The sequence below is a fragment of the Silene latifolia genome, chromosome 1, assembly GCF_048544455.1.
Source record: "Silene latifolia isolate original U9 population chromosome 1, ASM4854445v1, whole genome shotgun sequence".
Classification (NCBI taxonomy): Eukaryota; Viridiplantae; Streptophyta; class Magnoliopsida; order Caryophyllales; family Caryophyllaceae; genus Silene; species Silene latifolia.
The window spans coordinates 160,811,292-160,883,380 of NC_133526.1; the positions used below are offsets into that span (position 1 = coordinate 160,811,292).

The following is a 72,089-nucleotide window of genomic DNA, read 5'->3' on the forward strand; positions in this document are numbered from 1 at the left end:
AGAGGTAACCTTTATCAGATGGTAACTTACGTGATCAGGATTGACTAATTGGATGTGGTTATGGGTCTATGATGTGTCTAAACGTTTGTGTGAGGTTCCGACCTCACGATAAGTGGTATGATGTGATAGACATAAAGTTGTTATCTGAATGTTCTATAATATATGTTGGATGCGGTAACCTAATGGAATGATGTATAAAAATGGTAATAGTTCGATTGATCCGGCATGGTTATTTATAATTGTATGTGTATTTATAATACATGTGTATTCCGTGAAATGGTAGGGATGATGTTCATGAGGTGCTTATCCGTTTATTCATATAATATGTTGCGTTGTAATTTAGTAAACTGGATTTGAGTAAGTTTTCTTGTCCGAAACGTTATTTCCGAGTCAGTGTTTATGGGATTGTGTAAGTTACAATGGCTATCGATGTGGTTGTTGCGCCTCGGGTGGTAATCCGGGCACGGTACTCCGTGTTGTGATACGGGTGTTTTCGCGCTGCGGTGCGGCTGTTGGTGGCGGTGTTGCGATGCCGTCACCGGTTGTGGTGGAGTAGGCGTGATGATTATGATACGAGTTTTCGAAAGTACATACCAGTTAAACATAGATTGTTGTTTTATTTGCTGATGTTCCTTGTGAGTTTTAGTTGAACATATAGACTATTGTTTTGTTTGTTGATGTTTCTTACTAGTTTGGGAATGAGGGTTGATGCGTGTCCTAAATATGATGTTTTACACTCCATTTTACACGCATTTCAGAGCTCATTTATGTAGTTTATGCTACTATTCTCCCCATTTCCGTCTACTTTCGTATTTTTGTACATTATTGCAGAAATGTGAAGAATCCAGCGGAAATCAAGCTAAATCCGTCCTCGAGTACTTTGCATCGCATTTGACATGAAGTGTTTACTCGAGAAACGAGCTTGGTGCGCATTTCGAGGTTTGAAAGACAATTTTATGAAGAATTAGAAACCAAGTACCAGCTACTCCAGTCGATCGACTGATGCCTATGGTCGATCGACCAACCCACGAGTTCCAGTAGCTACTGTTCAGCGAAGAGCAGTTGATCGACTGCCTTGCATGGTCGATCGACCAAACCGTTAATTTTGACGTGAATTAATAGAACGATATTTCCGAGGCCCAATGTACTCTTAGGTTTAGGAATAAGAGTTGCGATGTATTCCTATATAACGCAGCTTTAGTTTTCAGAATAAGAATCAAGTCTTTTATCAGGAAACTTTAGGGAAATATTAGGGTTTGCATTTAAGTTTAATTATTCAATACAATCGGTATTATTGCTTTACTTTCGTTCGTACTTTCGGTTTCCTCCTATTCCATTCGGTATTCTTCTGCTCTTATTTCAGTTTTATTGCTTTGTTTTCATTCATAGTATAGAATTGCTAGATTAGTTTCCCAAAGCCGAAATTATAGTTTTATGTTAATTGTTTGTTTAATTATTTCAAGCATGAATTCAGTAGTTTTATTCCTTAATCTTATTGTTGTTTTCATCAAAGTCATGAGTAGCTAAATCCCTTGTGCTAGGATGTAGGGAATCTGTAGAATAGGCGGCATTAGAATAGTAGACCTAGGACGCACCACGGTCGATCGACTGGGTTCCCTTGTCGATCAACTGGCCTCCTGAGATTTATTTCGTTTTAATTAATTTAATTGCTATGTTTGACGAATCAAGTGCACGCGACTAGTTAAATGCCTAGGAATTGACCGACCCAATAAAGATCGAAAGATAGGGAAGGGAGATAGCCTACCTAATTATGACGACTAGATTAATGAGATCGAAAGATGAGTTAGTTTAGCCTTTTAAATCACTTTTCAGGACGAAAGTTAGCATTAGTGATATTAGGGACCTGTAGTAAGATCGAAAGATGCTACCTGTAAGAATGGACCGAGAGGACTTCTTATTTTCCTGTCTCACGTGATTGTTTTAGACCTGCCTAGTTTACTGCCGCCGAACCTATAGTGAACCGACCATCTTAGCACCCTTTTAATATCTGTTTTCATCTACTAGTTTAGTTTACTTTTAATTTACTGCCATTAGTTATAGACCAACTCAAATCGAAACCCCTACACACTGTTACCTTAAGACTAAAATCAGACGACTAATAATTGCACACGCTTCTCTGTGGTTCGACCTTGCTACCGCTATCTATATTTGTAGTTGGAATTATAAGTATTATCTTTGGTGCACACAACGACAGGCATCAAATTTTGGCGCCGTTGCCGGGGAGGCAATTGTTTAAAATTATTAGTTGTTTTATTTTTTAGTCTTTCTCTTAGTTTAAGGGACATCTGTTCCTTAAACTATTCTCATATCCTATTTGTAGTTTCTTCTTATGCGCAGGTCACAGGGTGGTGAATTACTACCGTTCAATCCTGAGATTGAGAAGACTTTGCGTGAGTTGAGACGATCATCAAGAGTATTGCCGACAGAGGAAGAGCTGAGTACTCTGTCCAGTTACTACGAGAACGCTTTATTTGAGGAGGATCAACCTTCATCTCCTGCTTCTACTTCGTCAGCTGAGACCGTCACATCACCAGAGATGGCCGAAGAAGCTAGTATAGCCAGTCACTCTGAGCCGACAGCTGAGAATCTCTATAAGGGATTCGCATTACCAGGGACGGATAGAAAATTCGAGTCGAAACCGTCTTATATCAACTTGGTTGAGAGGAACCAGTTTGGGGGAGCTGCAAATGAAGATGCAGCCAAACATATGGAGACATTCATTAATTATTGCTGTTCCATACCCCTACCAAACGGTGTGACCCAGGACCAGGTGAAGGAGACTACGTTCATATTCTCTCTTCGTGATGCTGCAAGGGAATGGTACAGAGACCTGGACCGAGTTGCTAACGAGATCACTGATTGGAAGTCGCTGGCCTTGGCATTCTACAAGAAGTTTTTTTCGGCCTCAAAGACCAATGCCATTAGAGCTCAGATCACGAGCTTTAAACAAGGTCCTGATGAGAACTTCCATGAGGCATGGGTCCGTTTCAAGAAGCTGGTGCGAACTATTCCGCACCATGGGTTCGAAAAATGGAGTCTATTCAATCGGTTTTATAATGGGCTCTATGACGATCAGAGGGCTATCCTGGATGCGGCAGCTAATGGAAGATTCCAAGAGAATGTCGGAGAGACCAAGGGGTGGAAAATTATTGATGATCTGGCCACCCATAAAGCTGAGTATGGAAATTCCAGGGGAAATCAAAGGAGAAGTGCTAAATCCCCTTCTGTAGCTGCATTAGAGGCTCTTACGGCGAGATTTGATAAGTACGAGTTGGGAGGAGCTTCGAAAGGAGGGATCTATCAGGTGAATGTTGTGTCAGACGGTCCTTTCGTCTGCAAGAGATGTAGTGGAGAGGGACATGTTTCAGACCATTGTCCTAATCCCTATGAGTCTTGTGCTGCCTTTCAACATTATAGGCAGACAAACACTTACTATGAGCCGAATGTCCATCCGAACTTGAGGTGGAGTAGCCAAAATGTCCTAAATCTGACGCCACCTCCACAGCAGCAGCAGCAGCAGAATTATGTTCCCCCTCATAAGCAGCAGCAACCATAACAAAAGCCTCCATATGTTCCTCAGCAGCAGCAGCAGTCCCAAGGCTCCGAATTTACCGAATTGAAAAATTTGTTGCTGAAAGAGTCTCAAGCTAGAGAGGCCGGGATGAAAATGTTGGAGAGCCAAATTGCTCAATTGGCAAGCAAGAATACAACTCGAGCTCCGGGATATTTACCGACGCAGACTGACCAAAAAGAGACCCTTAATGCCATCACCTTGAGGAGTGGGTCCACCCTTGAGGGGCCTGCTATGGTTGAGGAAGCTACTGCAAAAGATGAGGCGGAACCAAGTAAGAAGAAGGCTATAACGAATAATAGCAAGAAAAATACGATCAGCAGGTATGTCAGTCGATCGACTGACATACCCAGTCGATCGACCAGTCCGCGAATTGAAACAGCTAATGTTCCTGTAGAAGCCAGTCGATCGAATGACCTACTTAGTCGATTGACTGGAAACGCTGCTGAGGGTGAATCTTTTCGTCCTCCAATGCCTAATAACTTGAGGGATCACTTGTTTCGGGGTACGACGACTCCGGAATTATTGAGGAAAGACCCAAATACTGATGGGTCAGTCCCGGTTCCAAAATATGACCCGATGACAATTAATGGTTCATTTTTGAGACGGTCTGAAGAGGGTTCAAGCTACAACAAGGAGAAGGTAGTGGACTTTCAGCCTAAGTCCACCGATGCCGGCATGAGAGATTTAGAGGAGAGGGCTAAGTTACTTCTTTCAGCCCCCTATCCGGAGAGATTGGTGCCGACAAAAGAACAGGAATCATTTAACAAATTTGAGAATGTTATTCGTAGCTTAAACGTACAAGTTCCCTTTCTTGAATTAGTCAATCAAGTGCCTGCTTACATGAAATTTATGAAGCAACTTTTGCCTAAAAAGAAGTCATTTGAAACAGTGCATTCTGTCGCACTAACTGAGGAGTCTTGTTCTTATTTGACCCATACTGCACCTCATAAGCTAGAGGACCCAGGTAGCTTTTCCGTTCCTTGTAATATTGGTACCTTCTCAATTGAGAAGGCATTATGTGACCTAGGAACAAGCATTAGTGTTATGCCTTTGAGTCTTACTAGGAAGTTGAAATTGACTAGGTTTGCAGTTACCAACATGACAGTACAGATGGCTGATCGTTCTGCGGTCCAGCCTATAGGAGTCTTAGAGGACATTACCGTGCAAATAGGAAAGTTCTTTTTCCCTGTTGACTTCGTTGTACTAGATATGCCCGAGGATGCTCACATTCCTATCATATTGGGTAGACCATTTCTGCACACTGCTGGTGCAGTTATAGATGTTGGCTTAGGGACTTTGACCTTCAAAGTAGGGAAACACTCCATTGTCTTTGCCCAGACGGTTAAGAAGAAAGACCTTATGTGGCCAGTTACTTGTAATACGGTTTCTGAAAGGAAATCCTATTTTGTGCTTCCTGATATGCCTATCTCTACACCTATTCCTGTTGTAACACCTCCACCCCAGATTAGGAGCAAATTGGAGGAAGATTCTTCTGTTTCGGATGTTGCAGGAGCTGGTTTGGGGAAGGAAGAGCCGCATGTTGCTCCAGCTGTGAAGGAGCCAATCTTTTAAAGAGGCGGTCTAGGTTGTCTTAACTATGGCACAGATGAGGAGCCTTATGAGGAGCCAGTCAAAGTGACGGAGTCCGACTTGGATTTCGATGAGCCAGAAGAGGTCATTGCTTGGGAAGATGTTGAAGTTGTTGATCCGTTGAGTTCTGCAGATGTTGGAGTTGAGAAGAGTGCAGCTGAGAAGATGAGCACTGTTAAGGCTACTTCTTGCAGCCAGAAGCCGAGCAAGTGGGCCATTCCGTGGCCATTCTTGATCAACTATTAGTTGATTAAGACTTTTCCAAAAACTTTCATTTTATTGCTTTCTTTAGACTCTTTTTATTTATTGTTTTTGTGTGCGCGAGACTTCGCATTTTTATAAGTTTGCTTAGGATTTTAAACACTTTAGATGGTTACTTTGGGTTTTGTGCAATTTTGGGCGCGTTATCATGGGCTTTTACAGGTATATAGACCATATTAGCTCAAGTTATTGAGCTAATTCGAAGAAATCAGAAAGTTACAGCAGCTATTCCAGTCGATCGACAGGTTTGTATGGTCGATCGACTGGCCGCACAGTTCCAGGAGCTTCTGTTCCCGACATCCTGGTCGATCGACTGAGTGATGTGGTCGATCGACCGCCCTACGCTGCTGTACCTGTTTTCGATCATTCCCCTGCTGTGTTTGGTCGTTTTGCGGAATTGAGGGAGTCTTCCCTCTTCTTTATTTTCCGGCATATTTCTGTTTTCTTCCGTTTTTAATTTTTGCACATAATCATCGCCTCAATATTATTTTCTCGGTTTTACGCGCGATACTTTTGTTTGTCTTTTCAGGTACTTTATGGTAGAACTGCTGGCTACTGAAACCTCCTAGCTCACGCTGGTTTGGGGAGGTTTCCTTTTGCTGCGCTTAAAGTCTTGTAAGTGTCCGAGTTCCTCTTCATGTCTTATTTACTTAATTTCCTGCAAAATCCCATTTCCTTTGCTATTTTCATTACATGATTTTGCACAATGGGGACATTGTGTGATTTGGTTTGGAGAAGGGTTTTGCTTGCGTCGCTTTTGCATTGTTTTATTGCATTTCAGTTGCACGTTTAGATTTTCAGTTTTGCAATTGTTATTTCATTTCCTATATATATATATATCAAAAATTCCAAACAACTGAAAAATTTCAAAAATGAAAAATTTCAAAAAAATTCGAAAAACTTCACGTTTATTTTAGCATGTAGGTTGAGTCGGAACGGTAGTATTTCTATGATGACATTGCATTTTCAGCTGTTTATGCCTAAGACTTGCTAATCGGCATATTGTTAGTAGAATCATATATGCATAGTCTACGAGTTTTCGTTAATTATTTGCTGGACTTGAGACTTGACCTTGATTTTTGGCAAACTACCTATATATTCTGAGATTTAGAGCTTATAACTGGTGACATTCATGACCAGTTTATCTAGGATTGTGAGTACTTACTCCTTATGAGACATGTTACACCAATTTGCATAAATATGAACTTAATCTGCTTAATACCTGTATGCATTCGGTTTGTGGTTTGTTGACACATGTGGAAGAGGTACCCCTTTATTCATTTTGCCCATAAGCTCCACACTGCCAAAAATAGCCCTTTTTGTCCCGTTAACTACATCCTACATTTAGCCTACCCTTGTCAAGCTAGTAGTTTATGCTCTTGGGATTGTTACTTCATTTTTGGTTGCTAATGCTCTTTTGAGATGGTGTAGGGAAGATGAAAAAGGAAAGAAAGAAAAAAAATATAGAAAAGAAAAAAAAAAAGAAAAATGATTCGAAAAGAGAAGAGAAAAACGCACGCTGTACTGTAGAGGATGGTCGATCGACTGGACTCATTGGTCGATCGACTGTAGCCCGAGAAAGAAAGAAAATCAATTCGCATATTTCAAAGTCTTTATTAAATGGCGATTTTTGCTCCCATGTTGCATCAGTATCTTATGGGGAGTTGGTTGATTGATTATTATGGAGATTGCGAGATTTGTGCTTGCTATTAGCACCGTATCGATAGAATTTTTGAGTAAGAAGTTGGATGTTGTTATAATTTGGTTCCCTTAGTTACTAGCTTGGCTCTTAACTCTGTTTTTATCCAAATTTATCTTAGCCTCTTCTTACCCATTACCTCACATATCCATATTTACCTCGGCATGTGTCATGGTCATTTGTGTGGTTGGAATGCATATGTATGGTTGTAGAGATTGTTTTCATATTAGACTGCAGGCATGTTCTTATAGGTCGTAGTTAGGTGAGTGTCACTACAAAATGAATTCTTTCTATCTTATACATTATTCACCTGTGTTTATGAGTGATTCGAGCGACCCGTGAGAGTCCAATTTGATAAGTCTCTATAGTTGACGGTTCAGCAGTTTTTAAATACTACATAACTCGTTTGCACGCTTCATATTACTAATTGATTGTTAGTTGTTGCATTAAACTGGCTTAGGCTTTATAGTTGCATTTCGCTCTGAGATTAAACTCGTTCCATTAGGTTTTAGGATCAAGTCTAGTTCTTGCTTGGGGACAAGCAAGGGTTTGGTTTGGGGAAGTTTGATGCGTGTCCTAAATATGATGTTTTACACCCCATTTTACACGCATTTCAGAGCTCATTAATGTAGTTTATGCTACTATTCTCCCCATTTCCGTCTACTTTCGTGTTTTTGTACATTATTGCAGAAATGTGAAGAATCCAGCGGAAATCAAGCTAAATATGTCCTCGAGTACTTTGCATCGCATTTGACATGGAGTGTTTACTCGAGAAACGAGCTTGGTGCGCATTTCGAGGCTTGAAAGACAATTTTATGAAGAATTAGAAGCCAAGTACCAGCTACTCCAGTCGATCGACTGATGCCTATGGTCGATCGACCAGCCCACGAGTTCCAGTAGCTACTGTTCAGCGAAGAGCAGTCGATCGACTGCCTTGCATGGTCGATCGACCAAACCGTTAATTTTGACGTGAATTAATAGAACGAGATTTCCGAGGCCCAATGTACTCTTAGGTTTAGGAATAAGAGTTGCGATGTATTCCTATATAACGCAGCTTTAGTTTTCAGAATAAGAATCAAGTCTTTTATCAGGAAACTTTAGGGAAATATTAGGGTTTGCATTTAAGTTTAATTATTCAATACAATCGGTATTATTGCTTTACTTTCGTTCGTACTTTCGGTTTCCTCCTATTCCATTCGGTATTCTTCTGCTCTTATTTCAGTTTTATTGCTTTGTTTTCATTCATAGTATAGAATTGCTAGATTAGTTTCCCGAAGCCGAAATTATAGTTTTATGTTAATTGTTTGTTTAATTATTTCAAGCATGAATTCGTTAGTTTTATTCCTTAATCTTATTGTTATTTTCATCAAAGTCATGAGTAGCTAAATCTCTTGTGCTAGGATGTAGGGAATCTGTAGAGTAGGCGGCATTAGAATAGTAGACCTAGGACGCGCCACGGTCGATCGACTGGGTTCCCTGGTCGATAAACTGGCCTCGTGAGATTTATTTCGTTTTAATTAATTTAATTGCTATGTTTGACGAATCGAGTGCACGCGACTAGTTGAATGCCTAGGAATTGACCGACCCAATAAAGATCGAAAGATAAGGAAGGGAGATAGCCTACCTAATTAAGACGACTAGATTAATGAGATCGAAAGATGAGTTAGTTTAGCCTTTTAAATCACTTTTCAGGACGAAAGTTAGCATTAGTGATATTAGGGACCTGTAGTAAGATTGAAAGATGCTACCTGTAAGAATGGACCGAGAGGACTTCTTATTTTCCCGTCTCACGTGATTGTTTTAGACCTGCCTAGTTTACTGCCGCCGAACCTATAGTGAACCGACCATCTTAGCACCCTTTTAATATCTGTTTTCATCTACTAGTTTAGTTTACTTTTAATTTACTTCCATTAGTTATAGACCAACTCAAATCGAAACCCCTACACACTGTTACCTTAAGACTAAAATCAGACGACTAATAATTGCACACGCTTCTCTGTGGGTCGACCCTGCTACCACTATCTATAGTTGTAGTTGGAATTATAAGTATTATCTTTGGTTTCCACAACGACAGGCATCAAGGGTAGCGTATGATATAAAAGAGAGTTGTATATGTTTTCGTTGTTGTCATGGTATAGTAATATTCTGTTGATGGGAAACAGTTGTCAGAAGTTGTTACAGTACATTTGATCTTGTTGTAGATGAGGCATAGGTGCACATAGTCATGGCAAGTGTGGTAATGATCTGAAAGCTGCATGTGGTTCATAATCTTTCGTTGAGACAGTGAGTGTAGGTTGTTGTGAATTAGTGTCATGTTAAGTTATGTATGAGTTTTGCGGTAATGAAAGAAAAGAATTTGAGAATCTAGTGTGAGTGTATGTAATAATTGTGAATCGTGAGTTATGAGTATGGAGATAGGTGCATGTATAGAGGATTATGTCGTTTTGGCAGTAATAGGGAACAATTGAAGTTTTGTTTAAGCTAAAGATTTTGAGGTATAGGTTAGGTGGTGTGACGAGTGAATTGAAGTATGAGAATTGTTTAAGTAAGAGAGCCTTAGATTTATGCATGGCGAGTGTTCAGATTATAGGTGGTTATCTTTGACATGCGGTGGTGATGGGGATAATGAGAAGATATAGCTAGGATTTAGTATTAGTGAGTTACGAGGACGTAACATTTATCTTAAGAGGAGTAGGATGCGATAAAAGAGATTTTGATGGTTGTGCATATGGTAGTATAATTTGAAGTAGAGTGTTGGTGTAGCATAAAGGACGGATATTTATTTTGATTTTATTAAAGGTCATGACCATGGTTGTAGTAGTTCGATGTTTAGGAATGACAGAATATTTCAATAGTGTTGACAGTTGGATGATGATGTTATGAGTGTGAGTAAACTTCGAGGACGAAGTTCCTTTTAAGGGTGGTAGAATGTAACATTCCGTTTGATGTTATGAGTATTTTGATATTGGATTTTCAAGTGGATGATATGTTACGGAGCTAGCAGTAGTGTATGGAGTTAGTGTCGAGAGAGATATAATGTAGTTGATACGATATCATGAGACATGTTGTGGAGGTAAGTATAGTTAGTGGAGTGGGTGTTAAGAGTTCATGTGTTATAGGGTGAGGTTTTATTTTGAGTTCTTATGTATGGGTTGAACTTCGGGGACGAAGTTCTTTTTAAGGAGGGAAGACTGTAATACTACGGTTTTACGAGTCTTTGGGTACTCTACCGAGTGGGGCTTACTCTGTCGAGTAAGTATGTTTGAGTAACGAAACAGTAGTCTGCCTGTAGGGTACTCGATCGAGTAGCCTTGGCACTCGATCAAGTAAGTGGCACTCGATCGAGTACGAGACTTACTTGATCGAGTAAGTTGGTCTTTGGGTGTTATTTGACGGGTTTTGTTAATAAGGCGGATTAATATTTAATAACTTTTCGTCATCTTCCTAAACACTTTTGCAAACCTAATCTACTGATAAAGAGATAATTCATCCTACGTTGCCTTGTTTTTCCGCTTTATTGACAAATCCCGGAGCTAGAGGAGTCGGTTTCATTCGTTCTTGATATCATTGTGATCCTTGCGTCAAGGGTAAGTCTTACTATAGATACCCGTATCCGTCGATATTGGAATTTATAGAGAACCCGACAAACACCTGATGATGATAGGACACATGTATTCTTTAGTTGTCATTGTCATTATTTGGAGCTCGTTTTACGATGTAGAATGGGCGTCGTCGATGAAGTATTTTATTAATTTAAATGATATTTAAATTAATGTTTTTTTAAGTGAATTCATTTTATTAATTTAAATGATATTTAAATTAAAGCCTTTTTTAAGGTGATTTCAATTTATTTTATTTTGTTTTGAATTTATTTTCTTGAGTTTATTTTATTGAAAATAAAATAAATATTTGATTTGAAAAATCATTTTATGAGTATATTTGATTTGAAAAATCATTTATTTTAATGTGTTAATCGATTTGAAAAATCTATTTTAAAAGCGAAAAGAACTCGTTTTAAACACGTGTTTTAGAGCTCGATTATAGCTCGGTTTTTGAGCCCGTTTTCTTTACGAGTTGGCACGAATATCGAGTACACTAATCAACCTAAGCCTCTACCCATCCAACCCCAGTTCGAACCCCATAACCATGGCCCAAATCCCATCCCAAATCACCCCCAACAGCCCGCAAAAACACGAAGCAGCCCCCCCTGTTTTGCAGCTCAATCCCGAGCCCAAAACCCGCTCCAAATACCACCAAAACCCGTGCCCATTAACCCTAACCCATACCCTAATGTCCTACCCATATTACCTTACCTTAATCACCAAGAAAACCCCCCATACGAACCCTAGAAAACCCCCCAAAAGCTGCTGGACAGCAGCTATGCTCAGCCGAGCCCGTCTGCCTCTCCTCCCTTTTACCCTACTTTAACTCCTTATAAATACCCACCCTTCACCATACATTCAGGGCTCTCCATACATAAAACCGTCATTCACAAGCTTTAAACTCCAGAAAAAAACCCTAATTGCCTCTCAAAAACCCTTCACAAAACCGACTTGCAAACTGGAACAGTTTGTGTGTCCTCTTCGAAATACAATTCGTTCCTCCTTCAAACATCCATTAAAATTCGAGTTTCTTATTCCTAATTAACCATACAACATCCATCTACACATTAGACAAATATTTACGAGCCAAATTGCCCTTGAGAGTACACGAATTCCCTCGAAAAACAGAGTGTATAACACTCTGTTTTCGCGGTTTTTCCTGTCTGTCCAGTTCTGTTTGTGCTCGTTTTTCGTGCCCAATAACTCAAAACGAGCAGGTATTGCTTTAAGATCTCTGTTCTCCTCTCTTTCTAGTTTTCAAAACATCTTTTAAATCGAATTTTGCACCGTGAAACGAGAGAGAAATCGCTGTTTGAAAGTTGCTGTCCAGATTTGCAAAAAAACGTGTTGTTTGCTTTGTTTCTTCGTCGACGACGGCCTCTCGAGATAAAATCTACCATCGATTACGACCCAAGACGGTGTCAAAGATACATGTAGGTTGAGGGTGCATCAAATCCTCTTCTTTCTCCCTTTTATTTCGTTTTTTATGTTTGTTTTTTATAGTTTGTTTTTGTTTGTTTATCGTTTTTTGTTTATCGATTGTTCTAATTAACTACGAAACTAGTTTAGTCCGAGTATGAGTTAAAGTACCACCACGAACACCCGCGTTGACTTGAGATGGGAAATAAACCGCTACATCAGTCGGTCGTACACCCCCGTCTCATTTACATATCCTCGTGTTCAAGGTAGGGCATTAATAAAACGAATTCTGACTTCGCTCTTCGCTTTTAACCCCTCTCTTCTCTCGTGTGATTAGACCCACCTTAAGACCCGTCACATGTTAGTATGACCTCTGATTGTTAACATATAACTCATTTAGATGACATTAGATCAATTTGATAACCTAATTAGACACATTAGGGTACATCGACGTAGCTTTAAAAATCAACTAACAATTCTGTAACTTAATTGAATGCATCTCTCTCTCTTTCACCTAATTTCTCGCTAGTATAAGAGTGCGTGATTAGCACCTTCTTATTAACACTCGATGAGTTAAATTAATTAGCAAACTTGACCTAATCGGACCCCTTTAGGCCGTGTAGAATGCGCGTTTGCAAGGTATCTTTTCAAATCGATCAACGTCGTTTCTAACTTGTTTTCTAGCCCGCTTTCGAACTTGTTTCGCAATCAATCGATCTAACTAATGAACCCGACCTAGGACTTAGGGTTGGACGTGGCTTTAGGCCGTGAGGCTTGGCCGTGTCCTTTGGTTTTTCTTGTTTCGTTTGTTTTGCAACGTTCGTTCTTTATTTGTTTTGTCGCTTGTAATTTATCGTTTGTTATCGAGTTGTAATTTTTGAGTTAGCTTTCTTTTATCGAGTCAAAACCTCTTTCAAAACCTTAGTCTTGTTTGGTTAGATGGTTGTGCCCCAATGCATGTAGGAGCGTAGTAAATCGCATGTTGTTTAAAGCAACATGGCCCGATTTATGCTAATGCATGCTTTGGTGTGTGACCCAATGTCTAATTCGATAAGATTAAGTGAAAGCACACATTACGAGGAGTGACCCAAGGCCGTGAGTCATGTAAGCCGTGGGCCACCCCTCTGTGCACGTTTTTCTAGGTCGAATGGCCGTGTAATGTGTCATGTACGGTGTTGTATATAGCAATTGTATTTAGATCGAGTTGTATCTTTAATTCCTCGTTGTGTCGGCATGAAATGCCTGGGTTGTAATAGGGCAGATCCGAACGGTTCCCCCATTCCCATCAAGCCTTGTTTGTTTCGTTTATGTGTTGTTAGATCAATCAACCCACATGCTAAATTACAACTTTGACAAAGTTAGTTTAGTTGCATCTAAAACGACATAGAAATTGTTGTCACATGTTAGGGTTTTAAAACGATGTTTGCATATCATATATCATAGTAGCTATGACCTTGTTTGAAATCCGACACTTGACTTAGTAGAGGCCGTTATTAACGGGCGGGGTTAGGTGTCCTTATGGGCGTCCTAACACGTACCCTCACCCCTTACTCAAAGTCTATGGTTTGTGGATCCGTCTAAATACCATTGGATTATGAGAGTCATTCAAATCGAGTGATATAGGGTACAAGTATTTATCTTTAATCACTCGTAGTCGATTGGCTTTATGCTTTTCTATGAAAGGTGTAAAGTTGACTTGAACGGTTCCAAGTTCCCAAAAAACTTGGTGGCGACTCTAATTTGTCTTAATTCGATTCGAAAGAACCTTGAGTCGATTATGCCTGGTGTGGATCCCGCGGACGCAGTTCCCAAGGGCCTTGTCCACAGTTTGGCGACTCTGCTGGGGAAAAGAGGACTAGTTACACTTTGTTTCTAGGGTCTTTTCCTCCGAGGTGAAACTTGAAAAGAAAGTGTTGGAAAGTAAAACATTACTCATAGTGCTACGATTCATGCATAAACCCTTAAGGATTTTCCCGGGCCGTCCCAGCGTTTCTTTGTGATGCGTGGGGGGCGACGTCCCACTATGCTAGGAAGCTGCACATTGCTCGCTTCCACTTCACCTCGCGTGGTTCTTGATGGTGGGGACGCTCTTCTAGGTACTTTACCTTAAGGCCCTTGCTCTATAAGACCGCAAAAGGATGGAGGGCATAGACCTTCTTGTAGAAGACTTGCCGAGACTTAGAATTGTCTAGGAGCATACATCCTTATAACATGAGAATGACAATGTGCAAGTTGTTTCCCGAGTCTTTTCAAAATTTTCCATGTCCATTTCAAAACCGAACTTTTGAACAACTTACTTTCAAAATTAGCATGGTTTTAAAAACGCGGAATGCTGCCCAAGTAGGACTAGAAATTTCGGCCAAAACAAGCTTTTATAACCGGCATGCTGCCCATTTCAAATCTCATTTTTCAAATCGATCTTTCGTTTTTCAAAATCAATCCAAAATGCCTCTCGAACCTCAACCAAGCATGAAATGCTTCGAGTCGTGTCCGGGTCATGGCCGTGTTAGGCTGGGTGTGTTTCATTCTAAGAGTCTAGAACATGACCCTGTTGGGTCACCCAAGCTCACCTCTTGGGCTTTGAGTCATGTTGGTCGACCATTTGGTCTAGGATAGGCCACAGACACGTCCAAGCTTAGACCTTTAGGACGTTTCACCCGAACCTAAGGACTATGTTGGTCCAATCACGGGTTTAGTCACACCGAGTCCGGTTTAGAATCGTGCTATGACAGTTTGAGTCATGTCGTTTTGCCGAGTCTAAAACGAACCAAGGTCTAAATCCAACCGTGAGTCGAACCTTTGGTTAGTCAGTCTCAAGTCGAGTCTTTGTTTGAGTCAAGTTGGGGTCGTGTCCTTAAGTGTGCAGGGGCTCTTACTTTAAATATTGACTCAGTACGGGGTTTTCTTGTAGAAAGGCCGCCAAAAACCCGACGTCAAGCAATGGAAGATGCTGTCAACAAGCTCACTGAGGCCGTGAACCTCATGATGACCCGAATGGATGCAATCGAATCTAAGCTGGGTGAAGATTCCCCTCTATCTACCCCACCTCTGACTGATCTAGAGAAACGGTTCAAATTCATTGAAGACCGTCTGAAACTTTCCCAGGGGAAGAACATCCACTACGAAAATGCTAGGGCCTATGCCCCAGTTCAGGATAAGTTGCCCACAAACATGGTACTCACTGATATCCCAAAGTTTAAGGGCACAGAAAATCCAGTCCACCATGTTAAGGCCTATAAGGGGTACTTAGCACTGAAGGGAGTACCTGCTGACATGCTCTCTGAAATTTTCGCTCAATCTCTGGACGAACACCCGAAGGCGTGGTTCTACAATCTGGACCTTAAGAACTTCCCCACTTTCGAAGATATTACGGTGGAGTTCTGCAAGCACTATGCTAATAATGTCGAGATTCAAACCAACATAAGAACATTGGAGGTGATGACACAGAAAGAAAAAGAAGGCTTTACTGAATTCCTTGTAAGATGGCGCGCTGAAAGCGTGAAATTAGCCAAGAAGCCTGATGAAGTTGAAATGGTAGATAAGTTCGTAAAGAATCTACGACCTGTTTACCGCAATGCTCTGAAATACCAGAATTTTGGCTCTTTTAAAGAATTGATAAGAATCGGGATAAAGGTAGAAGATGATGTCATAAGGGCAGAGGCTGAAAAGCCGAAAGGGTACCAAGGGGCCTCATCGTCTAAGGGCAAGGCCCCAGCTACGACCCATTTGGATGAAGCCATCAATCTCTTAGGAGGGCAATCGAAGAAGTCGCAGCGCCAAACACCTAGGGCATTCACCGATATCGGATGCACTTATACATATGCTCTCCAAAGGCTCATAGCCCAAGGAAAGCTGAAGCCTATTGGTCCAACTCCGGACCCTCCCGCTGATCAACAAGGTAAATGGTATAAACCAAATGCCTATTGTGCCTTTCATCAAGGGAAAGGCCATGATACTGAAAGGTGCTATCGACTGAAGCACGAAATTCAAGACATGATTGAGAACGGAACGCTCCCGATCCCAGCTGTTAAACCCAATAACATCACCAATCCATTTGGCGATCACTCTAACTTTGTTTCTGTCGAAGACAATGTCGATTATTCCCATCTTATCCGCCCATTTCACTTGAAAAGGGTGTTCATCGGGAAAATATTTGTGGATTGCTTTGAATTCTTGCCAAACCCGAAGAATGAAATTCAAGTCGGGAGTCTTGCTCTAGAATGTACTCCTCTTATTAACGAAGTTAATAAAAGACAATTCGATTCACCAACCTTCATCACTGGCGTAGATCCTCAGAGGACTACCTTGGGATGGAGGCAGACCATCATATGGATCAAGGACAAGAGCCGAGCATCTAAGTTGACAGCTGAACAAGGGAAAGCTCAAGACCAGATTTGAAAATTATGAGTCGGGATCTGTTTTCTTATCTTAGTTGAGTCGAGTCTAGGATTTTCTTTTCTTGAATTCAAGTCGTTTTTTCTGCAATGACCTAGGGTATGTCCTAGGAGTCGTTCCTTCGAGTCTGTTAAGCATGTGTCATTCCAATAAAAGTTGCAGGTTCGTTTCCAAATATGTCTTGTTTCCAATCCTCAAATCATTCCGAAACATGATAAAACGCACAACACACTCAAAGGCATCCCTGGGGTAGAAATATGTCCCGTTTCAAAATGTAAGGTACAATAGGATTCCGTGTTTTATCCCTTTACCTATTCCATGTCTGGCGGTAGAAAACCTCCATCTGAACCAATGTTTATGACAAGCTTTTAGATGATTCTATGACGAACCCGGACTAGCTCCTTGTTTCCTCTATCGATGACGGAAGGCAAGCCTTTTCCCCAACAAAATCATCCCATCTCGAAGAGAGAAGATATCAACCCGTCTTAACAAGGAATTGTTAGTTCTTACCCAAATTAGTTGACGAAGCCCAGGTTTTAAGGTGTATTTATTTGTGACTAAGGGAATGAATAGAAGACCATTTACAAGAAGAGAAAAAAAAAAAGATGAAAAAGAATGAAAAGATGAAAAAAAAGGACGAAAAAAAAAGCAAAAGGAAAAAAATGAAAAAAGATGAAAGAAAAGGAAAAAAGAAAAAAGATGTTGAAGTTATTGCGGAATGCTTTTTGGTTGAATGTCGAAGTTACGGAAGCCAGAATTCAAGTCAAGTACCCATAGTTGAGGTTCAATAGGCGAAGCCCAAAAGCTTAAGTAGTGACCTCTTTACCCTCTAAGTCCTTCCTGAGACAGTTACAAGGGGATAGTCAGGAATTTTGAGAATCATTCCGCTTGTGCTGTTACACCCAGCCTTTAGGGTCCAGATATGGAGATTTGAACCCACATTGTTTTCCAACCCATTTGCACTCGGATTTCGTCCAAACCGAGACACCTTTTCCAACCACGATGTAAGCCATAACCCGTTAGCCTTAGCACCACAAAACGAACCTTCAGAGTGATGGTTTACCTTACGAATCTATTTTTACCAAGCTCCACATCCCAAAGAATCAAAACCTTTTGTACCAACCCTAGACACGGGGTACAACGGTACTTTACAGGCTAGAATGGGATATGACATGATACCTTAGGTGAAACCTTCGAGTGTGTACACACAATCAAAATGCCATGTTTATGCACCATGATCGAACTACGTCGGATTTGATTTCGCTCCACGCGAATACGTAGGCAGTCCTTCAGAATAAGGGATTCAATCCACCCATCATCCAAGTTGTCATCTTGTCGGTTTTTTATGGGTCTTAACCAAGTCTAAATGAAGCCACCTTTGTTTGAGTTGGTCTTAGTACTCGATGTAAGCTAGGATAAGGATATAGGTTCGGATGAATAGTATCAAGTCTCAGAATGAGCTTTATCTAACGGTATAGGCAAAGATGCTCAGTCAGATAGATGTGGGTTTGTGTTGGGAACAGAACATATGAAAAACCCGCTGAAAAGAAAGAAGGCGTGGAAGAAAAATATTAAAAGCCCGCTGAAAAGAAAGAAGGCGGTGGAAAGAAATAATGAAAACTCGCTGAAAAGAAAGGAGGCGAGGAGAAGAGTGACAGAATGTTCCCAACAAGAGTGATGTGTGATGTCTAAGTGTTCTCATAAGATCAGTCTGTGTTTAGTGTCGGGCGAAGCCAACGTTGTTGCTCTGTGAGTTTAATCCACCTTGTCAATGCCAAGTGATCTTGATTCCCATGTGCCCTCGGGAGCACGCCCATGCCATACGATATCTCCATCCCAAGTTCGACGACCTTGTGATTCCCATTTGCCATCTTTTGGCGCCGGAATGGCCAATTTACATTTCTACCCCTAACAAGTCAATATTTGAATTAAAGCCCGTGCACACTTACGGTTTTATTTCCTTTTTTTGTTTTGCGGTAGCGGGCTACGCCCACGTTGTTTACGAGTCATACAGAGTGTATGTGTCGTATTTCATGCTCACCCATCAAGGTTCGATTTCAAAAAAAATTTCAAAATTTCAAAATTCCAAAAACTTTTTGCGAATTGTGGATAGATTAAGTGGTGGACACTTTGTGGGTCGATGATCCAATCCTTCGTTCAAAATTCAATTTTTGAAGGGCCGATGGCCTAACATTCCAAGTGATGTCAATCTCAAACTTCGGGTCGAGGGCCCAATTATTCAAAATTTTCAAATTCAATTTTCGGGTCGATGACCCAGTATTTCAAATGATCCAATTTCAAGATCGATGATCCAAATGTGCTTATATGATGATTATTGCTAGTACGTTTTTGTGTTTCAAATATAACAGGATATGCTTCAACTGGGGGCTCTAAAGTCTTCGACTTTAGAGCCATTGCAAACTGGGAGCTCTAAAGCCGTTGGCTTCAGAGACCATTATCAAGATGAAAAGGATGACATCCACCAAGAATTTAATTCAATACAAGAGTATGAAATGGAAGAACTCCGTAGTAGCTGAAAGCAAATGATGAAAGCGGCGGCAACCTCCTTGGAAAGTCCCGTCCCATTCGGACAAGCGCCAGCAGATGATAAATTTTGGGCAAATGTCAGCAGATGATGAATTTTGGACATACGCCAGCAGATGATAAACTTTGGGCATGTGTCAGCAGTTGCCGAACTACGACGCGGGTTTGATTCCGTCAGAAACGGATACGTAGGCGCCTAAGGATAAGGCTCAATCCACCATATATGCAATTCTTTGGGTCGACGACCAACGATGATAATTTGACACAATAGAAGCAAGAGTCAATCCCCAACGAAGTTTCAGGTATGATCTCTTCTTATGGCTGGCGAGCTTATATACGCAAGTCTAATGGACTATAAACGACCCATGAGAATCCTCGGTCGAGAGGGACCTGGGGTATACTTTGACTTTCGCCTTGTCCAAGCCTCAGTCAAAGTGGGGGCTCTGTAGATACCCGTATCCGTCGATATTGGAATTTATAGAGAACCCGACAAACACCCGATGATGATAGGACACATGTATTCTTTAGTTGTCATTGTCATTATTTGGAGCTCGTTTTACGATGTAGAATGGGCGTCGTCGATGAAGTATTTTATTAATTTAAATGATATTTAAATTAATGTTTTTTAAGTGAATTCATTTTATTAATTTAAATGATATTTAAATTAAAGCCTTTTTTAAGGTGATTTCAATTTATTTTATTTTGTTTTGAATTTATTTTCTTGAGTTTATTTTATTGGAAATAAAATAAATATTTGATTTGAAAAATCATTTTATGAGTATATTTGATTTGAAAAATCATTTATTTTAATGTGTTAATCGATTTGAAAAATCTATTTTAAAAGCGAAAAGAACTCGTTTTAAACACGTGTTTTAGAGCTCGATTATAGCTCGGTTTTTGAGCCCGTTTTCTTTACGAGTTGGCACGAATATCGAGTACACTAATCAACCTAAGCCTCTACCCATCCAACCCCAGTTCGAACCCCATAACCATGGCCCAAATCCCATCCCAAATCACCCCCAACAGCCCGCAAAAACACGAAGCAGCCCCCCCTGTTTTGCAGCTCAATCTTGAGCCCAAAACCGGCTCCAAATACCACCAAAACCCATGCCCATTAACCCTAACCCATACCCTAATGTCCTACCCATATTACCTTACCTTAATCACCAAGAAAACCCCCCATACGAACCCTAGAAAACCCCCCAAAAGCTGCTGGACAGCAGCTATGCTCAGCCGAGCCCGTCTGCCTCTCCTCCCTTTTACCCTACTTTAACTCCTTATAAATACCCACCCTTCACCATACATTCAGGGCTCTAAGTTCTCCATACATACAACTGTCATTCACAAACTTTAAACTCCAGAAACAAACCCTAATTGCCTCTCAAAAACCCTTCACAAAACCGACTTGCAAACTGGAACAGTTTGTGTGTCCTCTTCGAAATACAATTCGTTCCTCCTTCAAACATCCATTAAAATTCGAGTTTCTTGTTCCTAATTAACCATACAACATCCATCTACACATTAGACAAAGATTTACGAGCCAAATTGCCCTTGAGAGTACACGAATTCCCTCGAAAAACAGAGTGTATAACACTCTGTTTTCGCTGTTTTTCCTGTCTGTCCAGTTCTGTTTGTCCTCGTTTTTCGTGCCCAATAACTCAAAACGAGCAGGGATTGCTTTAATATCTCTATTCTTCTCTCTTTCTAGTTTTCAAAACATCTTTTAAATCGAATTTTCACCATGAAACGAGAGAGAAATCGCTGTTTGAAAGTTGCTGTCCAGATTTGCAAAAAAACGTGTTGTTTGCTTTGTTTCTTCGTCGACGACGGCCTCTCGAGATAAAATCTACCATCAATTACGACCCAAGACGGTGTCAACGATACATGTAGGTTGAGGGTGCATCAAATCCTCTTCTTTCTCCCTTTTATTTCGTTTTTTATGTTTGTTTTTTATAGTTTGTTTTTGTTTGTTTATCGTTTTTTGTTTATCGATTGTTCTAATTAACTACGAAACTAGTTTAGTCCGAGTATGAGATAAAGTACCACCATGAACACCCTCGTTGACTTGATATGGGAAAGAAACCGCTACATCAGTCGGTCGTACACCCCGTCTCATTTACATATCCTCGTGTTCAAGGTAGGGCATTAATAAAACGAATTCTGATTTCGCTCTTCGCTTTTGACCCCTCTCTTCTCTCGTGTGATTAGACCCACCTTAAGACCCGTCACATGTTAGTATGACCTCTGATTGTTAACATATAGGTCATTTAGATGACATTAGATCAATTTGATAACCTAATTAGACACATTAGGGTACATCGACGTAGCTTTAAAAATCAACTAACAATTCTGTAACTTAATTGAATGCATCTCTCTCTCTTTCACCTAATTTCTCGTTAGTATAAGAGTGCGTGATTAGCACCTTCTTATTAACACTCGATGAGTTAAATTAATTAGCAAACTTGACCTAATCGGACCCCTTTAGGCCGTGTAGAATGCGCGTTTGCAAGGTATCTTTTCAAATCGATCAACGTCGTTTCTAACTTGTTTTCTAGCCCGCTTTCGAACTTGTTTCGCAATCAATCGATCTAACTAATGAACCCGACCTAGGACTTAGGGTTGGACGTGGCTTTAGGCCGTGAGGCTTGGCCGTGTCCTTTGGTTTTTCTTGTTTCGTTTGTTTTGCAACGTTCGTTCTTTATTTGTTTTGTCGCTTGTAATTTATCGTTTGTTATCGAGTTGTAATTTTCGAGTTAGCTTTCTTTTATCGAGTCAAAACCTCTTTCAAAACCTTAGTCTTGTTTGGTTAGATGGTTGTGCCCCAATGCATGTAGGAGCGTAGTAAATCGCATGTTGTTTAAAGCAACATGGCCCGATTTATGCTAATGCATGCTTTGGTGTGTGACCCAATGTCTGATTCGATAAGATTAAGTGAAAGCACACATTACGAGGAGTGACCCAAGGCCGTGAGTCATGTAAGCCGTGGGCCACCCCTTTGTGCACGTTTTTCTAGGTCGAATGGCCGTGTAATGTGTCATATACGGTGTTGTATATAGCAATTGTATTTAGATCGAGTTGTATCTTTAATTCCTCGTTGTGTCGGCATGAAATGCCTGGGTTGTAATAGAGTAGATCCCAACGGCTCCCCCATTCCCATCAAGCCTTGTTTGTTTCGTTTATGTGTTGTTAGATCAATCAACCCACATGCTAAATTACAACTTTGACAAAGTTAGTTTAGTTGCATCTAAAACGACATAGAAATCGTTGTCACATGTTAGGGTTTTAAAACGATGTTTGCATATCATATATCGTAGTAGCTATGACCTTGTTTGAAATCCGACACTTGACTTAGTAGAGGCCGTTATTAACGGGCGGGGTTAGGTGTCCTTATGGGCTTCCTAACACGTACCCTCACCCCTTACTCAAAGTCTATGGTTTGTGGATCCGTCTAAATACCATTGGATTACGAGAGTCATTCAAATCGAGTGATATAGGGTACAAGTCTTTATCTTTAATCACTCGTAGTCGATTGGCTTTATGCTTTTCGATGAAAGGTGTAAAGTTGACTTGAACGGTTCCAAGTTCCCAAAAAACTTGGTGGCGACTCTAATTTGTCTTAATTCGATTCGAAAGAACCTCGAGTTGATTATGCCTGGTGTGGATCCCGCGGACGCAGTTCCCGAGGGCCTTGTCCACACTTACGTATCATTTTTATAGCATTTGGGTAGTTTTGGTTAAACCCTAATTTTGGAATTGGGGGTTTTATGATTATATTGTTGTGGTAGTGATTGTATGAATATGTGTATAGGAGGAGGGTTCATAGAAGAAAGATTTTGAGACAGCTGCTAGATCGTCTGAATAGTGATTGCATTCCAGGTAGGGTTTCCCTACTCAGTATTAGTTACATGATGTGTGCGGTGATTGTGTTGTAGTTAGTGATTGTTGATTGATTCAGGCGGTTGTAATTTCATATTGTTGATTGATTCAGACGGTTGTGATTTCATATTGTGGATTGTTTCAGACGGTTGTTGATTTTGTGTTGTGGTTACTGTTTATCTATCTGTGTTCTTCGGGGTGCGTCCGTGGATGAGTGGAGTCACTTGCGGGAGTGGCTTCACGCCCTTGATTCGCCACCTGTGGAACCCGCCACAGGAGGGATGTGCACATTAAGGAACACGGGTTTATCGCTCGATGAGATGAGCGAGGCTTAGGTGGGAACGGCTGCGGTCCCCCACTGGCGGTGTAGAGTACCTGTTGCGATGGGTATTCTGGCAGGGCTACACACTTTAGTGTGTAGTCAGTTGTGTGGAGATTGATGATGGAGACTGGGGATTGATGTGTTGATTGAGCTGCTTGGTATTTGCTTCATGTTGGTTTGTATCGTGTAATTAGTACTGACCCCGTTTAAATGTTTTAAAAACTGTGGTGATCCATTCGGGGATGGTGAGCAGTTATTAAGCAGGTATGATATGACGCGTATGGGATAGATGGGATGAGTCATCACGTGGCAGTTAGAAGTCTTCCGCTGTGTCAGACGATGTTAGCTTTGATAGTTTTAGCAGTAGACCGTCTGAGAATCTTGTATTTCAGTTTAACAGTTTTGGTTTTGATCATGTAATCACTTTAAACTATATTGTTATTTAAATTATGTTTCTTCATTGTCATTTGATTATCATTGCCTCGGGTAACTGAGATGATGACGTTCTTATACCTTAAGTGGTCCTTGTAAGGCACTTGGAGTATGGGGGTGTCACAGTTTATGCTTAAGGTAGATCTTAAGAAGGCCTATGACTCTGTCAGTTGGACTTTCTTAAAACAGATGATGAATGCCTTGAACTTTCCTGACCAATTTGTTAATATGGTTATGCAATGTGTTGTGACTGCCTCCTACTCTCTGGTCTTGAATGGGGAGGTGTTTGGACATTTCAAAGGTAAAAAGGGTCTGAGACAAGGGGATCCATTGTCTCCACTCTTTTTTACTATTGCTATGGAATATTTGAGCAAAGTTCTGAAATACACAACTACCACTATGCCTTTCAAATTCCACCCTCTCTGTAGTAAAATGAAGTTATCTCACCTTATGTTCGCAGATGATCTTTTGTTATTTTGTAAGGGGGATATTTCTTCTATTATGGTACTCTTGAGATCTTTTGCTACCTTCTCTTATGCTTCTGGCGTTCAAATGAGTCAGGCAAAGACTAGCTCTTATTTTAATGGAGTACAGATTGGTGTTAAGGCTGATATACTCCAGGTTGCAGGGTTTAGTGAAGGGCACCCACCTTTCAGGTACTTGGGTGTTCCTATCACCTGTGGGAGAATGAAGAAACATGACTGCAATATTCTGGTAGATAGGTTGGTAGAAAGGATAAGGATGTTTGGAACCAAAAAATTATCCTATGCTGGCAGACTTACTTTGGTTAACTCAGTGTTGACTACTGTGTACATCTATTGGGCTAACATTTTTATTATTCCAAAAGGAGTCTTGAACAAAATTAATGCCATTTGTAGAAATTACTTATGGGATGGAAATGCTGAGTATATTAGGGTTACTTTGGTAGGCTGGGAAAAGGTGTGTGCTCCAACGGAGGAAGGTGGGCTGGCTATTAGAGATAGCTTATCTTGGAACTGGTTTGGTGGGTTTACTGTTGTCCTGATAGGCTTTCGGTGAGATGGGTCCATCAAGTTTATTTAAAAGGGCTTCCTTGGATTGACTACAAACCTAGTGGAGATATCAGCTGGGGTTGGAAGAACATTTGTCGGGTAAAAGAACTGTTGCTTCCTGGTTATGTGAATGGGCAGTGGATGGTTGGCATTAAGGAGTATGTTGTTGGTGAAGTATATGAGATGTTGAGGATAAATTTCAGAGTGTACAATGGGCTCAGCATGTCTGGAATACCTGGAGCATCCCAAAACATCAATTTGTGGGATGGCTAGAAAGGTCTTGTTACTGAAGGAGAGATTATTGGCGTTGGGTGTGGTTGCAGATGATCTTTGCTATCTGTGTGGCAGGGAATCAGAAACTTTTGAACATATTTTTCAGAATTGTCAGTACAGTTGCAGGCTCCTGGACCTTTTGGCTCAGATGGGTAACTTTGTTTTACCTCATACTGATTTAATTTTATGGATTGGTCAACTGCAATGTACTAAGCTCAGGAAAGGCATACTCTTATGTCTGGTGCAGTCCATTTTCTATCAGATTTGGATGCAGAGGAACAAGGCTCGTATTGAAGGATGTGTGCATAGGCCTGAGATTGTGTTTCAATTGATTTTGAAAGAAGTGAAGGTTTGGGTGAGGTCTAAGTTGAGTCCTTATGTTGATAGACGAGATAAGGATTGGCTTAATAGGCTTCACTTGTGTATGTAATACCTCTAAGGGGTATTGGAATTGGATGTATTTAAAATGTAGCTTGTAATAGCTGTTTGATCTTGATGATATTTTTACATTTCACCAAAAAAAAAAAACTTCAAACCCACTACCATCAAAGAACGAGGACTCGCACCCGAAGTGGGCAACCCCGTGAAAGACCTCAAATGCCACCATGACACCACCCAACGAATGTGAGGACCACCCTCCTCCGCCAATCTTGTGGCCCAATAAGCCTCGGTGGAAGAAAAACTATCCGATTACAACTTCTTCCTCATGGTAAGGTGACGGAAGGAATAAGAAGAAGAATCAACCGGAGGCTCTACATACCTTAGCCTCTCCAATAGCCACACTTGGAGGATCCTTGGGGATCCGAATGAGGGAGCTTCTCCACAAGAGCCTTCCTTGTCCAAAGCTTGGATGATCTCACCAAGTACCGACCATGATGGATCTCTACCATGCTCCATTTGCTCGACCACAAGTACAAGGGTCATGCTACCATAGCATTTCGGTCCCTCCTTCTTCAAAGTATCAAGAAAGAGGTATACATGGACAAGGCAAAAGGCAAGAGCCCTTCTCCTAGCCACCTCCGAAACATTGGTATCTAATCGGTTTGAAAAGATGTTGATAAGAGCCAACATATCCACACCATGTGGAGCAAGAAGGAAGTTGACTTGACTTGTCGACAAGACCAACATTGAACGGAATTTCTCCTTATATCATAACCGAGTCGGAGGAAGCACCGGAACACAACTCGGCCACCCACCAATGGCTCCAACTTCTTCGGCTAGTGGACAAATTTCACCTTTCGAGAAAACGAAAACATGGTGTTTCAAATCCCAAAACCGAGAGCATGCTTCGAGGAATGAGGATTGCACCTTGACTTGACGAAGCACCAACAATTGACCAACTCCCATGCAAATGAGTTGATACTTTTCGGGAGGCGATAAATCCCGACACCATTGTCACAACGCATTCTCAAAGGCATCCATGAAATATTTTTGTGGAAGAAGAAGAAGAGCTTTTGTAGAGATGTTTTTGTGTTTCGGATGATGAAACAATGAAGCACAAATATCACTATTTATACAAAACAATCAGCGCGTTTTTCAGAAAAAAGGGAGAGCTGGCTCCTACCGCCCAATAGCCCGCGCCTCTTTAGGCCCCTTCCCAGGATTCTCGCTTTGACTTGTCACTTTCAAGTTGTGTTTTCTCCTGACACCTCAAACCTCCCGCCGGAATGCCCGCGCCTCTTCGGGATGGTCCAAGACATTTTGTGTTTCCTCACACTCACATTTCCTTGTTCTCGCGTTTTACGAAATCCGACACGGTTTCCATGACGCAGCTTTAAACATACGGATTTTTCTTTCTTTTTTTAAAGGGGGGCGGGCTAGCCGCCCCGATCCGCGACGGATCGCTTCCTTGTCAATCAAAATTCCGAAAATTTTTTCGCTTTTTCGCAATTTTCCCAACAAAAATAAAAATTGAAATTGATAACACGACGCCAGTTTTCCTCAAAATTTCAAGCACTCATAAATTCGAGTCTTGATCTCACAAAAAAATCTTATCAAATACACTCGCAAAAATCTTTTCTAAAAATTCACCCCTGGCGGTTTGAGTTTGAATTTTTCGAGTCACAAATCAATTTCAATAATTTTGATGCAATTTAATTCAAGACACGAGTTAATTGCCCAATTTTCAATTCCATTCCTTTTGAGAAGTCCAAACGTGACGACTTGTCGCGGAATTTTCAAAATTTCAAATTCCAAAATTCAATTTTAACTGCGAATCACTGTGGTTAATTTTGTTTTCGATCAAATGCTTTTACGTGTTTACGTTTATGCATACGTGCTACCTGTTGCCTGTTTTCTACACTAACGATGCAGGAACTAGTGCGAAGCAAAAAGGGGAATTTACAGCCGACAGCGCTTCTCCGAAACACAACACAAAAAAGCCAAAAAATCACAAAATGAACCACAATCCAAAAACACATATATACAAACCGCCTCACGTAAAATACATCGACACACGTTCGATACAAACAACTGACCGTACAAACAGGATCCAATACAGACATCTATCATACAGACACTGGCCTAAGACAACAAACTGGGGGCTACCCGCCACCTACCGAACTAAGCACTCCCTATCCTTTCAATCGGAAAAGAAAAGGAGCAACACGGGGAACAGAGGAGAAACAGCGGAAGCAGAGGTGGTTACCATGATGGTGACACCGCGTTCCTCCTCCGTAACAAAAAGAAAAATGATGCCTGGCAGACTTCGGAGGACACGACAACCGAGGATCGTAACTCAGCACATTACCCCGACGTTAACCTCCAATCATCGGAATTCAAGAGCAAAAGGGTGTAGGAAATCATATTTTACATATCACATATTTTAGTTTGAAGTTTTAGTCATAAAAACTTAGGATCTTATGCATGCAAAACAAAATAAGAGTAAAGGAAAACTGGTTCCTTACGTTGGATATTTCGGCTATTAGGGCACTAGTAAGGTCTCCTACCTTACTTAGTTCTTGAGCTTTCCAAATGGATGAACAAGATTCAATTTATAATCTCTCCTCAAGGATTGTACCAAGAAAACCTCCTTAATACAAATATTAATTTGATTACTATAATTAATATGTGTTCCCTTAAAATTATTACTAATATTATAAGTATACTACTTCTAGTATTTAGGGAATAATATTAGTGATTTTGTGAGATTTTTATATTTTGTTCAACAACAAGAAGTAGAGAGATAACATTGTATTCAAGTGAATGAATAAATCTTATTTGAATGAATTAGTGTGTAATAAGAAGAGAACAAAAACTCTTCTCTTCCTCTAGGGTGGCTGGCTAGGTGCACAAGGGAAGAGTGCCCAATATATTTTCTAGTTGCTCTCCACCAAAAACTAGCCATAATAGTCTATAAATAGTAGGTAATGATTATGTTACCCACTAATTAAAATAATCAAAGCACAAATCCTCCATCCTCTTCCATTTACACGGTTTACATGTGTAATGTGGATCCATTTTAACTTCGTCAATTTGTTAATATGTATTGTGTGACATATTGGACATGTTATTAGACATGTGATTTAAATAATGCATTTTTAACACATTAAAAATTATTATATAAATAAAATAAATCACATACAAAATTAACTAGTAATTCACAATTACTATTACTTAAAATGGGTCATATAATTATAAATCACAACTACTTGTATTTATAATAATCAATTCATTCTTATTTCAATTGTTTCATAAACAATAAATAAACCTTAAGTAATAAAACAATTTAATTACTTAGAACAAATCTTATATAATCGAATTACAATAAGATACATATAATTACTCACAAAATTATTTGTTCAATTTTAAGGAATTAATTAACTTGTATCATCATACAATTAATTAATTAGTCAATTAAGAATGTTTCCCTAGAGGTATGACCTTAAGGGATCAACTGATCACCACCGTCACACGACAGTAATGTCAAACTCTAGTCAGCCAATCATTACCGATTAGTGTGGATCAGTTGACATTAAATTGTTACATTCCCTTATGTATTCTTAATATGAGATTTAAACATGTGAACGCATTATTGTCGAGGACACATACTCCAACAATCTCCCACTTGTCCGCGACAAGTGTGCGTCACCAATTCTCTTGTTCTGTTACTATCTCCCACTCAATGCAAGGTGTCTTCCAGGTTGTACTTGCATTTGATCATATCGTGAGTGGTTTTCTCGATCTGGAGAATAACTGTCTGACCGGAATTTATCTACCATAGATACCTTCCAAGCGTGGCCACACATTTCCAGTTCATTGCTGCTCGAGTGGCCTTGAGATATTAGATAACCCTGATGGGGATGGACTGTAATACCCCGTATTTTATATAATTAATTAAACGGATATTATTAAATGGATATTATTATATATTTTATATTACTAATTATGTCGGGTTAATTGTTAGTCGAGAATTATGTTAAGTTATCGAGCTGAGTTATTTAAGACGGGTTTATAAGGAATTCGTAAGGTGAGCTAAACAATTAATCATCGACCCATTTGAGCTGGCCCAATAACTGTCCAGCCCATTAAACCCTAAAGCCCAACTAAACCCTAAACATTAACCCTAACCCTAACCATAAACCTAAACCTAATAGTACCTCTCTCACAACCGCCTCCCTCTTCCCTCAGCCGCCTCCTTTCATCATCTCCAACTTCTATCTTCACGCAAAACGAGAGAGAGAGAGAGAGCAGGGGTGGTGTCGGTGCAGCAAGGAAGAGATAGGGATGAATGTCGACGTTCGTGGGCGGTCCTGGTGGTAGCTATGGCGGCGGAAAGGTAAGCAGCCAACTCCCTCCTCTGTTTTTCGAATTAGTGTCGGGTTTTTGGAGGGTGTTGCGTGACTTAGAGAGGTAGTAAGGGTGGTTGTTGACGGGTTATATGAGTAGTGTGGTGAGTGGCGAGTATTTTGGTGGTTGTTGGGGTGGTTGTAGGTGGTTAGGGTGGCAGTAATAGGCGGCATCGACATAGGGGGTAACAAACGAGTTTAAATGCAGTTTTCAGGCGAGTTAGACGAGTCGTGTTGGGGTGGCACCACCGTGGACTCGGGGGAGGTCGAAATGGTGGTGCCACTGTGTCTGTGTTGGTGGGCTGACGGCGAGCATAGCCGTGGTGGTTTGACAGGGATTCAGTGATGGTTGCGGTAGTGGTGAGAGGGGAAACAGTGGGTGTTGGTGAGGTTCGGCGGTGAACCAGGCCAAATGACGGCCCTGGTTCAACTCGCCGGCGAGTCGACCAGTGGGGCTGGGTTGTTGGTGGCTGGGTCAATGTGGGTACCACGGCTGGTGGTGGTGGTGGTGGTTCGTTGAGCGACGCATGGTGAGTGTGGGCGAGAGGGAAGTGTGGGTAGTGAGAGTCGGGTTGTTTTAGTTTTGAAACGGGTTGTGGTCATAAGTTTAATCACTAGAATTCGTTAATGAATCGTATTCTTAATTAATTAATATAAGTCCCGAGTCTTTTAATTAATTTATTCAATTTAATTCCCGAGTTGTTAAATAATTAAAGACGGGTTGAGTTGTTCTATGTTGGATTCGGGTTTTCTTAAATCGTATAACTCGTTTAAAATTATCGTGTTGGTTTAAGTTCCGAGTTAATTAAAATAAAATAATAATTAATTAACTAGTGACGGGTTTTTGAGTCGGGTTTGTTAAAAGAGAAAGGTTACTATATCGGGAAAGTTTTCATTTTAAGAAATTCTATTTTTAGTAACTTCTATTTTGGGAACGGGAATAGTTAAGTAATTGGTTATCATTTCATTATCTTTCAGAGGGCGAATTATTGTGGATTATCACCGAGCTTCCGACTTTTGACTGCAGTTCGGAGGTAGGGAAATACACTTGACTTACCGGTGTTGTTAAATTGTGTTGAGTTGTTGTGTTACATGTGACCGAGCTGTGATCGATGACTTGTGCGTGGTTGTGATTTATGTTATGATTCATACACTGGAGTGTGGTTGACTGAACTGTTCGTGTTGATTATGTTATTTCATTATTTTGATAGCTGGCATGATTTCATTCATTGATATACATATCATGTTGCATTGTTTACTGTTGAGCATTGCATATGCATCGGAGTTGGAGGATGGTGTGGTGGTGACGATGATGAGGTATGATGTGATGTTGTGATAAGGCCCAGGCTGGTTCTGCAGGACTTGCCCTGGTGTCCTCCGCTGCGAGCGGGCAGATCGACTACGGTCGATATATATAGTCTACCGGGGATCGGTATGGCTGGGCGTGCCGGGGTTGTGTGTGATGAGTTGAGATGGAGATGGAGGTGACGGAGTATCATGCATATCATATTTACTGTTTTATTGTTTTCCCTACTCAACCTCGTGGTTGACCCTGTGTATTCGTGAACACCACCGTGATGAACCGTTTTATGGGGAGCAGACTCGACAGGTTTATGAGATAGGTCGGGAGCTGGATGGGCGTGAGACGCTGGATCAGATGACCTAGTGGCTAGTTCATCATCTAGAAGACTTCACTTTTATTTACGTCAGTTCTTGTAATTTAATTTAAAAGGAGAATTTGTAATAGTTAAGTTAAAATGTTAAATAGATTGCCTTGGAGTTTAATTTGTTATTCACTACCTCGGGAAACCGAGATGGTAACAGTTCGGTTTATTAGGGAATGTCTTGCCAAAGGCTCCTTCATAAACCGGGGTGTTACAAAGTGGTATCAGAGCGAACGATCCTCAGGCCTAAACCAATGAACCTAATGAACGTAGGATGTGTCTAAATAAAATGAACCCCTGGGAATAAATCGCTAGAGCTCACGGTGCGGTTAAGAAGGCGCCCTTAATGCGTGCTCTTTTTCCCTCTCGCTTTTGAACCAGGCAACCCAAGAGAAAACGAGTGAATGGGGTAGTTAGAAGGAAAACCTTGGATATAAGCGAGTTGGTGTATACCTTGAGACCTAGTGCTTTGAAATTATGACATTTATCCGGATGGATAATCAATGAAGCGTTGGATTGTGGTAATCGTGAGCATGAGAATAATTGCGAATTTATGATATTTATCTGGATGGATGTGAATGACGTGTTGATAGTGCTATTATGTCTGGTAAAATGTGGTTATGTGATCCCAAAGCCATGCTAGAATAGTATCGTGATAGTAATGAGAGACACCATTGAATTGCTTGTTTCTAGTCGTAGCAATCGTGATTAGATGTAAGGGGTAGGTCGGGAGGCGAAGGGACTTCTATGGGATAGATGTTTACGTAAATACAAAAGTGTGAGATTTAAGTTAGGATGAGTTAGTATCGATAGTATGGTTGTAAGAGCTTGGAACATGGAAAATGAATGATTTAGTGTTGGAATCCGTTTTGTTTGACTTTACTCTGTAATTGATCTTGCTGTCATTTCCTTCCTGTTAATTTTCTACGGATGAAAATTTTATGAGAAATAGCCTCGTGAGTTAGTGTTCTTTTGGCGTTGGTTTCATGCTTATAAGGTATACGGATTAAGAGTAATAAATGTTTTAGTGGGCTGTGGTTGGGAAGTTCCTGTGCAGTGATGTGTTGACCGACGATTTTGTAAAAATCCTCATTTAATTTGTGTAAATGATTTTTGCATAATTCCAACTCCATCAACTAGAGGTTTCGCATACGTTTTCAAATTGATAAGCCACGAAAATTCTTGATGTCTCTATATTAAAAGGTAAGCTCTGCGAATTGACCCAAGTTTTGGACCAATTCTTTGTCACATACTTGTTTGGACCAACTGAGTTGTAAAATTCTTTAGAAATTGAATTCTTGAACTCCCGACCCCATTCTTTTTATCACAAATTATTAACTCTCTGTATGTTATGAAAAGTAATATAACTTAAGTTTTCGTTGAACGTCTGTTTATTCGTGATTTTTGAAAGTTACAACGTGAATCATGACCAGTAAATGTGCGTTCTATGCTAAGTTTACACACGATTGTTGGATTAATTCATGAGCCTTAGTAAGGTGAAATATTTTATACGAGTCCAGTTGTTGCATATTTATGTATGCTTGGCATGTTGTAATATCTCTAGTATGTTCATCATATTTGCATGGTGGTCGGATATATATATAAATATAAAACTATGTTCTCATATCTTGGTAAAGTTGATGGCGTTAAAAGTTAATTTGATTGTTCTAATATACTCGCATGAATAATTATAATAATTATGTCTAAATGTTTACACATGGATGATAGTAATGAGTATGTCCAAATGTTCACACATGTAGGATGCATCTAAGTTCTAATGTCTTTCATATGAGTTGTGTGCCAATAGTTATATTTATTACCTTCATCACACTAAATTATTTCAGTTGAACCTAAAACTATAACATGATAATAAATAATGTTGTTATTCCTTATTGAATATGTTCGTTATTATATTGTCATAAAATGCTAAAGTGATTCTTGCAATTGTATGGGTGTGATATAAAGGAAACTGTTTGATATAACATGACAATTGGCATATCTATATTCTCGAGTTGTTACTATCAATTATATTATAATAAAAATCGTCATGATAACTATGTTGGCAATTATAATGGGATAACTCTTTTGATGATACACATGATATGCATTGGTTTAAATGATAGTCATTATAGTTACATTTAATCGAGCCTACGAGTTGCCTAATTATTCAATCATGCAAATCAGAGAAGTTGTTCAAGTTGCTAATCTTTTATCATAGCTAGTGTTCTACAAAGTATATGATGGCAAATGTATATGTTTAAACTATTTATACAATATCTCTTATTTTGCTGAGAATGAATTATACTAAGTTGCTGGAAACAATTGAATGATATGGTTGCTAAAATGTGAAACATAGGTGTGATATGGAAGTAATGTTGTCGTTGTCATAGATCATATGTGGTTACTTTTATTGGGAAACATGTTTTCAGAATTGATATCGTGCAAACAATTTTTATAATTTAAAGTATGAATTATGGGTATGTTGTTGATTGCTTAAATTCATCGACCTAATTCGTGACCTAAACCAGTGAGTGAGTAAAGGGTTGAATGGACGTGTCAATAAGATCCTGTGATTGTGATAGATAGTAGTGGTAGATCTATTTCTGTGATATGTTTACAAATGTGAGAAGTTCTTAAATTGTTTTGTTGATTTTGCTCTCGCTCGTTCATAGTCTATAATTGATCATCAAATTTGTTTAGTTGTGAAACCGTGTAAACCTTGGTTCCTTTCTTGTTGTTCTTTTAGTTTGATGTTGTGTTTTAAGTTAAGCATGAGCTAGTAATAAATGCTACTTGTTGACAATCAGTTAATTCCTTAATAAAACCTCGTTTCGACCTTAATGTTGATGCGCAATCCCTTATCATGTATTCTTTCCTGTCACATGTGGTTGATAATGATTTTGTTGTATAGGTATATGAAAATTGAAAAGAGGTTACGAGGACGTAACCATGTTTCTAGTCGGGTAGGATTGTAAAATCTTAATGTTTATGTTGCACTTGTTTGTAGATGGTAGTTTTGACCAAGTAGTTGTTTCGTTGTGGGGTATCTATGCAAATGAGTTCTATATGTTTTATTCATGCTTCTGTTAGTGGTTGATGTGTAAAAGAAGAGTGTAGTTAAACTATTGATATTGAGATTGAGATTGGCCACTAGTATTGAGTTGTGGGGCCTTTGTGCCGAGTTACGTTTGCGGTCCAGTGAGACCATGGTTATTGAGTTACTTGAGTTTGAGATCGGAATTTAGAAGGAAGATGACGGTGTTCTCAGATGAATAATTTAGTTGTTATACATTCGTGTTCGCAGGTAGTTATTAGTTGTAGTTAATTGGATTAAGAAAAAGATGAGTTAAACTTCGGGACGAAGTTTTTTTTTTAGGAGGGCAGAATGTAACATTCCGTATTTGTTACGTTTAATTGATGAGTCAAAAGTGTGTTAACCGTGTTAGAATTGCGTGACGTCCGTAAGTACAATATACAAGACCTTTCTGTTGTTTGAGTATGGGAGAGAACTTCGGGACGAAGTTCATTTTAAGGGGGGAAGACTGTAATACCCCGTATTTTATATAATTAATTAAACGGATATTATTAAATGGATATTATTATATATTTTATATTACTAATTATGTCGGGTTAATTGTTAGTCGAGAATTATGTTAAGTTATCGAGCTGAGTTATTTAAGACGGGTTTATAAGGAATTCGTAAGGTGAGCTAAACAATTAATCATCGACCCATTTGAGCTGGCCCAATAACTGTCCAGCCCATTAAACCCTAAAGCCCAACTAAACCCTAAACATTAACCCTAACCCTAACCATAAACCTAAACCTAATAGTACCTCTCTCACAACCGCCTCCCTCTTCCCTCAGCCGCCTCCTTTCATCATCTCCAACTTCTATCTTCACGCAAAACGAGAGAGAGAGAGAGAGCAGGGGTGGTGTCGGTGCAGCAAGGAAGAGATAGGGATGAATGTCGACGTTCGTGGGCGGTCTTGGTGGTAGCTATGGCGGCGGAAAGGTAAGCAGCCAACTCCCTCCTCTGTTTTTCGAATTAGTGTCGGGTTTTTGGAGGGTGTTGCGTGACTTAGAGAGGTAGTAAGGGTGGTTGTTGACGGGTTATATGAGTAGTGTGGTGAGTGGCGAGTATTTTGGTGGTTGTTGGGGTGGTTGTAGGTGGTTAGGGTGGCAGTAATAGGCGGCATCGACATAGGGGGTAACAAACGAGTTTAAATGCAGTTTTCAGGCGAGTTAGACGAGTCGTGTTGGGGTGGCACCACCGTGGACTCGGGGGAGGTCGAAATGGTGGTGCCACTGTGTCTGTGTTGGTGGGCTGACGGCGAGCATAGCCGTGGTGGTTTGACAGGATTCGATGATGGTTGCGGTGGTGGTGAGAGGGGAAACAGTGGGTGTTGGTGAGGTTCGGCGGTGAACCAGGCCAAATGACGGCCCTGGTTCAACTCGCCGGCGGGAGTCGACCAGTGGGGTCTGGGTTGTTGGTGGTCAATCAATGTGGGTACCACGGCTGGTGGTGGTGGTGGTGGTTCAGGCGACGCATGGTGAGTGTGGGCGAGAGGGAAGTGTGGGTAGTGAGAGTCGGGTTGTTTTAGTTTTGAAACGGGTTGTGGTCATAAGTTTAATCACTAGAATTCGTTAATGAATCGTATTCTTAATTAATTAATATAAGTCCCGAGTCTTTTAATTAATTTATTCAATTTAATTCCCGAGTTGTTAAATAATTAAAGACGGGTTGAGTTGTTCTATGTTGGATTCGGGTTTTCTTAAATCGTATAACTCGTTTAAAATTATCGTGTTGGTTTAAGTTCCGAGTTAATTAAAATAAAATAATAATTAATTAACTAGTGACGGGTTTTTGAGTCGGGTTTGTTAAAAGAGAAAGGTTACTATATCGGGAAAGTTTTCATTTTAAGAAATTCTATTTTTAGTAACTTCTATTTTGGGAACGGGAATAGTTAAGTAATTGGTTATCATTTCATTATCTTTCAGAGGGCGAATTATTGTGGATTATCACCGAGCTTCCGACTTTTGACTGCAGTTCGGAGGTAGGGAAATACACTTGACTTACCGGTGTTGTTAAATTGTGTTGAGTTGTTGTGTTACATGTGACCGAGCTGTGATCGATGACTTGTGCGTGGTTGTGATTTATGTTATGATTCATACACTGGAGTGTGGTTGACTGAACTGTTCGTGTTGATTATGTTATTTCATTATTTTGATAGTTGGCATGATTTCATTCATTGATATACATATCATGTTGCATTGTTTATCTTGTTGAGCATTGCATATGCATCGGAGTTGGAGGATGGTGTGGTGGTGACGATGATGAGGTATGATGTGATGTTGTGATAAGGCCCAGTGGGTTCGGTTCTGCAGACTTGCCCTGGTGTCCTCCGCTAACGAAGCGGGCGGATCGACTACGGTCGATATATATAGTCTACCGGGATCGGTATGGTCTGGGCGTCTTGGGGTTGTGTGTGATGAGTTGAGGTGGAGATGGAGGTGACGGAGTATCATGCATATCATATTTACTGTTTTATTGTTTTCCCTACTCAACCTCGTGGTTGACCCTGTGTATTCGTGAACACCTGTGATGAACCGTTTTATGGGGAGCAGACTCGACAGGTTTATGAGATAGGTCGGGAGCTGGATGGGCGTGAGACGCTGGATCAGATGACCTAGTGGCTAGTTCATCATCTAGAAGACTTCACTTTTATTTACGCGCTTCTTGTAATTTAATTTAAAAGGAGAATTTGTAATAGTTAAGTTAAAATGTTAAATAGATTGCCTTGGAGTTTAATTTGTTATTCACTACCTCGGGAAACCGAGATGGTAACAGTTCGGTTTATTAGGGAATGTCTTGCCAAAGGCTCCTTCATAAACCGGGGTGTTACATGGACAATTCCTATTGCACTCTTCCCTTCGACTAGCCACAGCTCATCATGACCCAAAACATGCCCATTAGACCCAATTACGAAGGTCGCCGAACATAAATCAAAGTCATTCTGAAACTGTGCCATCTTAGGCGAACAGTTATTAGTCAAAGAATTGACTCATAAGAATACCATAATAGCTCTCGCCACGACCAGGCTATAAAAATTGCCAGAACTCTATAAGCGGTCATAGGTCCGACAGAGTGTCCCTCACAGTCTGCCTATGTGATCGACTAGTCATCTCTTATGACTCTATGGCACTTGAACTTGCCATCAATCGCATCACACTCTAGTTGCTTCGAGATGTCACCTCATGTAAGTAACTAGGGACGAATACTATGTTGATTCAGTTCACTTTAATGGGGTTCAATATTGTCCTAACAATCCCATTTGGATGTAACAAAGTATAAGATGAGTTAATTATAACTAAAACAATAAATGTGATTATCATACATGGGTAGTCAATACCATGTTGCTACTCCATGTCTTATAATCATTAGTGCACTTATGCACTTGCATGACGTAATAAAAGTTTAGTTTGTGAACATACCATGTGTCCATGTGCCCAAACTTTCTGAATTGCGTTTTCCTTCAACTTCATGTTATCCCTTATATCATGAATTTTACTAAATACATGTCTAGACTTCATACCAGACATAGGTTCTAAGCTTAAAAGAAGCTATTAGTGTTATCACATAACTTGTGATGTGGGTTTCGGTAGTCAACACTACTTATAGTTTTTAACGTCCACCACTTAATCACAACGCACTTAGTTTCATTTCGTAGAAATTTGCAATGGATGATAATAGAATACTCTTTTCTAGTCTTGTACTCCTTATGTCAATAATCTGCCTTGGATTTTCACAAATCCAAATGAGTTTGGAAACTTGAGTTTGTGTAACTTCTTAACACACAACTTATTTCTTTTCCAAACTATAGAACAGATCATTAGTTCTCCTAGAGAATTCATGACGGTTCCTTAAGGTTTACCAATAACTCTCATATGGGTAGACTTGTTATCGACTTATCATGCTCCAAGCATTTAATTTATCTAGGACATATGCATAATGGTATACATGATTGTACTAATGGCGGAAACATTAGTAATCATATTCATGTAGACAATAGTTCTTAGGTTCAAGTGAATAATCATAGCTCTATGATAATTCAAATTTCATCAATATGCTACCTATTAAACTGATTGTATTAAGAAGGATCATTATCATCATAAAATACCTATCCAAGTGTCAATCCAACATCCCATGTTATAATAGTTATGCTTAATGTCAAATTTTATCCAGAATTGAAAACTTATTTGCACGTCATTTTTTCAGTGAGTAATAAGTCATACGATTCATGGAGGATGATCGCTCCCTCTGAACTTCATGTCTAAACATGAGAGTCATTTGCTCCCACTCAAGTCCATGTGTACACATGTTTCTCCATGGAAACACTACATAATGGAATTTTCATTGCTTCTCTAAGTATTAATCAAAACCATATATGTCATTCACATATCACTTTCAAAATACCCATTTTGGAAGTGGCTTTGATACTTTACTTACTATAATGAATAGCAATGAGTATTAATCAAAACCATATATGTCATTCACATATAACTTTCAAAATACCCATTTAGGAAGTGGCTTTGATACTTTACTTACTTTCATAATGAATAGCAATGTTTTGAATCCATAGCTAAGTTAACAATTAACTTAGTTCTAGTAGACATCGACATGCCACTCTATGGAACTCTTAATCATAAACTTCTATTTACTTTGGATTGGTCTCAACAATCCCAAATAAATCTATTTAATTGCATAGATTTTAGTTTCATAGGGCTCTTAATTAAAATGTCGAATTTTAAGATGTCTTGTAACTTCATAGATCATGATCTAAATTTCAAAAGAACCCCTTCTTTTCGTGTCCTCATATAGTTTCCTTAAGAACATCTTCTTTTGGTCTCCTTGCGTAGTATCCTCAAGAACATCTTCTTTTGGTCTCCTCGCGTAGTATCAACAAGAACATCTTCTTTTGGTCTCCTCGCGTAGTATCCTCAAGAACATCTTCTTTTGGTCTCCTCGCGTAGTATCCTCAAGAACATCTTCTTTTGGTCTCCTCGCGTAGTATCTACAAGAACATCTTCTTTTGGTCTCCTCGCGTAGTATCCTCAAGAACATCTTCTTTTGGTCTCCTCGCGTAGTATCTACCTTCTCAAGGATTGTGGCTAAAATTTCTCCCAGTCTATCTTTAGAAAAATATCCTATTTCTCCAAAGATAGCTTTTGAGCCACAAATAATGATGGTTAAGGAGAAAAATAAATCATATATCTATTTAATAATGATTTAGTCGAGACATTTTAAAAGGATAACTTAGACAAGACGATTTAAGTTGGATAGGTGAATCAAATAAGGTTGGTAACGTTCCCTTATATGAGTTCAACAACTCAATCTTAACTTCATAATTGATCTTTCATAAGTAAATTGCGACTTATAGTCACTATGACATAAGGAGAATCGAATTCATAGCTTATGGACATATAATGATGCGATCATTATAATCGTCTAAATAATCAATTTAAGTTGATAATCTTATGTTTCTATATGCAAGTAATGCATGATGATAAATTTTAGAACAACCAATACGATAAAGTAAGTGACTTGGGTTGCAAACCAAGTCACCAAAATCCAAAATACAACCATTGTTTAAGGAAATAACAAATTCCCAAGTCAAACGAGGAAATTGAAAAAAAAAGTTCTAAAATTCCAAAATACAACATAAAATAAAGACAAAATAAAGCGAAGCTTCCATTGATCTAGCACCATGGGCGGCTACATCTAGCTTCCTTCAAGATCTTCTAGGCTTGTTTTTCTTTGCCCTTGTCCTTGCTCGGATGCCCAAATTACAATAAAAAGGGAATTATCACAACTTGTATCACAATAGCAAAGTTGAGATCGAAACATAAAAAGATAGGGATAATTAAATTACCTAGTGGAATAACCTTTCCAGCTTTGATGTCGCCTAGGTACTTAGGACAATTCCTCTTCCAATACCCAATACCATTACAATAGTGGCATTTGTCCCCGGACGGGGCACCCTTCTTGGGCTAAGAGGAACTAGCTTCACAAGCTTTTCCCTTGTTCTTAAAGGGGGTTGGCTTCTTACCCTTTGCGCAACCTTTCTTGAATTTTCCCTTGCTCTTTTGATTGATGTTGAGCACATCCTTGGTGGTGCTAGCATTTAGCCCCATATCCCTCTCGGCTTGCACAAGCATTTTGTGCAATTCATCGAGGGAAACTTTCAAGTTTTGCATATTAAAATTCACCCGGAATTGAACATATGCTTTAACCTTGTTCAAGGAATGAATAATTCGATCAATGATGAGTTCTTCGGGAATGTCTACCTTTTGCATTTTCAACGTCTCAACATGTTCCATCAACTTGAGCACGTGAGGACTAACCTTTTGGCCCTCCTTAATGTTGAGATCGAAGAATGCGGATGCCGCTTCATATTGAATGATCCTCGGAGCTTGCGAATACATGGTCACAAGCTTCGTATAGATCTCATAGCCGGTGCTAATCTTTATAGCACTCCTTTGGAGTTCGGCCTCCATGAAAAAGATCAACAAATTTTTGATCGCGGCCGACTCCTATTGGTAAGTCTCATAGGCTTGCCTAGCGGCGGGAGTAGACCTAGCGGTCGGTGCGGCGGGAGAGGCCTCGGTGAGGTAACGAATCTTATCGTCACCCTCCGCGGCCAAGCGGAGTTGGGCGTCCCAATCGGCGAAGTTTGACCCATTCTTTTCTAATTTACAACGATCCATGAAGGATCGGAGCCATGAAACATTGGTGAGAGTTTTCGAGCTAGTGGATGCGTTTGAAATTGGAGTTGCCATTGCAAATGAGAAAACAAATTTGACTACAAAATAAAGATGAAGGAATTAATAAACATCTATTGTTTTAACAATAATAATAATAATAATAATAATACTTGTTAACATTTTAAACAAGTTTTAAGCATTTATATAGTGACCTCTACCCAACTATTATAAATGATCCCGAGATCCAAATTCATATTAATTCGGGCACGGTGAGCCGATTCATCTCTTATCAATATAACTCGGTGGATTAACTCTTTAATCGATTCTACTTCTAGAACTCTCGGTCACGAATACTTCCGTTGAGCTCAATCCAAATTTCAATGTAATAACATTTTACTACCCCACTTCGCCAACGTAACAAGGTTTGTGTTACGGTGAAACCGGCTTAACTCCCTTATGAAATTGGTACTCCATGGGTTCTACTATTTGGTAAGGCTATATCTCAATTATTAATTTAGCGAGAGGTCATGACAATTTATTATCTATCACGTTTTAAGTGAACTAAAGCGATGAACTACGATAATTATAATTGACACGGTCGATGACTCGATTAAATAAAATGCATGTTTAGTTATGGCGATTTAGCGATGCATGCAAACATATAAAGAAAATGCTAAGCATAAATATAAAGTCCTAGTATGGCCTTCCTAAAATAGTAAATCTAATAAACTATTACAAATTCGGAAACCAACTCCTTCGGTCTTGGCACGTATCTCAAGGTAACACCATCTTCATGAAAACTCTGGGAAATTACAAATAATAAATAAAAATTACATAATTTCCTATTATACATTTGTAGTAAAAATAAATCTATTAAATTACAAAACGGTGATACGAGATCATAATAATTACAACCGAATCGATATTCCCATGCATTTCGGGTAATACCAATTAAAAACTAAGGCCATACTAAGTAAAATTGCATAATTCAAAAATTATATAAATCAAAAAAAAAATGACAATCATAAATAAAATGCAGCATTATGATGTTTCTAAACATGCTTCATTTTATGCTAAATCGCATTTTAAGAGCCAATATCGTATATTACAACGGTTTTTATGGATTTGCGGGATTTAACTTATTAAAATCACAAAAGGTTATATAAATTCATATTTATGTTCAAGTTAATTACCCTAACTTTCTTACGACTCAAAACTTAGTCTTCACTAACATTTTGACAATAATTCAACTTGATTTCTAAATATTGTTCATTATGGACCGAAAAAATACAATATTAAACTATAAACTCCAAATTAAATTAAAATAATTCCAAATAATTTCAAAATTTGTGATTTAAACTCATGAACATTCTGGAAAAATTACCATGACACTCATAATGTTCAAAACTTAGGTTAAAAATTTCGAAAATTTTTCGAGAAAGACATCGTTGCGGTTTATCGGTTTTAACAACCATGACCATTAAAATATGGGAAATATAATTTTAAGAAACTTTTCACTTTTAGATCTGAAATGTGGGATAAAGTGCAACATATGATGTTTTTCTATAGTCATGAAATATGTTTTAGCATTATAGTCTAATTTAAGTCACTATTTATTGAATTTTTACTCAAAAATTCATAAATCATGCATAAGAAGTACAATACGTCTAATATTTTTACACACACTGAGTAAAAATGCATGTGACAACATATAAAATTTACATGACCAGATTCGAAATTTAACTCATATTAACCTAATAAACCCTTTAAATTCAATTTAAGCTTATAAAATCCATATTTCATGCAAAATAACTTAGTTATTTACGACATTTAACATGCCATCAGTAGATAATATATGTGAAAACATATCCAAAAACCACTGAAAAATTCGAAGTTTAGCTATTTTTGGTCCAAAAATGACATTTTTCTCATAAAATCACATTTTAATGCCAATAATATATAAAATGAACAATAAAAATCCATATATCATCCCATATGACCTAAAATCCATTTAGGACCAGAAACTTTTAACATGCAAAATTATTTCATGATTTATCTTCATAAATGCTAAATAATAAGTTTTATATGTTAACTAATTAACTCGGAAAAACTAACCCGATTTTGCATGCAACAACCGTGTTGCTCTGATACCACTTGTAGGAAATCATATTTTACATATCACATATTTTAGTTTGAAGTTTTAGTCATAAAAACTTAAGGATATTATGCATGCAAAACAAAATAAGAGTAAAGGAAAACCGGTTCCTTACGTTGGATATTTCGGCTATTAGGGCACTAGTAAGGTCTCCTACCTTACTTAGTTCTTGAGCTTTCCAAATGCATGAACAAGATGCAATTTAGAATCTCTCCTCAAGGATTGTACCAAGAAAACTTCCTTAATACAAATATTAATTTGATTACTAGAATTAATATTTGTTCCCTTAAAATTATTACTAATATTATAAGTATACTACTTCTAGTATTTAGGGAATAATATTAGTGATTTTGTGAGCTTTTTATCTTTTGTTCAACAACAAGAAGTAGAGAGATAAAATTGTATTCAAGTGAATGAATAAATCTTATTTGAATGAATTAGTGTGTAATAAGAAGAGTAAAAAAAACTATTCTCTTCCTCTAGAGTGGCCGGCTAGGTGCACAAGGAAAGAGTGCCCAATATATTTTCTAGTTGCTCTTCACAAGAGACTAGCCATAATAGTCTATAATTAGTAGGTAATGATAAGCACAAATCCTCCATCCTCTTCCATTTACACGGTTTACATGTGTAATGTGGATCCATTTTAACTTTGTCAATTTGTCAATATGTATTGTGTGACATATTGGACATGTTACTAGACATGTGGTTTAAATAATGCATTTTTAACACATTAAAAATTATTATATAAATAAAATAAATCACATACAAAATTAACTAGTAATTTACAATTACTATTACTTAAAATGGGTCATATAATTATAAATCACATCTACTTGTATTTATAATAATCAATTCATTCTTATTTCAATTATTTCATAAACAATAAATAAACCTTAAGTAATAAAACAATTTAATTATTTAGAACGAATCGTATATTATTGAATTACAATAAGATACGTATAATTACTCACAAAATCATTTGTTCAATTTTAAGGAATTAATTAACTTGTATCATCATACAATTAATTAATTAGTCAATTAAGAATGTTTCCCTAGAGATATGACCTTAAGGGATCAACTGATCACCACCGTCACACGACAGTAATGTCAAACTCTAGTCAGCCAATCGTTACCGATTAATGTGGATCAGTTGACATTAAAATGTTACATTCCCTTATGTATTCTTAATATGAGATTTAAACATGTGATCGCATTATTGACGAGGACACATACTCCAACAAATGGGACCATGACAACGGACGCTACCCCGATGTTGACCCCCAATCGCCAGAACTCGATAACAATTAAAAGTGGCAACATGGGATAACGCGCCCGTACTGAACCCTGCTCATCGGACATCCGAACCTCTGCAGACAACGACCAACCATCGATACCCGATCATTGGCCGGGAAAAAGCCGCCAGGAAGAAACACAACCAAGCCTGTAACAAAAAGCAGTCGCCTCTCCTCCTACGGGATCATCCTCTTCCTCCAAGGCCTCCACAACGGACCCCATAGGTCCCAAATGGTACCCTGCAATCAAAGGCAACCAAAGAACGTCAGCCGAAATTTCGGCATTACGACGGCGTAAATTGTACAAATCCAAAGAAAAGAAACCTGCAAAGCAGAACAAGGGTAATCCCGCCCAAACCCAACCAAATAAAAACAATTCACAAAAAAACGCACAAAAAAAACGACTCGCCCTTCTTTTCAAGCAAAAGACGAGTAAAAAAAGCCACAACAAAAAACGGCACCCCAAGACCCATACAAGGTCCGCCAACAAACCAAAATACGTTCCCGATACAATGGGGTATTTTTCTACGGCTCGAAAAGGCAATTCCTACGCCAATTTGAGCGCAGACCGGTCAAAAATTCAAAAACGACCACAACAAGGCAATGTGATTCTATCACGCTTCAAAGCGACCTAAACTACCAAGGGGGTCCATTTTAAGGCAAACTGGCTCAATTCAAGCCCAAACAGGCGCTTATTTTGTCAGACATAAGACCGTCACAAAAGGCAAAACTTCCAATTTTGCCCACAATACCCAACAAAGGTCCACAATGGCAAATACGGTCTTTCTCAGCTACAATGCAACCTAGTGGGACCCATTACCCAAGCAAATAAATTTGGCATTGCGAGATGAGACGGTTTCTCCATAGGGAGCGGGAACGGAGACCAAAATGCAAACTAAAAGCACCCCTATACTCCTAAACAGGTTTCTAACCTAATGAAATCATCAATTTCACTCGAAATGGGCTCAATCAAAAACGCCCAAATCGATTTTCTAGGGTAAATATTTCGCCCTAGTGCAATCCATCAAAAAAACAAACAAATTCAAATGGATTCAAGAGGAAATACATACCTTGAGATGACATTGTTGATGATGGCACGAATGGAAGCAAGCTAGAGACCAACAATGGCGGTTTTTTGGTTTGTTTTGTCGAAAGGTTGAAGACGAAGTGAGAATGGTATGCGAACCATTCTCGCGTCTTTTACAGAAAAATAGGGAAGCTCCCTTAACTCGCCAGGTTGCTCGCGCCTCAATAGGATGCTCCCTGCTCTTTCAGCGAAATTTTGGGCTTTGGCCCAATTTCCCATAACAAACTTGAAATTTTCAATGACGACATTAATGACCGTCATTTTTTCAAATACAAAAACAAATAGTGAAAATTCAAAATTCGCGATTTCCTCCAAAATTTCAACGACGGTATTTAAAACCGTCATTTTCCAAATATAATAGTGAAAATTCAAATTCGCTATTTCTGCAAATTTCAACGACGGCAATTAAAAACGTCATTTTCAAAAATAATAGTGAAAATTCAAAATTCCCTATTTCTTTAAATTTCAACGACGACAATTAAAACCTTCATTTTCAAAATAATAGTTGAAATTAAATTTCACTATTTCCTTCACATGTCAACGGCGGCAACATAAACCGTCACTTCAAACATAATAGCGAAAATACAAAATTCGCTATTTCCTTCAAAAATTCAAACAAACGGCGATTAAAACCGCCTTTCAAATTCAAAAACGAGTAGTGAAGATTCAAAATTCACTATTCCTTCTAATGTCAACAGGGGCTTCCTCACGGAACCTGCTTATTTCAAAAGCAACAATAGTGAAGTTCAAAATTCACTATTTCCACGGCGACATCATGAGTCCGCTACTTTCAAAACAAACCCGTGCGACGCGGCTATTCTCACGGTTGATCAACCAAACGCCCCCATGGCTGGCGAGCCTTACTACGCATCGCGGCTGGCGAGCCCTCCTCATATACGCCCCATGACTGGCGAGCCTTACTACGCATCGCGACTGGCGAGCCCTCCCCATATACGCCCCATTGCTGGCGAGCCTTACTACGCATCGCGGCTGGCGAGCCCTCCTCATATACGCCCCATGGCTGGCGAGCCTTACTACGCATCGCGGCTGGTGAGCCCTCCTCATATACGCACAATGGCTGGTGAGCCTTACTAAGCATCGCGGCTGACGAGCCCTCCTCATATACGCCCCATGGCTGGCGAGCCTTACTACGCATCGCGGCTGGCGAGCCCTCCTCATATACACCCCATGGCTGGCGAGCCTTACTATGCATCGCGGCTGGCGAGCTCTCCTCATCTACGCACCATGGCTGGCGAGCCTTACTATGCATCGCGGCTGGCGAGCCCTCCTCATATACGCCCCATGGCTGGCGAGCCTTACTAAGCTTCGCGGCGGGCGACCCCTCCTTATATACGCCCCATTGCTGGTGAGCCTTACTACGTATCGCGGCTAGCGAGCCCTCCTCATATACGCCCCATGGCTAGCGAGCCTTACTACGCATCGCGGCTTGCGAGCCCTCCTCATATACGCCCCATGGCTGACGAGCCTTACAACACAACGCGGACGGCGAGCCCTCCTCATATACGTACCATGGCTGGCGAGCCTTACTACGCATCACGGCTGGCGATCCCTTCTCATATACGCCCCATGGCTGGCGAGCATTACTACGCATCGCGGCTGGAAAGCCTTCCTCATATACGCCCCATGGCTGGCGAGCCTTACTACGCATCGCGGCTGGCGAGCCCTCCTCATGTACGCACCACAGCTGGCGAGCCTTTGTCTGCAAACGTGCGAGGACATATCCGAAGATGCCTCAGGTATGACTCCTTTTTATGGCTGGCGAGCCTTTGTACATAGTCTAACGGACTTTAAACGACCCGCACGGATAGTCGACAGACTCTAAACTGTTTCCGACGACAGGTCCTTGGCTCGTACCCTTGAGTCGCCTTGGCGTCGCCCTTCCCGACGGCAGGTCCTTGGCCCGAATCCTTTAGAGCCGCCTTGACGTCGCTTGGGTCTCTGGGTTGTAATCTTCGATTGACCTGGGGGATCTACTTTGACTTTCGCCTAGTTCAATCTTCAGTCAAAGTGGGGGCTCCATAGATACCCAGTATCTGCTGAGACTCCAACAAACACCCGATGATTATCGGACTATAACATGCTTTGGAATCGCGGCGTTTGATCGACAGTTCGTGTAAAACTTTACGTCGAAAAACTTAAAACGATTTCAAAAATAAAACTTTTCAAAAGTACCTGGAGTGTTTAATGCACGACGACGGGGTCGCAATGACACTAACTTGACTCAAAACCGACACCGGACCAAAAACCGACTCAAAATTCAAATCCCGACTCCAACACCGAGTCAAACCGAGTCAACCACAAAAAACAAACCATTCAACGCCTTCTATACTAAGATTTCCCGGATTCATGAATGGTCAAGTACCAAACATGTGACTACAAATCCTAGGATAGAACAAATCATGATTGCATTTGTGTGAAAGTGACAGGACAACTCGAAGACCAACGACGTGGCTCGCGCCACTTTGAGCAGCCCAGGTGGCCACGTCGCTTAAAACTCACACAACCACTCATTTTCCTATAAATACCCCTCAAATGCCCCCATTTGAGAACTTACGCGAGTGTCCACCCCCTCTTTTCTCCCTTAAAATTCTCGACTCGACTTCCTAAGTCAAAATCCGACGCGTATTTACGACCTACCGATCGTAAATACAAACCTTACACATTGTTTGGTACCGTCATCGTGCATTAAATCACTTGACCGACCACTTCGACCACTACATCATCACTCATCTTAATAAAACACTCTTTTTACTTACTAAAACGGTTTTAAACCGAGTCTTTTCCGACCAAACGAGTTGTTACACTTACGTCGGTTTCTCGCCATAACCAAGCATGTAAGTACGAGGGTGTAAAAATCCTTCTTTTATCATGTCTTTACTTATTTCATGACTATCACATGCTAAATCATGCATAACACGATCCAAAACATAGGGTAGACGAGCCAGAACTGAGTTTTGGCCTGAGACAGAAGCTCCTTGTTCGGCACAGAGGCTCGCGCCTCAATGGGGTGTCCAGGTCAGACTCAACCGTGTTTGTTCTCGTCTTTCCTCATTAATCCATTTTCATATTTGTAATCGGTTTTTACCATTTCAAATATTTTCAAACCACTTTTATTTTATTTGCTTTTACAAGTTTTTAACCATAAAACATTTTTCACCCTTGGTTCCTAATACCATGACGGTTTAATCCATGTTTCTGTGATAATATTTGGTTAATTATATTTAAAAGGTATTTTAAAGCCTTTTATTTCATGTCTTTACATTTTGGGAGGTATTTTAAAGCCTTTCATCATTTCTTTACATTTTCTATTAGTCACTAACATAAAGTCATCCTTGGTTCTACATACCATGCCGGATTTTAACCCGGGTACGATGATGAGTACCGACTAATTATATTCAAATGAACTTAAAACAATTAGTTCCTAACTATTTTTAAAACTATTCATGTCAAGCTTGCCAAGTCGAACCCGACACCGAATATCATCAAAATAATGACGATTATTTGAGTCTCGTTCCTCAAATCAACAAATACGGTCTAAACGACCCTTTCAAACCAAAACGGGTTAAAATACCTATTTATCAACACGTTTTATAAACGTCTTTCAAATGGTCAGAATGCGTCTTAAACCGTTGACTGACCCGCGCCTAAACAGGCCATTTCTTTCCTATTTTAAAAACCAGGGGAGAACCCCTTGCATCGCCAATAGGCTCGCGCCTCATATGGTCGCCTGGTGCAGGGTCTGTTTCCTTTCCATCATTAGTCAAGGCCGACCCCGACTCCGGCTAACCCGGATATAGGACGGATCAGACGACTAACTTGCTCATTCAAAAATCGTATTTGCCAAATGCCTTACTAAGACAAATGGATCACGTTATGCACCATAAACCTAATTCGGTAAATGGGTGTTTAATTTCCGTCTTGCATGCGAATCAATCATAAATCCAACTCGACTTCTTATACTTGATACTTGGATTAAATCAACCAACTTAGAAAGCTCTCACATGTTAGGTTTAAACTATTGGATGCGCATTCATGCATTTAAACCGTTTTATCAACTTTTGCATTCAACCAACCAAGATCGATCAAGAGAGGCCGCTACCGCGGGCGGGATTGGGTGTCTGATTAAAGGGCTTCCCAGTACGTACCTTCACCTCTTACTCAGAAACTTTGGATAGTGGACGACCTTATCCAGGGTGTTGAACCATATAGGATATATGTTTATGTTTTGATGATGTCAAGAGTGCTTTATATTCTATATACTCGTTGCGCGTAATTGTTTGCTTAGTCTTTTAGATTGGACTTACTAATCGCAAGCATTAAGGAATTGTGATGGAAGTATGATGCGTTTATATTATGATCAAGCCCTCAATCAAAGATCAAGATATTACAAGATATTGAAGAATTATTCAAGCACTCATGAGAAGATGAAGCTCATTTAAAGATTGATCAAGCTTGAATGATGAAGTAGCCTACACTCGAAGATCTCCTAACGAAGATAAGAATAGCGTAGGTGATTATCTCGTAATGGTAACGTAAGAATGGACTTCTTACATTGGTAAAGTTATGGCCTCACAGCTATAACATTACTTATATAAGAGCTCAATGCTATAGCTCTTCTACTATAACATTGAGATGTGAAGTTTATAAAACACACGACAAAATAGTTTTTAAATTGTTTTTGGAAAACCGTTTTAAATGTTTTAGTAAAATTATTTATTTTACAAGGGAGCTTATTTTAATATTGAGTATGGTTCTACTATGAGCTTATAATTAGTAATTATGATTGAATCAACTTATGAGTTGAGGCATCTTGCTAATTAGGGTTTCTAGTTTCTACATACTCTATAATACCCTAAACCTAATTTATCTTACCTAGGGTTTTCGTGAAAGAGGAATGGGCTTATGAGTCGTTTCTTTCTCATACACGGTTACTCTTTGTACAAGTTAGGATTTTATGTAAATCTTTATAATATTTGATTAGAGATTTAATATTTTATATTATTTTGATTTATTCTTTTCTAACTTATAAGATATTATTTTTGTAAAGATAGAAGGAAAAGATTGAGTAAATCTTTAAAAGAATATTTGGTTAGAGATTTGTTATCTCTTTATTATTTGATTTATTCCTTTCTATCTTATAAAAATATTAGGGATGAATTGTGCCGCGTGAACAGTGCCGTGAATAGTGTTGTGAATAGTAAAACGTGAACAATAATTTCCTTCTTGCATAATAAGTCTTTGCTTGGATAAGGGTTAAAGTATTAGGATAATATTTGTTAGAGATTTCTTTATCTCCTTATATTATCTTTCCTAATCTCCAAGATATTGGTGAGTTGTTAAGATAGGAAAATATTATTTATTAAGGCAAGTCTTGGAAAAGAATTAAGGAAAGATTTAACCTAATTCTTTCTTGCTGTACAAGACTTCTACGGCACTTAGGGTTTTTGCTAAACCGAAACGCTTGCTCCTATTTTACTATAAATACTCCATACTTTACATCATTAAAGGTTAAGACCTTTGAGCATAACTTTCATATATTTTCAAAAAGCAAAAACCGTGTTTTAGAGCAAAAACTGTTTTGATATTTTTCGAAAAAGGTCGTGTGATTTATAAACTTGTGCATTCGTTCTTATTGTTATCGTTATAAGATAATAGTGCTTAATTGATTTCTTACTCGTTCATTACCATGAACTTTTAGTAGAATCATTAGTGCTTTCTTATTAGCGTAAGTTAGTCACTCGAGTATTTAACGGTACTCATTCAGTTACAGCTAGAGTTAGTTGTACGAGTTGGGTTAGTAAATTTGTAATCCGTAGAAAGGTACTAAATTTATTAATCGAGAATAGTGGACGTAGGTTTCGATTTGTGAAACTGAACCACTTCAAAAACCATGTGTCTCCTCTCTTTCTTTCTTTCGTTTATTTTGTTTTACATTCATTGGTTGATTAGTTAAAGTTTAATCAATAAACTTTAAATAATCAATTACATTCATACAATCGAAAAAGCTTTCAAAAGTTTTAAATCCTCAATTCACACCCCCCCCCCCCCTCTTGAGTATTTCAGATCGATAGACTCTTCAATTGGTATCAGAGCAGATGGTTCAGCTGGGTCCAGTGTGTGGTGGAGCCCGAGGCACGTGGACTGCCTTTGTGCAATGTGGATGAGCGCCCTCGGTGTGACCTCGCGATTGGAGATCTGTGGGTGCCTTCTGTCGAAAGTCTTCCTGATAATGTGGTGATCAGGCGGCGGGTCCCGTTGGCTAATAACGGCGGTCAAGATGGACAGATATTATCACTGGAAGGGAGGACAATGATGTGGTCCTTGATTTGAGGGGAGGTTTGTTGGGGTAGCAACCCAAGTCCCACATTGTAAAAGAAGAGAAGTCTTACCTAGTTTATAAGAGACCCACCACTCCACTAGTATGAGGCTTTTTGGGAAGAACCCCAAGAACAAAACCGTGAGGGCTTGGCCCATAGCGGACAATATCATACTAATGTGACGGAGTGGTGGAGGCGGCACTGGAAATAGAAGTTTGTTTCTTTCACTGAAACCTTTCAACGGAGGAAAGGTGACGTTCGGGGACAATAAAAAGGGAAAAGTAATCGGCATTGGCAAAATCGGAATTTCTACGTCTCACACGATCAGTGATGTCTATCTAGTGGATGGTCTTAAGCATAACTTGCTAAGCATATCTCAACTGTGCGACAAAGGTAACAAAGTTGTTTTCCATACTAACAGTTGTCGCATTATTATTGAAGGAACTAGCAATGTTATTCTTGAAGGCCACAGGAAAAGGAACATATATATGGTAGATTTAAATGTTGTGCCTACTAACTTATTTTCGTGCATGAAAGTTACACTTGATGATCCTTGTTTATGGCATAAACGCTTTGGTCACATTAGCTCACTAACCTTGAACAAACTCAAGAAGTGGGACTTGGTTGAAGGATTACCTAAAATCAAGTTCGACCAAGAAAAGATGTGTGACACGTGTGCAAGGTGCAAACAAGTAAGATCATCGTTCAAACCGAAAAGAGTAGTAAGCACAAATCAAGCCTTTGAATTAGTACACATGGATTTATGTGGACCAATGAAGGTAAGGAGTAGAAGAAAATCCAGGTACGTCTTCGTTCTTGTAGATGATTACTCGAGGTATGTATGACCTATCTTTCTTCATTTAAAAGATGAAACATTTGATGAATTTATTGTCTTATGAAACGTGTTCAAAACAAATATAAGACAAATCTTGTATCTATTCGTACGGATCATGGTACCGAGTTTGACAATCAATCCTTCATAGAATATTGTAGAGTTAATGGTGTAGGGCATAACTTTTCTGCACCAAGAACTCCTCAACAAAACGGTGTCGTTGAACTTATGAATAGAACTTTGGAAGATATGGCTCGTACAATGCTTTTTTGTAGTGGTTTACCTCGTAACTTTTGGGCTGAAGCCATTAGTACTTCTTGTTATATCCATAATCGTGCTATGATTCGACCTATTCTTAAGAAAACCCCCTACGAACTCCTTAGAGGTCGAAAACCTAATATCTCCTATCTTCGTTGCTTTGGGAGTAAATGTTTTGTTCACAATAACGGTAAAAACCGGTTAAGTAAGTTCGACCCTAGGAGTGATGAGGCGATTTTCATAGGATACTCAGATCATAGCAAGGCTTACAAAGTCTTCAATAAGAGAACTCTTTGTATTGAAGAAAGTGTCCACGTTATTTTTGATGAAGATAACGTGTTTGATAAGCCTTTACAGGATGAGGAAGAAGATTTGGATGAACCCGATTTTCGTCTTTCGAGAGACGACCCCCGGAATTGGAATTGGAGGACAATGAGATTGAAGGAACAAGTGATGAACTTGATCGTTCCTCAAAAGATAAAAAGGTGAAAACCAAAGTTATAGTTGATGATACTATAACATTGACTGAAAATAAGGACTGCCAAACTAATGTTATTGGTTATGTTACTATAACATTGAATCCAAATCATGGTGTAGAATCTGAGGTTATAATCGGTTCTAATACAACACCCGGATTGGATTCAGGGGGAACTTCCTCCAATTCCCAGCCAAATGAAGTTGGGTCAAGCTCAAATAACGATGAAGAACCAAGTACTTCAACAAAGTGAAAATACAAGAGCTCACACCCCATGGACAATATTCTAGGGAATATTAAGAAGGGTGTTCAGACTAGACGTTCCTTGAATAACTTCTGCTCTTTCTACTCTTTTCTATCCATGATCGAACCAAAAAATATAAATGAAGCTCTTGTAGAATCAGATTGAATTGTAGCTATGCAAGAAGAGCTACAACAGTTCGAACGAATCAAGGTTTGGCATTTAGTGCCTAGACCAAAGGATTGATCTATCATTGGAACAAGGTGGGTCTTTAGGAACAAATTAGATGATGTCGGAGTCATTATCAGAAATAAAGCAAGATTGGTGGTCCAAGGTTATAATCAACAAGAAGGAATAGATTATGACGAGACTTTCGCACCTGTTGCCCGTCTTGAAGCTATAAGACTTCTGATAGCATTCGTTGCACATAAAGGAATGAAGCTCTTCCAGATGGACGTTAAGACAGCATTTTTGAATGGGTATTTACAGGAAGAAGTCTTCGTTGAACAACCCCCCGGATTTAAAAATAGCAAATTTGAAGATCACGTCTTCAAGTTGGATAAAGCCCTATACGGATTGAAACAAGCACCTAAGGCATGGTACGACAGATTATCCAAATTTCTACTTGACAGTGGATTCAGCAGAGGATCTGTTGATAAAACCCTATTTCTAAAATCCGAGGGATCTAACCTTTTAGTTGTTCAAATATACGTCGATGACATTATCTTTGGATCGACCAACCGAAGCTTGTGCAAATACTTTTCTGAGTTAATGACCTCCGAGTTCGAGATGAGTATGATGGGAGAATTTAAATTCTTCCTAGGTCTGCAAATACAACAAACTGATGAAGGCATTAAGATCCATCAACAAAAATATATCAAGGAATTAATTCGAAAATTCAGAATGGAAAATTCCCATGCTATGCCTACTCCAATGGTCGAGAACAAGAAATTGACATTAGATGAAGACGGTAAATTAGTTGATGAAACTACTTACCGTGGAATGATTGGGTCACTGTTATATTTGACCACAAGTCGACCCGATATTATGTTTAGCGTATGCGTTTATGCGAGATATCAATCATCTCCCAAAGAATCGCATATGACGGTCGTAAAAAGAATTTTACGATATTTAATTGGAACGGCCAAGCTATATCTATGGTATCCGATGGAGTGTATCTTCGATCTAGTCGGTTATTCCGATTCCGACTAGGCAGGATGTTCTGTAGACAGAAAAAGTACATCGGGTGTCGCCACATTTGTCGGACCGTGTATTATTACGTGGGGTTCGAAGAAGCAAAATTCGGTTGCCCTTTCAACAGCAGAAGTCGAATACATTGCAGCAGGACTGGTATGTACTCAATTATTATGGCTTAAGCAACATTTACGTGATTATGGTGTTGATGTTGGATGTATTCCTATTTTATATGATAATACTAGTGCAATAATAATTTCTAAAAATCATACACAACATTCACGTACTAAACACATTGAAATAAGACACCATTTTATTAGAGACCATGTTGAGAAGGGGAATATCAAACTTAAATTTTGTAGTACTGAAAAACAATGGGCTTACATTTTGACAAAATCGTTAGCTAGAGAACGATTTGAGACTTTACGGTTGGAAATTGGTTTAATTGGTGGCAACTAAACTTGTCATAAATATTTTATTTCCCGTATGACTGACTAGATTTGACGAGATTGTATGACTGTGTTCGTATTTTCCGTTGCAAGTATATTCATGTATAGTATTTTATTATCTTATGAGAATATTCCATTTGCTAGTCTGTTATATTTTGTGTTGTATACAAACCATATTTCTTGTTATTCACATATAAGGTTTAACGCTTCATAAACCAATGACATTCATGATTGGTTTCATTTAGGATGTGAGTAGTACTCCTTACATGGCATGTAACATCAAATTGCATAAGCATGAAATTTGTCTCTTATTACCTGTATACACTCGGGTTTGTGTTGGTGACACATGTGGAGAGGCGACCCTTCCTTTACGTTTTACCTATTAACCTCACATTAGCCAAATTTGTCCTGTTTTGACCTATTTATTTAACTACATTCCATATGACCTACCCTTGTCAAGCTAGTCTTTTTGTTATATTTGGAAGTCTTGTTGAGGTCAATTTGGTTGGTGTTGTGATGAATATTGGAAGGAAGGAAGAAAAAGATGAACTGAAAAAATGAAATGAAAAAAATACGAAAAAAAGGAGAAAAATGTTATTATAAAAGAAAAGGCAGAAGTCTCTTATTACTCCTATTCTTATTTGTTTCCATATTACTTGAGGAGAAGTACTTGTTGATGTGAGTGACTTGTGCCATACTTGGCATGGTGCATCATCTGTTATGTTGGGTTGGAAAGTGGAATATGGTTACTTTTGGTTGTGATCGGTGCTACCTTTGCTTTTACCTCCACATATCCAAATTATTTTGCCCCTTCTTACCCAATTACCTCACCTCACATTCATATGTAAGTCCTCGGCATGTGTTTTGGACCTCGATTGGTTGGAGTGTATATGTACGGTAGCTAGAGATGTCTATCATGTTAGATTGCATGCATACTTTTGTAGGTCGTAGTTAGGTGAGTTTTCTTCTCTCCTACAAAATCTCTATTCATCTTGGTTTGTATTGCACACTCTATATTTAGAGGTTGCTTATGTTGAAATCGTTCTTATACTATAATATATGCTTTGGTTTATATATATTTCTTGCCTCGGTTGATATCATTCTAGTCGTTTTATGTCTGTTCTCGTCTTTTCGATGATGTCAAGAGGGGAAGAAATAACCATGATTTAGTATTTGCCTAAGCTTGCTCCTTGTCAAGACCGATTGTATCTAAAAGTCCTTAAAGCTTTGGTATTGAATATAATTGTTTGATCTTGCGTTGATCTTTATCTATAAAGATAACGGTATTATATTGAGGGGGAACTACATACTTAGTCAAAATTTTAGGAGACTTGCCATCATCAAAAAGGAGGAATTTGTTGAACCATATAGGATATATGTTTATGTTTTGAGGATGTCAAGAGTGCTTTATATTCTATATAATCGTTGCGCGTAATTGTTTGTTTAGTCTTTTAGATTGGACTTACTAATCGCAAGCATTAAGGAATTGTGATGGAAGTATGATGCGTTTATATTATGATCAAGCCCTCACTCAAAGATCAAGATATTACAAGATATTGAAGAATTATTCAAGCATTCATGAGAAGATGAAGCTCATTTAAAGATTGATCAAGCTTGAATGATGAAGTAGCCTACACTCGAAGATCTCCTAACGAAGATTAGAATAGCGTAGGTGATTATCTCGTAATGGTAAGTAAGAATGGACTTCTTACAATGGTAAAGTTATGGCCTCACAGCTATAACATTAATTATATAAGAGCTCAATGTTATAGCTCTTCTACTATAACATTGAGATGTGAAGTGACAAAATAGTTTTTAAAATATTTTTGGAAAACCGTTTTAAATGTTTTAGTAAAAGTATTTATTTTACAAGGGAGCTTATTTTAATAATGATTATGGTTCTACTATGAGCTTATAAATAGTAATTATGATTGAATCAACTTATGAGTTGAGGCATCTTGCTAATTAGGGTTTCTAGTTTCTACATACTCTATAATACCCTAAACCTAATTTATCTTACCTAGGGTTTTCGTGAAAGAGGAATGGGCTTATGAGTCGTTTCTTTCTCATACACGGTTACTCTTTGTACAACTTAGGATTTTATGTAAATCTTTATAATATTTGATTAGAGATTTAATATCTCTTTTATATTATTTTGATTTATTCTTTCCTAACTTATAAGATATTATTTTTGTAAAGATAGAAGGAAAAGATTGAGTAAATCTTTAAAATAATATTTGGTTAGAGATTTGTTATCTCTTTATTATTTGATTTATTCCTTTCTATCTTATAAAAATATTAGGGAAGAATAGTGCCGCGTGAACAGTGCCGTGAATAGTGCTGTGAATAGTAAAACGTGAATAATAATTTCCTTCTTGCATAATAAGTCTTTGCTTGGATAAGGGTTAAGGTATTAGGATAATATTTGTTAGAGATTTCTTTATCTCCTTATATTATCTTTCCTAATCTCCAAGATATTGGTGAGTTGTTAAGATAGGAAAATATTATTTATTAAGGCAAGTCTTGGAAAAGAATTAAGGAAAGATTTAACCTAATTCTTTCTTGCTTTACAAGACTTCCACGGCACTTAGGATTTTTGCTAAACCGAAACCCTTGCTCCTCTTTTACTATAAATACTCCATATTTTACATCATTAAAGGTTAAGACCTTTGAGCATAACTTTTATATATTTTCAAAAAGCAAAAACCGTGTTTTAGAGCAAAAACCGTTTTGATATTTTTCGAAAAAGGTCGTGTGATTTATAAACTTGTGCATTCGTTCTTATTGTTATCGTTATAAGATAATAGTGCTTAATTGATTTCTTACTCGTTCATTAACGTGAACTTTTAGTAGAATCATTAGTGCTTTCTTACTAGCGTAAGTTAGTCACTCGAGTATTTAACGGTACTGATCGGAGCCATTTGGTGTTCACAATTAAGCATATGTGTTCGTTGGTCAATGGTCGATACAAAACACAATTTATACTTCACAAACAACTCTACAATTAGTAAAGAGGCAAGTAAAGGTCGGATCCCAAGGGACGGGTATTGAAATGAAGATTCTATTGTAACTAGCGGTGTCTAGGGGTGTCACAAATTGGGTTGATGTAGAAGGTCACTAAACTAAAATAGCAATGAAAATAAACTAACAAGGTAAATGAAATAAGGGTGTAAACAATTGATTAAAAGCACTAGGGTGTCATGGGTTCATAGGGGAATCATGGGATATGATCATACAAACATGTTCTCAAATTATAAGCAAGCAATTATTGTTGTGATGGATTGAGTTGGGTTATATCTTACAATCCTAGGAAAGTTTGGGTCCCGGAGCCGAATCTCTTGGATTGTACAACACCTACAAGTCGACTTAATCTTCCCTACTTAACACATGCATGGTCTAACAAGACTCGAGTTGGGTTATGTCTTACAAGTCAAGTTGAAAGGATAGAAGATGATAGTAAATGCAAGGATTCATAGGCTTAGCATTTCATCAAATATAACATGTGCATGTATTAAGATCAAAACAAGCAAGCAAATAAGATATGAAAGCATATTAATTTAAGCATGAATCATTCCCCATGTTGGTTTCCCTAATCACCCATTAAACCCTAGCTAAGAGACTACTCACTCATTATCATATTGATCATGCTAGAAAGGTTGTCAATCATACTAACATAATGAAACATGATGAATAAATGAAAGTAATTAGCAATAATTAAAAAGGGATTAAGAGATTATACCTACTAATGATTCCAATAATAAAGCAAGAATAATAGAAGAACTTGATGATTGATGGAAGGTTGTCAATCTCCCAATAAACCCAATAATCTTCTAATTACCCAAAATAAATGAAGAACAAGAGAGAGATTAAAGAACTAGAACTTGGATTAAAACTTGATTAATATTTGATTACAATATTGAAGAGAGATTTGATTGATATTAACTACTCTAATTATTGATAAGAAGAACATGCTCCTCTAATTAGACTAATGGGGTATTTATAGTGAAAATTAGGGAGGATGCATTAGGGTTAACTAAGGGCTAAACTAGTAATTACACTTTTTAAGTTGAGCAAGGAGCCTCCGGGATTGTCCGAGAGAAGGGCTTCTCCATTTCGTAGCTTGAAGAACGAAACTATGCTGTGCTGTGATCCGTGCGGCTGGGAGTCGGGACGGCCGGATCTGGGATGGACGATCCGAGCGGATCAAGGAACAAGACGCTCGGACTGGCGACGGGGAATCCGAGCGGATTCCTGGTGAGGACGCTCGGATTGGCGAGGACGGACGGATTCCCTACAATCCGTTCGGATTGTAGTTCAGCAGCTTTCCTTCTTCTTTTTCTTCCCTTTTCTTCATGAATTCCTTGGGGATTTCCTTGGGGACTCAAGGATCCTTTTCTCAACAATGCTCTTCTACTATGCTATGTACAAAGGCCTTCTAGTCTTGTCTCTCCTTGATGCTTGGTCATTGAATATGATCAATTTAGCCTTGTTTTGCCATGAAAATGCAAGATTCTTACTCCTTTCCTACCAAGGGATCAAAATCTCAAAGAATATGCAAAACAAAGAACTAAAGATAAGAAATGACCCAAATAGGCACTAAAAAGCATAGAAACAATGGTAATTCGGGGGCTAAATATATACAAGACAATATATACAAGGATGTGGCGTAGTCAATCAAAGTGAACAAGGATGAAACAAACACAATATATACAAGACAATATATACAAGGGAAATGAACTTGTTTTTGGTTTTTCAATATTTAAATTTTTATGATTTTTGAAATTTTTTCAATTTTTATGGTTTTTGAATAAAAGTTAAGTGTTAGAATTCCCATCCCCACACTAATATGGGCATTGTCCTCAATGGCCAAAATGATGGAAATTATGCAAAGATGATGCATGATTTTCTATACTAAATGCAATTCTACACTAAACTATACTACATGATGCATGGTTTTTGTTATGACGGAGAGGATAATTTAAATAACCTCCCGCTGCGTATGCATTAACTTCCCCAAACCAAGTAAGACACTATTGCTAATGTCAAAGCATGGGGGAGTTCATGCACATGCTATGCTATGCATGAGACTAGATTGTCATTTTGGATTTTACAAAAGTGGGAACAATAAAGAACACCTCAAAGGAACCGAGGTGTGAGTCCTTTGATGTTGCTAGGACTAAACCAACAATGATCAAAATGAAATAAAATACAAAGAGATATAGACAAACCGTGGGAGAGTAGGAATCTCCAAGGCTAGTCTTCCATCATGCTACTATCACCATCACTTCCCTCATGAGAAGTGGTCACATTGCCACTTTCCTTGGCACTTTCTTCTTTGCTTTCCTCATCACCATCTTCCTCATCATTATCTTCACCATCTCTTTCTTCATCATCTCTTTCTTCATCTCCACTTGCTTCTTCCTCAATGTTATCATCAAATTCCTCATCATTTCCAACAACCTCATTGCCTTCCACCACGTCCCTAGATGCACCCGGAAATAAGGCTTCTCTATCCGCCCAACTAGGCAAAGGACAAGATGGATTAAGGAGTCCTTGCCTAGCTAGATGTAGGAGGGGAGGATATTGAGCCAAATAAGCATTCTTCCGATCTTCATAAGCTTGCTTGTGCATGGCTTGCATTAGAAGAGTGACATAATCTTTTCCAATTTCAACTCCTTGCGGTTTGAACTCTTCATAATCATAGGGGTAAGGTGGTATAACAATGGAAGAGGAGGGAGTTTCATGATCACCCTTTTGTTGTTGAATGATGTACTCGGCTTCCTTGGATAGGGGAAGTAAATAGTTGGTCCGGTGGACACTAAGACGGCAAATCTTTGCGGGTAGAGTGAATGATCGAGCCTCACTTGTAAGCCACCCATACTTGGTATCAAGGGGATTGTGAGCAACCCACTTAAACTTGTTAATCAAGGTGGACATATCAATAAGATGGCCACCATCCTTAGCCTTGTACTTGCTATCCTTATTGAAATTAGGATCAAAGTGCTTGGCTAGGACCGTGACAAGGCCGCCATTAACAATTACGGTTTGACCCTTCTTCCCACTATCTACATGGAGCCATCTATCAACCAATAGCCTCAAAGAATTGTAAGGCTTGGTGTGAATTCTTCCAATATTCAAAGTTGATTCAAGGAGAATAAAATCGAGTCCCGTGAAATGATTGGTGTCTTTCCTAGCAATTATGGTATTTCCCACAACTTTGTGCCATATTCTTATGCCCGGATGGTGGACCAAAAGAGCACGACAAGCTTTAAAATCTTCAAATTTCTTCCCGGAGATTGCCTCCCAAAGAGGCTCGGGATCATACTTCCCATATTGCTTATAGAATTTATGTTCATCGCTAAGACCCAAAATTTTACCCAATTAGGAAAGGTGATGCGTCTACTAGTGTTAGCTAGACGAAACTCAATATTTTCCCTATTCTCAACTTTTGTCACTTTTAAAGAACTTAAGAATTCCAAGACAAGGGAGGGGTATGTTACTTCCTTCATTTCAAACAATTTCTTTAAACCCATGGCATTGAAAAAGACTCTTGTTTGTTCAAGAACACCCAACTTCTCTAAAGCATCTTGACATATGAATTTGGTGGATTGAATTTGTTTCATAGCAAACTTGACAAATGTATTTCTATGAGAATCGGAAATGAATGTTACCTCCGGGTAATGCAAGAGTTGATTAATTACCGGAGTAGAGGGTGATGCTTCCATAGAAATTTGTTGAGGTGGTTGCACTTCCAAGCTTGGTGTTGATACCACCATTGCCAAAGCTTTCTTCATTTGTAGAGCTTTTTGCCTTTGAGAGAGAGTTGTAGTCTTTGGTGCCTTTGCTTTTGCTTTTGTTGCTCCCTTTGTTCTTGCCATTTGATGAGCTAACCAAGAAAAAGATCAAAAATCTTCAATTTGTAGAATGCCCAAATTGATTTTGAAGGTGAAAGGCTTTGCCTTTATGAGAACAAAAATCAATTCAAAGGTGAAGATTTTGTGCTTGGTTTTGATTGTTAATGAAGATGGAGTGATTGATTTGTTATTTGAAAGATGGTTTGATTTGATTTTGGTGAGTTTTGTTGAGGGTTTTTGTTTTTGAGATGGAGAGGATGAGGGTTTTGATGTTATGGGTAGTGTTTATGAGTGAATGAATGAATGAATGAAGGTGGGGTGGGTATTTAAAGAACTCGACAATATTAGGACGCAGGGACAATCCGTGCGGATTAGGCGCAATCCGCTCGGATTCTTCAGCTTCAAATTTTCAAAAATCCCGCCTAGAGACGGGCGGATTCTGGAGAATCCGCTCGGATTCTTTTTGGATGAGACGGGCGGATTTCGTGCGGGACGGACGGATTCTTATCCGAGAGATTTTTCTTTGTTTTTCTTCACCGCAAGACGGGCGGATTGTCCACAAGATGGACGGATTACGGGAGACGGGCGTCTTTCCGAAAATCCGCTCGGATTCTTCAACATCAAGAATTTGCGGTTTATTTCGGCTCACCAAGACGGCGTCTTCTCGGCAGACGCTCGGATCCTCTGCAGACGGGCGGATTCTTAGTAATCCGCTCGGATTGGTCCTTGTGTACACGGATTCAATTCCATCCGTGCACCAACGCATTCCCTTATCATTCTTTCTTTCTTTCAAATCTTGTGTTCTTCATTGCGGGGCACTACTAAGGCATGAATAGCCTAGGCAATTGCCATCCCCACACTAAGGTAAAGCACTACACATCAATTAAAATCATTAGTCCCTCCCTCACTTCTCTCTTTTCATGACAATTATTTTGATCAAAGTAAATAAAATCCAAAAATGACAAAAATGCAATACAAAAATTAAATGTAAGTTAGGGAGTTAGAAATATTTACAAGTGGTAGTTTAGGGAGGACTCCACCAAACTCTCATTCTTGATGAGATGTCAAGGGGGCATGTTCAAGGTGTTGTTGATGTTGCTCAACACCTCGAAGAAGTAATTAAAAGCTTGTTCATTGTTGTGGTAGAGGTCCTCAATAGACCGTGGCCCTTGTCGTTGATCATGATCGATGGCATGCCCAATGTAGGGATTAAAGATCCCTTCAAATTCGTCGTCCCAAAGACCACAAACTTCATTGAGTTGATCATTGAAAATCTCTTGCTTGGATGGAGACAACTCTCCCAATTTCTTTTCTGGCCAATGAGGCCATCTTCTTCTTCCTTGGTTGATTTTGATGAGCTTTGCAAGCTCTCCTTTTCACAATTCACTTGCTCTTTGAATGGAGCATCTTCAACTTTCTTCCTCCATTGGAGTTCCGATTTCTTCTTTTCATCTTTTCGGCTATAATGATCAATCATGAAACATGGCTCATGCAAACGAGGAGCTCTCATGGTCTTGTCAAGATTAAAAGTTATGCTTTCATCTCCCACTTCTAGAGTGAGCTCTCCATGTTTCACATCAATCACCGCACCCGCGGTGTGTAGGAAAGGTCTTCCTAAGATGATTGGAATGTTGGAATCTTCCTCCATATCAACAATGACAAAGTCCACCGGGATGAAAAACTTCCCAATTCGCACGGGGACATCTTCCCATATCCCTAGCGGTGTCTTCGTCGATCTATCGGCCATTTGAAGAGTGATATTGGTACATTTAAGCTCTCCCATTCCCAACCTTTTACTTACCGAGTACGGCATGACACTCACACTAGCCCCTAGATCACATAAGGCTTTGTTGATCGTTGTGTCGCCAATGGTACACGGTATTGAGAAGCTTCCCGGATCCTTTAACTTTGGAGGTGAACTCCCTTGAAGAATTGCACTACTCACCTTAGTGAAGGCGATAGTCTCAAGTTTCCGGATTGACTTCTTCTTTGTGAGGATATCTTTCATGTACTTTGCATAGGTCGGAACGTGATTGATTAATTCCGTGAAAGGAATTGAGACTTCTAAGTTCTTCACAATTTCCATGAACTTTCCAAGTTGATCATCAAATTTGGGCTTGGCTTGACGACTTGGAAAAGGAAGTCTAATCACAATGGGCTCCTTTTCTTTGGCTTTGTCTTCATTTTTCTTTGAGCTTTCTTCTTTTGATGATTCCCCTTCCTTGGGACCTTGCACCACAACTTCATTCTCACTAGCTCTCACAACTTCATCCTCAACTTGCTTCTTCGATGCTTCATACCTTGTACCACTTCTCAAGTGAATGGCACTAACCGTTTCATGTCTAGGGGATTACCTTGAGGTGGTAATTGCCCCTTTTGTCTTTGTGAGTTTGAAGATGCTAGTTGGGTCAATTGTGTTTCCAACATCTTGGTGTGAGCTAGAATGTTGTTGATGGTGGTATCCTTTGCTTGGCTATCCTTTTGCATTTGGGTGAAGAATTCTTGTTGATTTTTTTGCATTTGAATGACCGCTTTTTGGACATCAAAACTTTGGTCATTGTGGTGATTGTATGGATTTTGATTTTGGTAGCCTTGGTTTTGATTGAAAAAGGGTCTTTGATTTTGATTTCTCATGGGTGGTGGAGTGTATGTTGTTTGAGGGTTTTGGACATTTTGGCTCTTGTATGAGAGATTTGGATGGAACTTGGTGTTTTCATTGTAAAAATTTGAATAAGGGGTGCCACTTTTGTAAGCTTGGAAAGCATTGACTTGTTCGGTTGTTCCCCTACATTCACTTGAGTCATGACCCAAGGTTCCACAATTCTCACATATCCCGCTTGGGATTGATGAGGATGCCGTCATGGCATTGACATGATGCTTTGATGATTTTGAGCTTTCCTCAAGTCTAGCCATAGCTTGTTCAAACTTCAAGTTGATTGTGTCAATGTGAGCACTAAGTTGAGCACCCAATTGAGTAACGGTGTCCACTTCATACTTTCCTCCTCTAGTAGCCTTGCGAGGCCTACTATATTGCGAATTATGGACCGCCATTTCCTCAATCTTGTTCCATGTTTGATTGTCATCAACTTCGGTGAACATTCCATTTGATCCCATATTGAGAATGTTCCTTGAATCTTCATATAAACCATTCCAAAATTGTTGCACTAAAAACCATTCGCTAAGTCCATGGTGAGGACATGAGCGACAAATACCTTTGAACCGCTCCCAAGCTTCATACAAAGATTCTTCATCCCTTTGCTTAAAACCCGTAATTTGAGCTCTTAGCATATTAGTCTTTTCCGGTGGGTAGAAATTTTTGTAGAAAGCTAGAGCTAGCTTCTTCCAAGAATCTATTCCAAGGGTGGCCTTATCAAGGCCCTTCAACCATTGCTTTGCGGTGCCGATTAACGAAAAAGGAAATAAGACCCATCTTATTTGGTCTTGAGTCACGCCCGTTTGAGAGATAGCTTCACAATAATCACAAAATGTTTCCATATGAGAATGAGGGTCCTCACTAGGCATTCCCCCGAATTGGCTCCTCTCAACTAGTTGAATGAAGGCGGACTTGGCAATAAAGTTTCCGGTAAGATGTTGTGGGGTAGGAGTACCATTTGGTAGATCCTCCTCGGTGGGTATAGAGTGTGACGAGAATTTAGGCATTGTAGGTGGATTTTGTGTGGTATTGTTTAATGGGTTCTCTTCTCCTTCTATTGCGAAAGGATTGACAAACTCACTAGTGGGTTGAACAACTTCACCAACAACTCCCAAATTCCTCCTAACAAGTCTCCTATTATTCGTCAAGGTTCTTTCGATTTCACGGTCAAAAGGTAACAAATCTCTTTGTAACCTTCTAGACATGCAAAATATCAAACAACTAGAAAACAATTAGAACAAACCTTGAGGATTTTTACTTCCCCAAGGTGAAAAAGACACAACTAAAAACAATAAAAGAAATCTTAAATCAATTAAACACCGTCCCAAAACGGCGCCATTTTTGATCGGAGCCATTTGGTGTTCACAATTAAGCATATGTGGTCGTTGGTCAATGGTCGATACAAAACACAATTTATACTTCACAAACAACTCTACAATTAGTAAAGAGGCAAGTAAAGGTCGGATCCCAAGGGACGGGTATTGAAATGAAGATTCTATTGTAACTAGCGGTGTCTAGGGGTGTCACAAATTGGGTTGATGTAGAAGGTCACTAAACTAAAATAGCAATGAAAATAAACTAACAAGGTAAATGAAATAAGGGTGTAAACAATTGATTAAAAGCACTAGGGTGTCATGGGTTCATAGGGGAATCATGGGATATGATCATACAAACATGTTCTCAAATTATAAGCAAGCAATTATTGTTGTGATGGATTGAGTTGGGTTATATCTTACAATCCTAGGAAAGTTTGGGTCCCGGAGCCGAATCTCTTGGATTGTACAACACCTACAAGTCGACTTAATCTACCCTACTTAACACATGCATGGTCTAACAAGACTCGAGTTGGGTTATGTCTTACAAGTCAAGTTGAAAGGATAGAAGATGATAGTAAATGCAAGGATTCATAGGCTTAGCATTTCATCAAATATAACATGTGCATGTATTAAGATCAAAACAAGCAAGAAAATAAGATATGAAAGCATATTAATTTAAGCATGAATCATTCCCCATGTTGGTTTCCCCTAATCACCCATTAAACCCTAGCTAAGAGACTACTCACTCATTATCATATTGATCATGCTAGAAAGGTTGTCAATCATACTAACATAATGAAACATGATGAATAAATGAAAGTAATTAGCAATAATTAAAAAGGGATTAAGAGATTATACCTACTAATGATTCCAATAATAAAGCAAGAATAATAGAAGAACTTGATGATTGATGGAAGGTTGTCAATCTCCCAATAAACCCAATAATCTTCTAATTACCCAAAATAAATGAAGAACAAGAGAGAGATTAAAGAACTAGAACTTGGATTAAAACTTGATTAATATTTGATTACAATATTGAAGAGAGATTTGATTGATATTAACTACTCTAATTATTGATAAGAAGAACATGCTCCTCTAATTAGACTAATGGGGTATTTATAGTGAAAATTAGGGAGGATGCATTAGGGTTAACTAAGGGCTAAACTAGTAATTACACTTTTTAAGTTGAGCAAGGAGCCTCCGGGATTGTCCGAGAGAAGGGCTTCTCCATTTCGTAGCTTGAAGAACGAAACTATGCTGTGCTGTGATCCGTGCGGCTGGGAGTCGGGACGGCCGGATCTGGGATGGACGATCCGAGTGGATCAAGGAACAAGACGCTCGGACTGGCGACGGGGAATCCGAGCGGATTCCTGGTGAGGACGCTCGGATTGGCGAGGACGGACGGATTCCCTACAATCCGTTCGGATTGTAGTTCAATGACTTTCCTTCTTCTTTTTTCTTCCCTTTTCTTCATGAATTCCTTGGGGATTTCCTTGGGGACTCAAGGATCCTTTTCTCAACAATGCTCTTCTACTATGCTATGTACAAAGGCCTTCTAGTCTTGTCTCTCCTTGATGCTTGGTCATTGAATATGATCAATTTAGCCTTGTTTTGCCATGAAAATGCAAGATTCTTACTCCTTTCCTACCAAGGGATCAAAATCTCAAAGAATATGCAAAACAAAGAACTAAAGATAAGAAATGACCCAAATAGGCACTAAAAAGCATAGAAACAATGGTAATTCGGGGGCTAAATATGCGCCAATTATGGTCGCATCAGGTACTCATTGAGTTACAGCTAGAGTTAGTTGTACGAGTTGGGTTAGTAAATTTGTAATCCGTATAAGGGTACTAAATTTATTAATCGAGAATAGTGGACGTAGGTTTCGATTTTTGAAACTGAACCACTTCAAAAACCGTGTGTCTCCTCTCTTTCATTCTTTCGTTTATTTTGTTTTACATTCATTGGTTGATTAGTTAAAGTTTAATCAATAAACTTTAAATAATCAATTACATTCATACAATAGAAAAAGCTTTCAAAAGTTTTAAATCCTCAATTCACCCCCCCCCTCCTCTTGAGTATTTCGGATCGATAGACTCTTCACAGGGCGTACGAGAGTCATTCTAGAGATAAGATGCTAAAGAGGGACGATTCCTTATCTTTAGTACCTATTTCAAACACTGCTTTGTACTTCGTTTGACCGAGGTATAAAGTGGATTCGAACGGGTTCTAAGCATCCCACAAATGCTTGGTGGCGACTCCGAACATCTCTAATCGTTTCGAGACCCTTACCGAGACGAAACCGACCGATCTAAAACGATCCGGTCGAAAGCATCTTTACGCCGCCGAGCGTGGCTTTCAAAAGACCGCTGCCATTGTCCACATATCGGCTGGGCATATGCAGGTGGCTACGTCCACACAAGGTAACCTGTTACCCATTGAGAAATTGAAAGAACTTTGACCAACAATAGAAGACTTGCTAGAAATACTTTGAGAGGTATTGGTGAGATTGTGGGCATTGAACCAAATAATATTGAGTTTACCAACCCTTTTACAAGAAAAGGAGAGGGTAACCCAACACAAAACCACCACAAAATCAACCCACAATGGCTAAATTTTCATCACATTCCGTACCAACCGTGGAGAACCTACCAAATAGTACTCCTACACCACAACATTTAACCGGTAATTTCCTTGCCAAATTCGCATTCATACAACTAGTTGAGAGAATTTAATTTGGGGGGATGCCTAGTGAAGACCCTCATTCTCATATTGAGACTTTTTGTGACTATTGTGATGCGATTTCTCAAACCAGAGTTACTCAAGACCAAATTCGATGGGTCTTATTTCCTTTTTCTTTGATTGGTTCCGCGAAACAATGGTTGAAGAGCCTAAATAAGGCTACTCTTGGTATTGACTCTAGGAAGAAATTGGCACTTGCTTTATACAAAAAATTATATCCTCCAGAAAAGACTAACATGTTGAGAGCCCAAATCACCGGGTTCAAACAAAGGGACGAGGAATCTTTGTATGAAGCATGGGAGAGATTCAATGACACTTGTCGATCTTGTCCACACCATGGACTTAGCGAGTGGTTCCTTGTACAACAATTTTGGAATGGTCTATATGAAGACTCCCGAAACATTCTCAATATGGGATCAAATGGTATGTTTACTGAAGTTGATGACAATCAAACATAGAACAAGATTAAAAAAATGGCGGTCCATAACTCACAATATAGTAGACCTCGGAAGGCTACTAGAGGAGGAAAGCATGAGGTGGACTCCATTACTCAATTGGGTACTCAACATAGTGCTCATATTGACACCATTAATTTGAAGTTTGAGAAGGCCATGGCTAAACTTGAAGAAGCCTCCAAATCACCCAAGCAACATGTTATTGCTATGGTAGCATCATCATCAATTCCAAGTGGAGTATGTGAGAGTTGTGGAACTTTGGGACATGACCAAAGTGAATGTAGGGGAACAAGTGAACAAGTGAATGCTTTCCAAGAATGTAAAAGTGGCACCCCTTATTCCAACTATTACAATGAAAACACCAAATTCCATCCCAATCTTTCATACAAAAGTCAAAATGTTCAAAACCCTCAGCAAACATACACCCCACCTCCAATGAGAAACCAAGCTCAAAGACCCTTTTACAATCAAAACCAAACTTATCAAAAGCAACCTCCATACAATCAAACAAATGACCAAGGTTTTGATGTTCAAAAAGCGGTCCTCCAAATGCAAAAGAACCAACAAGAATTTTTCACTCAAATGCAAAAGGATAGCCAAGCAAAAGACATCACCATTAACAACATACTAGCTCACAAAAAGATGTTGGAGACCCTAATGTCTCAATTAGTATCTTCTACTTCACAAAGACAAAAGGGGGAATTGCCACCTCAAGGTAATCCCCCAAGACATGAGTCAGTGAGTGCCATCCATTTGAGGAGTAGTACGAGGTATGAAGGGCCGAAGAGGCCCGTTGATGAAGATGTTGTGAATGCTAGTAACAAGGAAAGAGTGGTAGAAAACTATAGGGAAGAAGAACCCACCATTCAAGAAGTTTCAAAGAAGGACGAAGAGAAGGCTAAGGAGAAAAAGCCTATTGTGATTCGACTTCCATTTCCAAGTCGTCAAGCTAATCCCAAGTTTGATGAACAACTTGGAAAGTTTATGGAGATTGTGAAAAATTTGGAAGTCTCAATTCCATTTACGGAATTGATCAATCACGTTCCGGCCTATGCGAAATACAGGAAATATATTCTTACAAAGAAGAAATCCATCCGGAAGCTTGAGACTATTGCTTTCACTAAGGTGACTAGTGCCATCCTACAAGGAAGTTCACCTCCAAAACTAAAGTATCCGGGAAGTTTCTCTATTCCATGCACCATTGGCGACACCACAATCAACAAAGCTTTATGTGACCTTGGGGCAAGTGTGAGTGTCATGCCATACTCGGTGTGCAAGAGGCTAGGAATGGGAGAGCTCAAGTGTACTAATATCACACTTCAAATGGCGGATCGATCAACGAAGACACCTTTAGGGGTATGGGAGGATGTGCCGGTAAGAATTGGCAAGTTTTTCATCCCGGTGGACTTTGTTATTGTTGAGATGGAGGAAGACTCCAACATTCCTATCATTTTAGGAAGACCTTTCCTACACACCACAGGAGCGGTGATTGACGTGAAACATGGAGAACTAACACTTGAAGTGGGAGATGAAACAATCACTTTTAATCTTGACAGGACAATGAGAGCTCCTCGCTTACATGAGCCATGTTTCATGGTTGATCATTATAGCCGAGAAAGTGATAGGAAGAAGTTGGCATCTCAATGCAAAGAACAAGCTATGGGTAAAGAAACACCACCCATATGGGAGAAGAAAGTGGATAATCTCCAAGATGCTCCATCCAAAGAGCAAGAATGTTTCAACAAGAATGAGAGCTTGAATAGCTCACCACCACTCATGACAAGAGAAGAAGGCCTCATTGGCCATAATGATAAGAAGAAAAGGAGTTGTTCTCATCAACTCATGATACTATTGGGGAACAAGTAGATGAAGTATGCGGTCTATGAGATGATGAGTTTGAAGGGTTAGTCAACCCTTATATTGGTAATGCTATGACCCAAGACCAAGGCTTTGGTGACCATTTCCACTCAAGTCACCACAATGAAGAACACAATGTGCAAAAGTCTATTGCAGATTTTTATAACAACAATGAACAAGCCGTCGATTACTTCTTCAAGGTGTTGAGCAACATCAACAACACCTTGGCTATGCCCCCTTGACATCTCATACATGGATGAGAGTTTGGTGGAGTCCTCCCTAAACCACCATTTGTAAATATTCTAACTCCTTAACTTGCATTTTACTTATTATATTGCATTTTTGTCAATTTTGGATTTATATTTTTATGCTTTGATCAAGATTATCATTTTGAGAGAAAGTGAGGGAGAGACTTATATGTTTATTGATGTGTAGTGTTTTGACATAGTGTGGGGATAGAAATTGCCTAGGCTATCCAAGCCTTCGTAGTGCCCCCACAATGAAGATCAAAGGAACGAAGAGGAAATAACATGGGTTAAATGAATACCCACGGGTGAAACTGAATCCGTGACATACAGGGACAATCCGAGCGGCCCGACAGCAATCCGCTCGTCCTGGATGAAAAATCCGAGCGTCCT

At 39.2% G+C, this 72,089-nt stretch overlaps 1 protein-coding gene and 3 non-coding genes across 4 annotated transcripts; 2 read left to right on the forward strand and 2 right to left on the reverse strand.

The window, feature by feature from the left end:
- Positions 1-2,938: 2,938 nt before the first annotated feature.
- LOC141621045 (small nucleolar RNA R71) lies at positions 2,939-3,045 on the reverse strand. Its single transcript, XR_012532090.1, has one exon. It is a non-coding gene; the product is annotated as a small nucleolar RNA R71 (small nucleolar RNA).
- Positions 3,046-24,977: 21,932 nt separating this feature from the next.
- Positions 24,978-25,469, forward strand: LOC141586219 (uncharacterized). The gene has a single exon (XM_074407388.1). It carries the CDS (start codon positions 24,978-24,980, stop codon positions 25,467-25,469), a length of 492 nt encoding a protein of 163 aa, XP_074263489.1.
- Positions 25,470-65,609: 40,140 nt separating this feature from the next.
- Positions 65,610-65,716, forward strand: LOC141617703 (small nucleolar RNA R71). The gene has a single exon (XR_012531186.1). It is a non-coding gene; the product is annotated as a small nucleolar RNA R71 (small nucleolar RNA).
- Positions 65,717-69,375: 3,659 nt separating this feature from the next.
- LOC141620939 (small nucleolar RNA R71) lies at positions 69,376-69,482 on the reverse strand. Its single transcript, XR_012532071.1, has one exon. It is a non-coding gene; the product is annotated as a small nucleolar RNA R71 (small nucleolar RNA).
- Positions 69,483-72,089: the final 2,607 nt, after the last annotated feature.

Bases quoted from the DNA above. Each gene is read 5' to 3' on its own strand.
- LOC141586219 (XM_074407388.1), top strand. From the start codon at position 24,978: ATGGGCTCAGCATGTCTGGAATACCTGGAGCATCCCAAAACATCAATT.